Source organism: Bufo gargarizans, chromosome 4 (assembly GCF_014858855.1).
Source record: "Bufo gargarizans isolate SCDJY-AF-19 chromosome 4, ASM1485885v1, whole genome shotgun sequence".
NCBI lineage: Eukaryota > Metazoa > Chordata > Amphibia > Anura > Bufonidae > Bufo > Bufo gargarizans.
In genome coordinates, this window is record NC_058083.1 from 384,054,530 (window position 1) to 384,108,570 (window position 54,041).

At 43.9% G+C, this 54,041-nt stretch overlaps 1 protein-coding gene across 1 annotated transcript; it reads left to right on the forward strand.

Annotated features, from left to right (window-relative positions):
• Nucleotides 1-1,445: 1,445 nt before the first annotated feature.
• LOC122936265 (ZP domain-containing protein-like) lies at nt 1,446-37,961 on the forward strand. Its single transcript, XM_044292382.1, has 9 exons — nt 1,446-1,574; nt 7,148-7,236; nt 8,589-8,693; nt 13,761-13,921; nt 21,531-21,666; nt 22,727-22,821; nt 24,925-25,093; nt 25,327-25,441; nt 37,547-37,961. The coding sequence occupies exons 4-9, from the start codon at nt 13,875-13,877 to the stop codon at nt 37,696-37,698; spliced, it is 714 nt and encodes a 237-aa protein (XP_044148317.1). The 5' UTR covers nt 1,446-1,574; nt 7,148-7,236; nt 8,589-8,693; nt 13,761-13,874; the 3' UTR covers nt 37,699-37,961.
• Nucleotides 37,962-54,041: the final 16,080 nt, after the last annotated feature.

Genomic DNA, 54,041 nt, shown 5'->3' on the forward strand with positions numbered 1-54,041 from the left:
GAAAACGCTGCACAACGAGAAGAGGTGACCGGACCCTGAGGAAGATTGTGGAGAAGGACCGATTCCAGACCTTGGGAGACCTGCGGAAGCAGTGGACTGAGTCTGGAGTAGAAACATCCAGAGCCACCGTGTACAGGCGTGTGCAGGAAATGGGCTACAGGTGCCGCATTCCCCAGGTCAAGCCACTTTTGAACCAGAAACAGCGGCAGAAGCGCCTGACCTGGGCTACAGAGAAGCAGCACTGGACTGTTGCTCAGTGGTCCAAAGTACTTTTTTCGGATGAAAGCAAATTTTGCATGTCATTCGGAAATCAAGGTGCCAGAGTCTGGAGGAAGACTGGGGAGAGGGAAATGCCAAAATGCCTGAAGTCCAGTGTCAAGTACCCACAGTCAGTGATGGTCTGGGGTGCCATGTCAGCTGCTGGTGTTGGTCCACTGTGTTTTATCAATGCAGCTAGCTATCAGGAGATTTTGGAGCACTTCATGCTTCCATCTGCTGAAAAGCTTTATGGAGATGAAGATTTCATTTTTCAGCACGACCTGACACCTGCTCACAGTGCCAAAACCACTGGTAAATGGTTTACTGACCATGGTATTACTGTGCTCAATTGGCCTGCCAACTCTCCTGACCTGAACCCCATAGAGAATCTGTGGGATATTGGGAAGAGAAAGTTGAGAGACGCAAGACCCAACACTCTGGATGAGCTTAAGGCCGCTATCGAAGCATCCTGGGCCTCCATAACACCTCAGCAGTGCCACAGGCTGATTGCCTCCATGCCACGCCGCATTGAAGCAGTCATTTCTGCAAAAGGATTCCCGACCAAGTATTGAGTGCATAACTGAACATAATTATTTGAAGGTTGACTTTTTTTGTATTGAAAACACTTTTCTTTTATTGGTCGGATGAAATATGCTAATTTTTTGAGATAGGAATTTTGGGTTTTCATGAGCTGTATGCCAAAATCATCAATATTAAAACAATAAAAGGCTTGAACTACTTCAGTTGTGTGTAATGAATCTAAAATATATGAAAGTCTAATGTTTATCAGTACATTACAGAAAATAATGAACTTTATCACAATATGCTAATTTTTTTAGAAGGACCTGTATGTATAATAGCCTTTACATAATGTGGGCCCAGTGTTTGGGCCTGTTCAGGTGATAAGTGTATACATAGAGATGTCCTGGTTGGCATACATGACAATTAAGTCCAGCTTCTGGTGACTTCAAAAGGCATAGGATTGATAAAGATCCGATGCCTTTTGGTTAACTATCTCCAGCTCTGCTGGGGATAGTTAACATAACAGAGAGAGGGAAACAAACGTCCCCCCCCCCCCTCTGTTATCTGCATACCTCCGGCGCGATAATTATGGCACTACAGGGTATGCAGATGCGCTACAGGCGGAGGATCAAAGCATTCCTAGAAGCGAGCGGCGCGGTCCGGGATGCGCGTGCAGGGATGCACGGGCTGGCGCGGTGACGTCTGCGCTCTTGGGTTGAGCCGTGCAGCCGAATCAAGAGAATCATCCCCTAGAAGAACGAGCACCCCTGGACAACGAGCATTATATTGGCTGAGTATATTTAACCCCTGACACCTCTATACCACCAATGCTATAAACCCCTTGCATTTAAACCCTGCTCCCCTGGTATCCTCTCTAACCCCCCTGCAATACCTCCGCTGTATTAACCCCTTATTATACACCCCTGAACCACCAACCAATGTGATTGACCAATCCCGCATTGCTCTCTGTTCCAGCCCCAGCAGTGTAACCCCTGCTGCTCTGTACCTCTGCTGGCAAAGTCATTAACCCCTTCACTGCTGCACAACTGCATTGACCCCCTTCTGTACCCCTGCAGCAGTGTATTAACTCTTTATTTTCAGTAGGGATAGTATAGATCTAGGAAGGGTGGGCTACTGGTGTATGGGGTCTCATTTATTTTGAGAATCCCATATGGATGTTACTTTTTGTCTATGTTTCCATTTGTGTAACATTAGGATCCAGTGTCTGAGACTCATCCTGCGGCTATGCACAGATTAACCCCTGTATTACCCTAACCTGTAACCCACGGCTACATCCCTGTCTATATCCCTGGCCTACTAGTATTAACCCTTGCAGTGTCACCATTGCGTTAACCCTTTGTACCCCTTAGGGACAGTGAGTAGCCAGACGGGTAGGTTGGTATTTATATGTGTGTGAGTGTAATGTATAGATAGTGTGTGGGGTGGAATGGGAATTGTGTATTGTGTAGTGTAGTTAGGTTTGTATTGTGTTTACTGTAGTGTTTTTGCTGTACTATGGTGTGTGCGTCTATATGTATATATATGTTTATAACCATTGAGCTATAAATATATATAGATATAGCATATAATTAGACTTGTATTATTGTATTGTGTAATAAATATTTTATTATTCATAATACAGTGTATAGTGTTTTTAATGACCGCCGTAGTAGTAGTAAGTCGCACGTAGTTTAGTTCAGTGGAGTGTATAGGCGACAGAGGTATCTAGTTAGTTAATCAATTAGCTAACAGAGTTAATATTTTCTATTTTAGGTACAAATAGGTGACTCACGACTATTTATGAATATTAATTATTGGTATTATCCAAAATATCAGTGATTAATATTTCCCTTAACAGCGACATAGCTCCCAAAAGCCAATCCTGCAAAATCTGTCCAACAAAAGCCCTATGGTGCTACTTCCCTTTTGAACCCTGCCATGCTCCCATACATCATTTTTTGAGCACATATGGGGTGTTGGCGTATTCAGGGGGAAATGGGGAACAAAATGTGGGGTGCATTTTGTCCTCTTACCCTTGTGAAAGTGAAAAATGTAGGTGTAAGGCCTAGTTCACACGAACGTTTGTACGGGCCGTTTTTTTGTGGTTCCACAAAAGAAACGGAATGTACTCCGTATGCATTCCGTTTCCGTATTTCCGTTTTTCCGTTCCGTTGAAAGATAGAACATGTCCTATATTTGGCCGCAAATCACGTTCCGTGACTCCATTCAAGTCAATGGGTCCGCAAAAAAAACGGAACACATACGGAAATGCATCCGTACGTCTTCCGTATCCGTTCCGTTTTTTCTGAACCATCTATTGAAAATGTTATGCCCAGCCCAATTTTTTCTATGTGATTACTGTATACTCTACATGGCATACGAAAAACGGAAAGGAAACGGAAACACAACGGAACTCAAAAACGGAACAACGGATCCGTGAAAAACAGACCGCAAAAAAACTATAAAAGGCATACGTTCGTGTGAACTAGGCCTAAAGCAACTTTTTATGGAAATAAATTTAAAAAAAATATTTTCACAGCCATGGGTCAAAGAGCTCACTACACACCTTGACATATTCCTTGAGGGGTGTAGTTTCCAATGGGGTAACGTCATAGCTCTCAATTGCCATTCTAGCTAAATCCGCTCTCCAAAAGCCATATGGTGCTCCTTCCACTCTGAAGCCTGCTGAGCGCCTATACATCAGTTTTATAGACAGAGTAGTACAGAGTAATAGATTTTGAGTTTTGTTTGGCTGTTAACCCTTGATGTGTTGCAGAAAAAAATGATAAAATATTAAAATCTGCTAAAAAAGTGAAATTTTGAAATTTAATTTCCATTTTCCTTTAATTCTCGTGGGGCACCTAAAAGGTTAACAAAGTTTGTAAAATCAGTTTTGAATAGCTTGAGGGGTGTAGTTTCTAAAATGGGGTGATTTATGGGCGGTTTCTAATAAGTAAGCCCCAGAAAGTGACTTCATAACTGAAGTTCTCCTGACAAAAATTGGGTTTTGGAAATGTTCTTAAAAATTAAGTTTCTAAGCCTTCTAACGTCCCCAAAAAAATTAAATGTCATTTTCAAAATGATCCAAACATGAAGTAGACATATGGGGAATGTAAAGTAATTACTATTTTTGGAGGTATTACTATTATAAAAGTAGAGGAATTGAAATTTGGAAATTTACAAATTTTGCCCAATTTTTTGTAAATTTGGTATTTTTTATAAATAAAAATTACATTTTTTTAACTCATTTTTACCACTGTCATGAAGTACAATATGAGAAGAGAAAACAATCTCAGGATGACCTGTATAAGTAAAAGCGTTTTAAAGTTATTACCGCATAAAGTGACACATGTCAGATTTGCAAAAAATGGCCTGGGCAGGAAGGTAAAAAACTGCCCCGGGGTTGAAAGGGTTAAGAATAGGACCCTTATGTAGCTCCGGGAGCATATCTCACTCTGGAGAACCCAGCACATGTGTGTATTACATGGATAGCCCATAAGATGAAAATTGTGTAATGCTTTATTTCTCCTGCGGTTTTGCAATCACTCCAACCATCTTCTATATTTTTGGACCAAAATAAAAGGCTATGGACACCTTTGGGCAATTTTTTTTTATAATTAATTTACAGAAGTTCTTGAGAATCAGGGATTAAAAAATCAGTTTGCTTGCAGACTTTTGAGTCCTGTCAAGTGATGGCTCATGTGAAGCCTTATCTCTGATCTCCTGACCTATGGCTTAAATGGGTATTTATGAGGTCAGGAGATCAGAGAGAAGGCTTCACTTCAGCCGTCAGCTGACCCACTGCCTTCTCTATATACAGTCTATGAGACATACAGTGCACAAAATAAAACCACATCAACATTTGCTGTGGGGACACTGCACAAACCTATGTGGTCTCAATGAGAAGAGGGGAAAACGCTGTTGCTGAGGCTCTCAGGTGGCAGCTTATCTTCCTTGAGAACAAAGTATGGTGAAGAATAAAATTCAAAGTGCCTAGTTCTTCTTTTCCCCTCGACATCTGATAAACGAACAAATTAGATGGTTAGTGTCGTGTAAAGTATATGACCATGTTAAAGAGCATCTGTCAACAGGATCAACCCTATTAAACCAAGCCATACTGCCTGACAGGATTGATTCTGCTGTCTAAAATGATACCTGTCTTTATGCAAATTAGTGTACTGAGAGGCGTGGTCAGAACTGGAAAAATTAGGCACTGAGGTGCACCTTAGCTCCTCAGAATAAAAACTTTTTTTTTCATGACTGCTGTGACCAATTTTCACACGTTATTTTAATCATCAGCTTCAACGCTGTCAGACAGTATTCCTGGTTTAATAGGGTTGATCCTGCTGACAGGTGCTCTTAAAGGAGAAGTAGATACAGTAGTCTATTCCCAATGCCCACAGCTAATACATGATCTGGTAACTTGTGTAATCAATCCTCAGAATCTACACAAAGTCACTGAATTGCTTGATGTTAATGTTCCTCTATCCTGAGGCTGCTTAACGTTAATATCTTTTTGCCTGCCTTTATTTCACTGTACTATAGGAAGTGATGAGATCCAGCAGACAAGATCAGTAACCATATGAGGCCTAATGGGAACAAGGACATACACTGTTGTTGTCCTAATAAACTTGGTGTCCATGCCAACTGTTCAATGTAGAGATACTAGCACAGTCAAGCAGGACTATTGTAAAGCGTCTTTACTGACATGTTCAGGCTATCCATAGGGTTTGAAAAATAGTCTGATATATTAGTTTCACATATTTATTCCAAAAAGGGAAGCCATGATGCCAGTGTGAACAGAACCTAACCTCGAAACATGATCATCCAACTCTATCTGCTTTTCACGTTTCATATTTTTGGTTCCATAGTCACTGAAACAAAGTTAGGATTAAAGGGGTTGTCCAGGCTGCAGATATTTATGACGGTTCTCAGAATAGGTAATCAATATCAGATCGGTTGGGGTCGGACACCCGGCATTGCCACTGATCAGCTGTTTTGGGCAGCCGCAACAGCTGAAACTAAGCACGTAGGGAGGTGGAAGGCTCTGTACACTGTGTAGTGGACATTCCGAGGTACTGCAGCTTAGCTCCTATTCAAGTGGATTGGAGCTGAGCTGCCATACGCTGGTACCGGAAACTACTCAATGTACAAAGCGTTCTGCTTCCAAACTGTACACAGTATGGTTCCAGCACCATGGCTGTCCAAAACTGTTGTTCAGTGGGGATGTCAGGTTTTGGACCCCCCACTGATCTGATATTGATGACCTATCCTGAGGATAGGTCATTGATATCTGTAGTCCAGACAACTCCTTTAAGAGAACATGAAGTTGCCTTTCTCTACTTATTTTTGATTCTATGTAGGTTAGGCTCTATTCCAAGGTTCCTTTATAAATAGTCATATGATGGATCCAAACAGCGCCCAACAAATTCTATTGACTTATAATAGGGTCCATCAGGATTCTGTCCATGTTTCCATAGTTATGATTAGAGCGATGAACGAAGTTTTTTAAAATTCCATTCAGATTCTTCGCCAAATTTTTTCCAAACATTTGCTTAGTTCTGAATTAATTAATCACGAAGTGCATTAAATCAGCTATATCCTGGCCTTCAGGGAGAGTGTATCTCAGTGTACATCACTGTGCATTGCTAGTCCTTTCTGGTAGTAAAAAAAAGTTACTGTTATAGGCAGATGGACACCCCAATAACAGTAAAATTAGAAAGCGTTTTCACCCTAATTTGAGAATCAAGGTCTAGTAGAATTGCTAGACCCCTTCTTTCCCCATTCAGCCCCTCTGAGTTGAGCATTGGAGAATTTCATGCTCTGATGCTCTCCCTTGCCCAAGGGCAAGGGCTTTTTCTTGAGATTCGGTGACATACTGGGGTATGCAAGGTAGAGGTTTCTCCCTAGCAGTGATCCCGGTGACGTCACCGGCACTAATGGGCAGTCTTTAGCACTGCCCTATTAAAACAGGCTAGGGCAGCGCTAAAGAGCGCCAATTAGTGACGGTGACACCACCAGGATCACTGCTAGGCAGAATCTTCCACCTAGCAGTGTAAAAAGGTAAACATACAGCTCTTGCCCTGCAATCCAGCACAGGACAAGTGGGAGCATCAGAGTATGAAATGCTCTGATGCTCAACTCAGAGGGGCTGAATGAGGGAAGAAGGGGTTAACAAGGTAGACACCCCAATAACAGCTAAATTACACAGCTTTTTCACCCCATTTTGAGAATCAAGGGTGACAGAAGATCCAACCCAGATGTGAACATAGCCTAAGAGATACATACATTTTCAGTTTCTTTTCCTATAAGACTCATCAATACCTTGGAAGTTGTCTAACCCCTATGATATAATCTTTTCATGCAGAAATCAATGAAACGGTCATTTGTACAAAGGACTTAATCGAGGTGGAGATTCCAAGGAGATTTTTCTTGACTAAGAACCCTCCAATACATGTGAGTTCAATCGCTGTTAGAATATCGATGAATTAAAATAATACAATTCCATGCTTTTATAAGCAATACATTTACAGGAAGATCTGGCTAACATTAAAAGTGCCTACAATAAATGTTTGGTGGGGGGTCAAATTTGTGCCACAGCGCCGCTCTAGTCCATGCTGCTGGTACTGCAGCTCAGCCACAGATCCATTCACACGTAACCAAGCCTGTGTTTGGCTTTATAAACAGTATAAAATACACTGCACAAAAAAGTCCATGTATGAATCCAGCTTAATGGTGTCTGTTAGGCTCTGTCCACATCGCATTTGACCCTTGTGTTGGAGGTATACGTTGGTAGGGCTTCTGAACATAAACCTCCTACAGAAGGCTATGTCGTATGCCACTGTATAGCCATACATTCTTACACATGTCCATAAGCTCCCATGTAAAGATAAATGTATACCTCGCAGTATTCTGCTGTCAGAAGATCCTCAGGGAGTTTCCTACTGATGGTTTCCTCTATTACTTTTCTAAAAGGGTCAGCTTGACTAAGGCTAGGTTCATACTGAATTGGGGCATTATATTATATTTGGTGGGACTGTTTGAAACATTCTTTGAACGCCTGACCCACATCAGGTGCGTAGCTACCATGGAAGCAGGGGAAGCGGCTTCTACGGGGCCCGACCTCAGGAAGGGGCTGGAAGGGAAACAAATGGATTTATTTTCAGGGCCCCGTGTGCGGTGAGTATAGCGCTCTTAGTCCTAGCACTGGTATTACTCACCGCTCGCTGTTCTTCTTCTCTGGGTGCCGGCGCTGCACTATGTCCTGACGGGATGTAGTATGCGCAGTTCTGGCAGTGCACTGCTTTAAGACAGGACGCGGTGTGTGTTGGAGCGCACTATGACCTGACGCTGTGCAATGTAGTGAGTGCCAAGACACAGTGCTGCAAGAAGAGCGGAGGCACCCACAGGAGAAGAAGAAGAAGAAGTGAGTGTCTTTTTTTGGCCTGCATTAACGGCACCGAGGCCGGGCGCCCCATTCAAAACATTGCTGTGAGGCTCAAATAAAAAAAAAATCTGTCTATACTTCTCAATACAAGGAAGGGATGTACTGATGAATAGTCTGTACGCATGATAGATGCATACGTCAGGGGAATGTCGACTACATGCCGAATATAGACTTAACCCTGCTGTCATACTAGCCTCATCGGTATTGGGGAATTGCACGTAATGCAAAATATTAAAATGGCTAAAAAGTAAAACCTGATTGTAATAGTGAGAGAATAATGCTGCTATATATTTTTCATTATTACTCTGATTCATGTATTACTTATTTTCTGCATCTTTTACATATTTATTGTCTCCCTTAGATTTCTGAACTGCACCTGAATGACCCAGACTGTCGCGGACGAGAAGATGATGATTTCTATGTATTCAGCATCCAGAAGAATTTCACAGACTGTGGGACTATAGTGGTAAAAATGACACATTTCACGATAATATATGTATAATAAAAAAATAAAACTATAATTAATGTAAACACAATGGAGGACATTCATCATCTCCTGTAAGCCAAAAAACTGGCCTAAAAAGGTCACACACGCCCAGCTTGTGCAAAATTTTGCGACTTTTTAGGGGCTTTGTGCCATGTTCATTGCTTTCACAAATCTGGGTGGAGCGCGGCAGGGAGTGTGTTTAGCAGAGCCAGGCATAGCTGGCCTGGCACATTTTAAAAAATCTACACCAGGAAACTGGCATAGATTATACCTGAATGCTACATCAGCTATCCTGCTGGCATGGACCTGCAGATATGCGTCACAATTATTAGGAGGCCCTTTAATAATTGTAGTGCATCTGACGCCAGCTGCAAATAGATTTATGTCCTACGTGTAAAATGCTGATCTTAATGGGAATCTGTCAGCTCAGAAACATCCCCAAACTAGAATAAGCGTTGTGTAATGTAAGGGAGGGTTCACGTCAGGTTTTATGCCTCCGTTTGACGTATACATTGGAAGATACAAAAACGCAGCACACAACGTTCTTGTATCCTGCAGAGTCCAGTAAAAAAAATATATATACTTTTTTTTACAATGGTAAAAAAGTATACATTTTTTTTTAAAATAATGGAACTCTATGGAGAATGGATGCCACTGTTTGGCATCAGTCTGAGGTATCAGTTTTTTTTGTATACATTAACCCTTTCTACCCCGGGCCAGTTTTCACCTTCCTGCCCAGGCCATTTTTTGCAAATCCAACATGTGTCACTTTATGGGATAATAACTTTGGAACACTTTTACTTATCTAGGCCATTCTGAGATTGTTTTCTTGTGACACATTGTACTTCACTACAGTGCTAAATTTAAGTCAATATTTTCTTTATTTATTAAAAATTCCCAAATTTACAAAATATTCGAAAAATTCTCAATTTTCTACATTTTAATTTCTCAACTTTTAAGACAGATAGTAATGCCTGATAAAATAGTTATCAGTCATCATTCTCCATATGTCTGCTTTATGTTGGCATCATTATGTAAATGTCATTTTATTTTTTTAGGACGTTATAAAGCTTAGAAGTTTAGAAGCCATTTTTCAAATTTTCAACAAAATTTCCAAAACCATTTTTTTAAGCACTAATTCCGTTATATAGTGATTTTGAGGGGCTTACATAATGGAATCCACCCATGAATGGCCCCATTTTAGAAACAACACCCCTCAAATTATTCAAAACTGATGTTACAAACTTTGTTAACCCTTTAGGTGTTCCACAAGAATTAAAGGAAAATACAGGCGAAATGTCAAAATTTTTAATGTTAATCAATTTTTTCTTGCAACACAGCAAGGGTCGACAGCAAACTAAACCTCAATATGCATTACTCTAATTCTGCAGCTTACAGAAATACCCCATATCTGGTGGTAAACTACTCTATGGGCACATGGCAGTGGTCAGAAGGAAAGGAGCGCCATATGGATTTTGGAGGCAGATTGTGCTAGAATGGTTTTTGGGCACCATTTTGTATTTGAAGAGACCTTGACGTAACCCTACAGTGGAAACCCTCAAAAAGTGACCCCATTTTGGAAACTACACCCTTCAAAGAATATATTAAGGGTACTACTGAGCACTTTGACCCCCTAAGCATTTTATGGAATTTGAAAACGCTTGGCTGTGAAAATGAAAAGTATCATTTCTTCCAATAAAATGCTTCTTTAGCCCCACATTTTTAATTTTCACAAGGGGTAACAGAATAAGAAGCACCCCATAATTTGTTACCCATTTTCTCCTTAATATGGCAACAGCCCATATGTGGTGGTAAAGCACAGATTTTGATGGATTGGTTTATGGGCACCATTGGTTTTTGTTTTTTGAGTAATCTTCTTATGTGGGGGCTCATTTTTTGCCTGATGAGGTGACCTTTTCATTGGTACCATTTTAGGGTACATAAGACTTTTTGATCGCTTGGTATTACACTTTTTGTGAGACAAGGTGAAAAAAAAAGCTGTTTTGGAGTTCACCTGAGGGGGCATATAATGTGATATTTTTTATAGAGCAGGTTGTTACGGGCGTGGTGTTACCCAATATGGCTATCATTTTTATTTTTGTTAAAGGGTTTGTCCGGGTTCAGAGCTGAACCCGGACATAACTTCATTTTCACCCCGGCAGCCCCCCTGACAGAAGCATTGGAGCAGTTCATGCTCCAATGCTCTCCTTTTTCCTTTTTTTTTCTCTTTTACTACATTCATCTGACAGGGCTGATCATGTGATAGTTTTATAGAGCCGGTCGATATGGATGCGGCAATACCCAATATGTGTACTTTTCTTTCTTTTTTTCTAATTTTTACAATTGTTTTATTACTTAATTATGGGAAAAGAACCCCTTTTTTTTTACTTGAAATTTTTTGCGCAGGGCAAAGACATTTTTGGGAGACGTACCAGGTCTCTCCATGGGGCTGACAGGAAGCCCGGTGATGTCACCTGCACTGATGGGTGGGCATTAGCGCTGCTCTGGCCAGTAAAACAGCTAGGGCAGTGCTAAAGCCCGCCCATCAGAGCCGGTGACGTCACCAAACACACTGCCGGGCAGAAGTTTCCGCCCAGCAGTGTGTTATTGAAAACAAAAGAGACCGTGCCCTGCGCGATCTAGCGCAGGGCAAGGGAGCGCATCGGAGCATGAGATGCTAACCTCAGGGGGGCTGCCTGGGTGAAAATAAGGGTATTGACAACCCCTTTAAGTTTTACACAGTAAATGCATTTTTGAACACAATGAAATCTTGGTTTTGTGTTGCTATTTTCTGACTGCCCTATTTTTTATATTTTCCTGGCGATTGTTTTAGGTAGGGTCTCATTTTTTGTGGGATGAGATGCCGGTTTGAGTGGTACTATTTTGGGGTGCATAAGACTGTTTGATCACTTGGTATTACACTTTTTGTGAGGGAAGGTGAACAAAAATGGCTGCTTTGGCACTTTTTTTATTTTTATTACTGCATTCATCTGACAGGGCTGATCATGTGATATTTTTATAGAGCCGGTCGATATGGATGCGGCAATACCTAATATGTGAACTTTTTTTTCCGATTTTTTACAATTGTTTTATTACTTAATTATGGGAAAAGAACCTCTTTTTTTTTTACTTGGAACTTTTATTTTCTTTATTAAGCAAAACTTTCTTTTTGCATTTAAAAAAAAAATAATTTCCCCCACAACTTTTGGGGGTCTGATCCCCTGTACAATGCATTACAATACTTCTGTATTGTAATGCATTGGCTGTAAGTGTATTACTCACTATAATACACTTACAGCCTTCCTGCCTGTGAGATCTAGGGGGCTGGATCTCACAGGCTTATATGGAAGACAGCCCCAATGCCTGTGGAAGGCTTCGGGCTGCCTTCCCTGCCATTGGGTCCCCGTCACAGCAGCGCGGGGACCCGATGGGGAAGGGGAGGGAGCTCCCTCCCTCCACACACTCCGCACATGCCACGGTCAGCGCTGACTGCGGCATAGTGAGGGTTAATGCGCCGCCACCTGTGTTTTCACTTATGCCGACGCATACAGCAGGGGTCCGGCTAACGGGAACAGCCTGTCCCCTGCAGCTGATCGGGCGGGCGCAGCTCCTGCAACCGTCCGATCAGCGCGCCGTAGTACTACGGCGCTGGTTAGGAAGTCACTTCCTGCAGCGCCATACTATTATGGAGCTGGTCAGGAAGCGGTTAAACGGATGGGAAAAACATGATGTGAACCCACCGTAAGTGATACAGAGTCCGGGTATATCATTTGTATCTTCATACTCGCTTACATTCTGACGCTGTGCTCCCATAAATCAGCAGTTAAATGCACTGAGAGGACTCCTGGGCTCATGCACATAATGGAGAAGACTCAAAAAGGAGTCCTCTCAATGCATTTTACTGCTGGTTTGTGGGAGCACAGCATCAGAACGCAAGTGAGTATAAAGATAAAAATTACTTGACCAGACTCAGTGTCACTTACACAATACACCGTTTGAATGGTTTTCGGAGCTCACAGACTCCCTTTAATAAATGTCCCACTTAAAGAGGCTGTTCCTCTTTAGTAGTTATCCCCTATCCAACTTCACCATCCTGAGAACGGAGGTCCCGTTTCCCTGATGTGATGGAGCGGAAGATCGAGCATGCGCCTTGCTGCTACCTTCATTTTCTTTGGGGCCACTGGAAATAGCCAAGCTCCATACTCCGCTATCTCCGAGCAATTCCATGCTCGACCTGCCTCTCCATCAGACCTGGGGAATGAAACCCTCATTCTCGTGATTGCTGAGGGTCCCAGTCATTCCGTATCCATCTAAACTTGGAACAACCTCTTTAAAGTATACTTTATCCGTAAGTGCTCTGTTTGCCGCCAGCCGTGAATAGATTAGGTCTGACTTATAAAACACTGATCTTAAGAAATGTACCACCTGATGTATTCTTTATCTGGGATTAGTACTCTGTTCGTTTGCCGCAGAGCACCGATCCAACTAGAAATTTCTCCTTAGTGACCGTCACCCACCACTAGGGGGTCCAGTGAGGTCAATAGGTCCTATAGTGGATGTTGCTTGTGTGTTTCTGAGCAAACAGGGGATCTGTATCCTGCATCAGTTTTCAATGTGTCTTCTTCAGGCTAGGGCTACACGGTACAACTACATTACATCTTGGAAGAATTTTTTGCGACTGTCGCGTCGCAGTCGCAGCATATCGCATGTCGCAGTGTGACACCATTGACTATCAGTATAACAAATGTTGCACGACACACGTCGTCATGTAGCCATGGTCTTATTCTCAACTCTTAAAAAGACAATCACCAATAGGATGACCTAGATGCAGGTTATCCTCACCCGGGCACCTAAACTGTTCCTTTGTCATTCCTATCTCCAGTTCTGCTCCTTAGGGCCCCCTGCTCTTCACCAGCGTACTGAAGCGTTTGGCTGTGACAATCTCTACTCTTTCTAATCTCTAGTAGTCATATTACATTCCCAGATCTCAGGACACTGAAAATGCAGTGAGAACCAGCACTGAGAGTCTATACTGTTGTGTTCCAGGTCGCAGATGACTCCCACATTGTATTCATCAACACCATACACAGCAATACCTCTGATGTGGTTACAAGGTCTTACATCAATATTACTTTTGCCTGTCGCTACCCTATTAATTACATGGTGCAGCAGCCAAATGGGGAGAGCAGGATCAGTGTTGATATTAGGTAAGTGATCGTTTTTTGTCAATCTTATAGCATTTCGAATACTTTTACATCTGTGGCTACCCTCTCCGGAAAGGCATGCCGGCATGCAGTTTTTTTTGTCTGGCTGATTCCTGGCATATTTGGCAGGTTGCAGCTGGATCTCTGCCAGACCCCATTATAGTCAATGGGGTCTGGCAGGCAGGGGGCAGTATATGACAGTGCTGGATCCAGAGAACTCCGGCAGGCTGTCTGAGACCTCTGACGCTGATGTGAAGCTAGCCTATGGTCATTCATTAGTGTTAAAAGGGGTTGAGTGAATGAGGCTGAGCTTCAATACCTGCAACCTGTGGACAGATGTGGTCCATGGTTTGGAAGAAAGCAGCCATGTGTTTCTAAGGCCGGAAAACTGCTTTAATGGCGTAAACAGATTACAGTATCGTACAACTAAGTAGTCCATAACTTTAGATTCTAGTTCTGTGGTGGAGATTAGTCATAGATATTTTCACTTTGCTGTCATCAATGCTGCCACTTAGGCCCCTTTCACACGGGGCGAGAATTCCGCGCGGGTAGAATGCATGAGGTGAACGCATTGCACCCGCACTGAATACTCACTTCAACGGGGCTGTTCAGATGAGCGGTGATTTTCACGCATCGCTTGTGCGTTGCGTGAAAATCGCAGTATGTTCTATTGTCTGCGTTTTTCACGCAACACAGGCCCCATAGAAATGAATAGGGATGCGTGAAAATCGCAAGCATCCGCAAGCAAGTGCGGATGCAATGCGATTTTCATGCATGGTTGCTAAGGAGACGAGGGATGAGTCACCCAGGACCCCATTTACTTAATTTTTTTCCATTATAACAAGGTTATAATGGAAAATAATAGCATTCTTTAATTTAAATATCTTCATTCAGCAGGACCTGTGCTGACGTCACCGCGCTCACCACGTGGACGTCACCGAAGGTCCTTTTTCAGCCAGGTCCTGCAAGAAGAAGAAGAAAGAAGACGAGCCTGGCTGCGCGATCAAGCGGATGAGGTGAGTTACATTATTTTTTTTTTCTTTACCCCACAATGGACCTTTTACTTAGCATTCTGAATTAAAGAATACTATTATAACCATGTTATAATGGAAAGCAATAAAATGAATAAAACACCAATCCCAAAACCGAACTTCAGTGAAGAAGTCCGGGTCTGGGTACCACAGTCAGTTTTTTATCACGCGCATGCAGAACGCATTGCACCCGCGCAATAAAAATTGAACATCAGAATGCAATCGCAGTCAAAACTGACTGCAATTGCGTTCCTACTCGCACGATTTTCCCTGATTGCAGACGCAATGCATCCGGACCTAATCCAGACACGCTCGTCTGCAAGGGGCCTTAGGGCCTGTGTATCTAAGGCCCATTTGTGTGATGGATGAGGTCCGGATGCATTCAGTGAAACTCGCACCATTTTGCAAGCAAGTTCAGCCAGTTTTGTCTGCGATTGCGTTCAGTTTTTTCCACGCGGGTGCAACGCATTTTGATGCCTTTTTCACGCTCGTGATAAAAAACTGAAGGTCTACAAACAACATCTCCTAGCAACCATCAGTAAAAAACGTATTGCATCCGCACTTGCTTCCGGATGCAATGCATTTTTCACTGACACCCAAATCACTTCTATGGGGCCAGGTCTGCGTGAAAAACGCAGAATATAGAACATACTGCGTTTTTCACACAACGCAGAACTGATGCATGAAAAAAAAGCTCATCTACACAGATACATTGAAATGAATTAGTCAGGATTCAGTGCGGGTGCTATGCGTTCAGGTCACGCATTGCAACCGCGCGGAAAACTCGCTCGTGTGAAAGCGGCCTAATGCTACATGCACATGAACGTATTTTGTTTCCGTGTCCGTTCCGTTTTTTTTTGCGGATTGGATGAGGACCCACTCATTTCAATGGGTCTGCCAAAAATTGGAGAACCACTCTGGTGGACCTGGTGCGCCTATGTATTGCCTTAGGCCTCATGCACACAACGTAATTTTCTGCGGATCCATTGACTTTCAATGGGACCGTTGAAAACTCAGAAAATGCATTGTTGGTCATCCGCGTCCGTGATCCGTGTTTCCTGTCCGTCATAAAAATATGACCTGTCCTATTTTTTTGATGGACAACGGTTCGTGGACCCATTCAAGTCAATGGGTCCGTGAAAAAACACGGAGGCACACAAGATTGTCCTCCGCATCCGTGATCTGTGTCCGTTTTTTTCCTATCATTTTCGAGGCAAATTTGACATAGATTTTTTTTCGCTTTTCTGGTCTGGTGATCCTCCAAAAATCAAGGAAGACAGACGGAAGAAAATACGGACACGGATCACGGAGCAACGGAACTCCGTTTTTGCGGACCGTGAAAAAATACTGTTGTGTCCATGAGGCCTTAGGCTGGGTTCACACGGGCGTGTCCGGATTAGGTCCGGATGCGTCCCGGTGTATTGCGGCAAACCCGCGCGATTAGGTACGCAATTGCAGTCAGTTTTGACTGCAATTGCGTTCCGATGTTCAGTGTTTTGATAAAAAAACGACTGTGGTACCCAGACCCGAACTTCTTCACAGAAGTTCAGGTTTGGGTTCGGTGTTGTGTAGATGTTATTATTTTCCTTTATAACATGGTTATAAGGGAAAATAATAGCATTCTGAATACAGAATGCTTAGTAGGTAATCAATTGAGGGTTAAAAAAAAAAAAAAAAAATTAACTCACCTTCTCCTCTTGATCGCGTAGTTCCCGGTCTCTTCTTTACTTCTTTAATGATGAATTACCGGCTAGGACCTGTGGTGACGTCAGATCACATGCTCCAATCACATGGTCCATCACCACGGTCCTTTAGCCGACAGCTCATCATTAAAGAAGTAAAGAAGAGACCGGGAACTACGCGATCAAGAGGAGAAGGTGAGTTAATTTTTTTTTTTTTTTTTTAACCCTCAATTGATTACCTACTAAGCATTCTGTATTCAGAATGCTATTATTTTCCCTTATAACCATGTTATAAGGGAAAATAATACAGTGAATAGACTGTCACCTAGCAACCATGTGTGAAAATCGCACCGCATCTGCACTTGCTTGCGGATGCTTGCGATTTTCACTCAGCCCCATTCACTTCTATGGGGCCTGTCCTGCGTTAAAAATGCAGAATATAGAGCATGCTGCAATTTTCAAGCATTGCAGAAGTGCATGTTATAAGGGAAAATAATACAATCTACACAACCTTGAACCCAAACCTGAACTTCTGTGAAGAAGTTCGGGTCTAGGTACCACATCCAGTTTTTTATCACGCGCATGCATCAAAACTGACTGCAATTGCGTACCTACTCGCGCGGGTGTGCCGCAATGCACCGGGACGCATCTGGACCTAATCCGGACGCGCTCGTGTGAAAGAGGCCTAAGGAGTGCAAATGGCCAGTGCCCGTGTATTACACCTGCCAATTTTGACAAGCATTTGTAGTAACGCTCATTAGCGATCATCTGGCAGCCTAAGGCTACTTTCACACTAGCGTTTGATCGGATCCGTTCTGAACGGATCCGATCATATTAATCATATTAATCATATTAATGCAGACGGAGGCTCCGTTCAGTACGGATCCGTCTGCATTAATAACTTAGAAAAAAATCTAAGTGTGAAAGCAGCCTGAGCGGATCCGTTCAGACTTTCAATGTAAAGTCAATGGGGGACGGATCCGCTTGAAGATTTAGCCATATGGTGACATCTTCAAGCGGATCCGTTCCCATTGACTTACATTGTAAGTCTGAACGGATCCGCTCGCCTCCGCACGGCCAGGCGGACAGCTGAACGCTGCAAGCAGCGTTCAGCTGTCCGCCTGTCCGTGCGGAGGCGAGCGGAGCGGAGGCTGAACGCCGCCAGACTGATGCAGTCTGAGCGGATCCGCTCCATTCAGACTGCATCAGGGCTGGACGGAGGCGTTCGGGTCCGCTCGTGAGCTCCTTCAAACGGAGCTCACGAGCGGACCGACGAGCGCAAGTGTGAAAGGAGCCTAATACTGCCAATGAATGAGCAAACATACCTGCCACAGTGTATACAGGTCCTTCTCAAAAAATTAGCATATTGTGATAAAGTTCATTATTTTCTGTAATGTACTGATAAACATTAGACTTTCATATATTTTAGATTCATTACACACAACTGAAGTAGTTCAAGCCTTTTATTGTTTTAATATTGATGATTTTGGCATACAGCTCATGAAAACTCAAATTTCCTATCTCAAAAAATTAGCATATCATGAAAAGGTTCTCTAAACGAGCTATTAACCTAATCATCTGAATCAACTAATTAACTCTAAACACCTGCAAACGATTCCTGAGGCTTTTAAAAACTCCCAGCCTGGTTCATTACTCAAAACCGCAATCATGGGTAAGACTGCCGACCTGACTGCTGTCCAGAAGGCCATCATTGTCACCCTCAAGCAAGAGGGTAAGACACAGAAAGAAATTTCTGAACGAATAGGCTGTTCCCAGAGTGCTGTATCAAGGCACCTCAGTGGGAAGTCTGTGGGAAGGAAAAAGTGTGGCAGAAAACGCTGCACAACGAGAAGAGGTGACCGGACCCTGAGGAAGATGGTGGAGAAAGACCGATTCCAGACCTTGGGGGACCTGCGAAAGCAGTGGACTGAGTCTGGAGTAGAAACATCCAGAGCCACCGTGTACAGGCGTGTGCAGGAAATGGGCTACAGGTGCCGCATTCCCCAGGTCAAGCCACTTTTGAACCAGAAACAGCGGCAGAAGCGCCTGACCTGGGCTACAGAGAAGCAGCACTGGACTGTTGCTCAGTGGTCCAAAGTACTTTTTTCGGATGAAAGCAAATTTTGCATGTCATTCGGAAATCAAGGTGCCAGAGTCTGGAGGAAGACTGGGGAGAGGGAAATGCCAAAATGCCTGAAGTCCAGTGTCAAGTACCCACAGTCAGTGATGGTCTGGGGTGCCATGTCAGCTGCTGGTGTTGGTCCACTGTGTTTTATCAAGGGCAGGGTCAATGCAGCTAGCTATCAGGAGATTTTGGAGCACTTCATGCTTCCATCTGCTGAAAAGCTTTATGGAGATGAAGATTTCATTTTTCAGCACGACCTGGCACCTGCTCACAGTGCCAAAACCACTGGTAAATGGTTTACTGACCATGGCATTACTGTGCTCAATTGGCCTGCCCACTCTCCTGACCTGAACCCCATAGAGAATCTGTGGGATATTGGGAAGAGAAAGTTGAGAGACGCAAGACCCAACACTCTGGATGAGCTTAAGGCCGCTATCGAAGCATCCTGGGCCTCCATAACACCTCAGCAGTGCCACAGGCTGATTGCCTCCATGCCACGCCGCATTGAAGCAGTCATTTCTGCAAAAGGATTCCCGACCAAGTATTGAGTGCATAACTGAACATAATTATTTGAAGGTTGACTTTTTTTGTATTAAAAACACTTTTCTTTTATTGGTCGGATGAAATATGCTAATTTTTTTAGATAGGAATTTTGGGTTTTCATGAGCTGTATGCCAAAATCATCAATATTAAAACAATAAAAGGCTTGAACTACTTCAGTTGTGTGTAATGAATCTAAAATATATGAAAGTCTAATGTTTATCAGTACATTACAGAAAATAATGAACTTTATCACAATATGCTAATTTTTTTTAGAAGGACCTGTAGGTGCTGTGTGTCAGCAAAAGGGAGGTGGAACCAAAGTTCAGGTAACAGCTGGGGAAGGTTTTTGGAATAATATAAGGTCCTACATTGTAGTAGACAGTCTGTTGTGTGTCCTGGGCTAGGACATAGCAGGAGCAGGGGTGTCTACAGACCAGTGGGGAAGGCTAGCCACAAAGGGTGCTCAGATCAATTCAGAAACAACTATGCAGAGTGTGAGAGGTGGGCAGAAGGCTGCAAGCTGAAGTTACATTACAGAGCCAGACCACAACCTGTCTACCAGTTCCATAACAGAGGAGGGGATTGCAAGTCATCAAATGGTCACTAACTTTTCACACAACTTTGCATAAATCAATAGTAGATGGACAGTGTCTAAACACCAGGCGCCATAAGGACCTTCTGACATCACAGGGTCATGTGAAAGTGGAAACCTCAATCCCAAAGGGACCTTGCGCCTCCCTGTTGACACCATCAATAGAGTTAGTTATTATTATTTTTATATGATATTACCAACCTTTATTACCACAGTGCATGCATACCTCCCAATGTTTTTGGACATTCAAAGAGGGTCACTTATGTTTCATTGTGTGAAAGATCCATTTGTCCTGCATATCTATACACTTCAAAGGTTTTCTCTTCTGAAATAGCGCAAAAATGATCCGAATATAGAAATTGCTAAAATTCTAATAGCATCAAATAATGAAATAATATACAAGAAGGGCTCTAATATGGACATAGGAACCAGCCAAACACTTTCTGGATCTGAATCTACACCTCAGATCAAAAAGAGGGACATTTATGGAACAAAGAAGGACAGAGGGACAGTCCCTCCAAAAGAGGGACAATTGGGAAGTGTGGTGCATGAGATGTAGATATTTCCCTGCTGGTACATCCCATAGACTTTAGCATGTTATGTGATCTTGTGACATCACAATGTCTTTATGGCGCATAGAGTTTAACACAACCACAGTAAAAATGACCACAAGAAACTTTGCAATGTGTCTTGTTTTCTAGTGTCTAGTTTTATGTCATCAGCTGGTAATCCTTCCCCCCATTGCTAATTGCTTTTCTATTTGAAATATCATTTGAATCTGTCCAGGACTGAAGCAGCTCACTGAAGGGTCATATGAAATATGTCAATACAAGTCTATAGCATGACTCCCAACCATCCCAGATACAGTGGGACAGTCTTGGATTTCAGTGGCTGTCCCATGGTCCCAGAACGGCTGAGTTATGTACTGCTCTCAGCTGTCTCTGCATCCTTAGGATGCAGAGACAGCTGATTGTAATGGTGAAGCAGGGATCCACCCATTCCGGGCTTCACCATTCAACTGCCGATGCTCCACACTGCTGGTCTGTGTAGGAAGAGTGGTACAGGCCGGGAGTCAGCCTGTGATCCTCCTCTGCCCACACAGCCCAGCAGCGTGATGTGTGTCCTGCCTGATGCTGGGGAGCACAGGTCATCGGAGGAACATAATTGCCTCAACATAATTTCGGCATATCCACCACCTGTCTAAATGAAAGCCAGCTCTCTTGCTGACGTAGATTTACACTATTTTCTACGCTTAAAACAGGTGTAGAAGATGACAAAATGAGATGGGCCTGCCGACCGCACCCTTCACCGCCCACGCCACACCTCTACCTATTTTAGACCTGGCGGGAGTGGGGAAGTGTCGCAGATTGCGGCGTAATTAACCCTTGTGCCGCAATCTGTGCCAGATATACGCAAAAAATTGGCGTGTATCTGATAATAAATGACCTCCTGACTGTGTGAATAAGGCATTAGACTGTAGGGACACCCCCCTGGGATAAGGGGAATGGTATCACCCAGCTGTCACTACTTTTGATCATTTTCCCCATTGTACTAGATCACCTGTGTTTCACCCTTGGAGAATGAATCTCCCAATACTGTATATTGTCTATTACTAACAAGTTTACATCTAATTTTTCAGAACCATAACTTTAAGCACAGAAGATGGAAACTTTTCTGTCTCCATGATGTTATACAAGGATGAAGAATTTCAGAACATGTGGACCACAGTCCCATCATTGAAACTTGATGACAACATATTTGTCAGAGTTTATATGGTAAGTTTTTTATAGTAATGTTATTGAATCTGGTTAGGGGCAATTCTCTGTGCACCAAAATTATACCTTTCTGGCAGAGAGACGAGGAAACTTTCAAGATTCAGGGCAAAAAAAATAAAAAATTTAGGACACATATTGATTTGTCCCGAACCAATGAGAGAGCAAGCAAGAGAGAGAGCCCAGTATACTAATCTGTGTTTCTCGACAATATACAAGCGATTTTCTGGGGGTAGTATTCTTTCTCATTATGGAGACCACCTAGTATGCAGAGTACGTGTGCGCAGTATTGTAGGCCAGCTGATGTCCCTCTGGGTTTCTGGGAAAGATATTAAAATGTATTTTTGTTATGGTGAATTTACACTGCACAATTGTTAGGCTGATTATCGTGACAAATGTTACTACAAACGTTCATTCCCAATAGCGCTGCCGATCACCCGATAAACAAGCTAAATGCCCATTCATTGAGTGAAATGCACAATAAATCATCGTGGTCTTTCTGGGCAGCAAATCGTGCTGTGTAGACAGGGATCTGCTGCCCAGAAAGACTGAAACTGTATGAGGAGGAGCAATAGCAGTATCCATTGCGTGTCCTCATACAGTGGAGGTGATCGCTCTATGCAAATACCACTCTTCACCTCCACTGACGAGCAGGTAATTATTAGGAAGCGACATCCCTTCCTGATAATTGCCTGCTCAGTCGGGCAGTGTATTACTGTTCAATGACTATGGGGTGGTGTTAGAGCAATTATTAATGTGATACCCTTTCCTCTGCTATATTTTGCATGGCACGAGGAGCTATCCTGCCGGCAAATTATCATGTTTGCAGCCACCTAAAAGATTAAATGAGTGTATGCTCATTTGTTAGCTCACTGGTAGACTGTGATCATGAATGAACGTTCTTGGAATGATCCTTCTGAGGCTCATTGGGTCATGTACGCAGCACAACTGGTCAGTAAAAGATTATAAGTCTCTGCTGCCCCCTACTGGAAGAGAAGCATTTCTCACTAATAAACATTACAGCTGGATATGGAATATGACTGTTTTAGCTATTATTTTACAGATTCCTGGACATTTAATAATAAGATTGGAGAAATGTTGGGCCACTCCGACAAATGACCCTTCTCATCCTGTGCAGTACACATTTATCCAGGACAGGTGAGCTCGGACGAAAAAAAGCAAAGATTATTATTACAATTATTACTGTCACTCCAAGAACATACATAAAGTCTTCTCTTATTGCAAGTCCAAAATAAGTGTAATATAAGAACCTCAAGGTTTTAGTCTTATTTTTTTGTAGACAGAAGTAAAGCTGAAGTAAAGGTTTGCTGTTACTTAGCCCAGTGACTAATAAATATATTATAATGTGAAGTGTCCCAGCAGTTGGGCCCCCAGCCATCAGGTACTTATTTCCTGTCCTGTGGATATGACATAAATATTGTTAGGGAGTTAGCTCCTTTCATTGATAAAACCCAGGCCGCCTGTAGCCACCACTATTATTTATGTAGTGAACTCAAAAATAAAAGGAGTATACAACAAGCTCCCCCTAGTGGTGGCTTCAGGAATCCAGAATTTGATCATTTAAAGAGGTCTTCCAAGATTCTGATATTGATGACCTATCTACAGGATAGATCATCAATATCAGATCGGCAGGGTTCTGACCTGGGACCCCCACCCATCAGCCGTTTGAAGAGGCAGCAGCCTCCTTGTAGCTTGCCAAGCACAGAGCCGTCCATTGGATAGCCGCCATGCTTGTTATTGCAACTCAGTCCCATTCAATTGAACTGGACTGTGCAGCGCCTAGGCCACGTGACCAATGAACATGAATTGGACTGTGAGCACCATGGCTTCCTCAAACAGCTGGTCGACAGTTGTTCCAGGTATTGGACTCCCGCCGATCTGATATTGATGAACTATCCCGAGGACAGGTCGTCAATATCAGAATCTTGGAAAACACCCTTAAATCTATTCACTAATACAGGCAGTTCACTGTATACATTATTTATAACTTTTAGACTCATTTAGAAACATAAAGTAAAATAAACCAAAATGATGTGAACATTCAGTTGAAAGGCTAATGTTTTACACAGGGACCTCATAACAACATACACATAGTATGGGCCCCATTCCCACTGAGAGAGGTGACTACAGATACATACTGTGTCGACAGTAACAGATTTATCAACTGGGTGAAGGAATATTTTAGAATACTAGTGGTTGTTATGACTTCATAACTATGGTGCTCAGTTGTAACACCACATTTTGTCATGTAATTACACCAGAAAACAAGCATAAATACACTGATAAATCTCCCATACAGCTTTATATTCCCTGCTTCCCTTTACACAATATATGATAAAACTGGCTGCCTTCAGCCACCACTAGGGGGAGCTCAGTGCATGCGATATTATACAACTACCATTGAACTCAATAGAATTTGTAAAATATCTATGCACTGAACTGGTGCACTGATGGTTGCTGCTTGAAAATGCTAGGTCTCTGTGTTGGGAAGAGAAGTTCTGCACTGCGTACTCTCTCCATGGCCCTATAGAAGTGATGTGACCTTGGCATACACCACTTAATATGCAAAGGTTACAGTAGGACTGACTGCAAACGTTTCTTCTGCCTATAACATGGCTGTTTAATCTTCTAAAACCTAAATTGTTTTATTTAAAGGGGTTGTTCCAGTACCTGGATCTGAATACTTTTGTAATTAGACATAGTGTATAGCTACTGAGTTATTCACTAAAATCTTTCTGTATAGCTCCACCTTCTGTTTGTTCTTTTCTTTATTTCTCTGTCCACATTGCTGAGGTGGTCACACATCCTCAGTTCAATCCTTTAACTGCCACTAGCTATATCAACTGTTAGAAGCTGTGCCTGTTACAGGCAGAGAGCTGCAGCAGAAAGGACACTCCCTGAGCTGTGATAGGAAGAGAGCTGCAGCAGAAAGGATGTACTTCCGGAGAAAGGACACACCCCCTTGAGCTGCTAGCTTGAAATAAATCTATCACAGCAATTGCAGTAATGAATGATGAGATCTCTGGATCCATGTGAGGTACAGCGCTGGTTCTAGCTTTGTTAGAAAGAGGTTGTCCTGTACTGATTTTCATTTGTTTTACATTACTCATAGGATAACCCCTTTAAGACAACCATTGCATTGGCTGATATAACTAGCTGGTTAGTTGTAGGGGTTTGTAGAGATATGAAATATATACTTCATTGGTAACGTAAACCTATATCTTTATGTATTTGTGACAGCTGTTCTCATGTGTTTCTGGATGAGACCTTATCAATAATCATGAATGGAATGAGCGCAGAGGCCATGTTCAGGATTCAGATGTTCAAGTTTGTGGGTCTGGCCTATAACAACGTCTTCCTGCATTGCAGTGTGCAGATATGCCACAACACCGAATCCATCTGCAAGCCGGTAAGCATCAGTAACACATTACCTCCGAGTTAGGCTATATTCACGCGGCCAAAGTGTTTTGCGGATTTTGCAAATTGTGTGCTGTCCGCATCTTTTGTGGGCCTATTGAAATGAATGGGTCCCCACCCGTTCCCCAAGGATGCGGACTCATTCATATGGTCGTGTGAATGTAGCCTTATGGAACATCTCTGGTGGGAATGGATGTGAATAGATTTGTTTTACCCCTCTATTAGAACTGTACTAACCACAGAAGAGCCGCCCGCGAGAGGAGAGACCTGCCAGCTTCTCATACTGTGACCTATGGGCCAATTAGACTGAAGGTATCAGACAACCTGGCCGCCGATTCAGGTATCTCATGTGATTTTTTTGGTACTCATATTGAAGCAATAAAGGAGGACCTGTCCCCCCTTCTAACAATCATAATTCTAATATCTTTTCTCATCACTCTGCATTGTGCCATTACTCTTTAATTCCTCCTAGAAATGTGTGCATACTTTAACAGCTGGGTGTTATTATTCTCCTTGTCAAAAAGGTGTGTCCCTGCAGTTATCACTGATTGAACAGCGTCAGATTCTGTAGCAACACAGTTGGTGACACCCAGCTATAAATGTATTCAGAAATTCATAGTAGGAATAACAGAGGAACAACACAATGTACAGATCTAAAAAGAAGAGCTAAAAGATCCATTCAAAAAGGTTTTTTTCTGTCTAGCGCAAATATAGCGTAACCATTGTAGCAAAAAACACGCAAATTTCTTCATCATTTTTAGTCTCTGCTTACTATCAATGAATGGAAATGTGCTTATTTGGAGGTTGATAATCTACACATTAGAGCTTTTCATTAAGGCTAGGTCTACACGACGACATTTGTCGCGCAACATTTTGTTGCACTAATGTCGCGCGACAATTTTTATAATGGCAGTCTATGGTGTCGCACTGCGACATGCTGCGACTGCAACGCGACAGTCGCAGAAAATCCATTCAAGATGGATTTTTCTGCGACTGTCGCGTCGCAGTCGCAACATGTCGCATGTTGCAGTGCGACACCATAGACTGCCATTATAAAAATTGTCGCGCGACATTAGTCGTCGTGTAGACCTAGCCTAAAGGGGTTCTCTCACTTCAGCAAGTGGCATTTATCATGTAGACAAGGTTAATACAAGGCACTTACTAATGTATTGTGATTGTCCATATTGATTCCTTTGCTGGCTGGATTCATTTTTCCATCATATTATACACTGCTCATATCAAGGGGTTACGACCACCCTGCTGGATTGCAAAGTGGTTGTAACCATGGAAACGAGCAGTGTATAAAGTGAGGGGAAAAAATAATCCAGCCAGCAAAGGAGACAATATGGACAATCACAATACATTAGTAAGTGCCTTGTATTAACTTCCTCTACATGATACATGCTATTTGCTGAAGTGAGACAACCGTATTAGGGCTCATGCACACCACCTTTTTTTTTGTCTGCATCTGATCCGCATTTTTTGTGGGTAGGATGCGGACCCATTCACTTCAATAGGGCCGCAAAAGATGCGGACAGCGCATCCGTATGTCCGTTCCGCAGACCCGCAAAAGAATAGAACATGTCCTAGTCTTGTCCATTTTGCGGATAAGGATAGAAAAGTTCTATAGAGGGCAGGACGTTTCGTTACATAAAATGTGGAAAACACACAGCTGGTATCCGTGTTTTATGGATCCATAATTTGCAGACCACAAAAACAGCAATGGCCGTGTGCATGAGTCCTTAACAGGTTTTTTTTTTTCACAGACAATGGGGGCATATGCCCCTATTGTCTGATAGATGCGGGTCCCAGAGATGGGAAAGAAACGGAGAATGGAGCTGGGAAAGATGGTAGAGGGTGCACTGCACATGCGCAGCCGCTCTCCATTTATTTCCGAGCGCTGGTGGGCGCACAAGCGCAGTGCATTCCCATTAACTTGTATGGGGAGAGCGAATGGCGGTGGCCGGACTCCTCGAAACCCAGAGTCCTCCAGTCACCACTCTCCCTGTTCCTTTCTCGGCTCTCACCTCTGGGACCCGCATCCTAGCGATATGCCCCCATTGTCTGTGATGGGAAAACCCCTTTAAGGCTACCTGCAAATGGGAGCGTGTTGTCAAACAGAATTTCCACACAGATTTTCTACGCCCCAAAATGTGCATGTGTTACTGGATTACATCATCTCATGTTGTACATATCGGACATTACTTTACATCAGAGTAAAGGGGTTAATCTTAGCCAACATTAAAGAGGACCAGTCACCTCCCCTGACAATTCTGCCCCTACTATAAATGTCCAATGATTTCATCATTAAAGGGATTTCCAGTTTTAGAAAAACCTAGCTGCATTCTTATACAAACAGCGCCACACCTGTCCAAAGGTTGTGTCTGGTATTGCAGCTCAGGTCCATTAACCACCTCCGGACCGCCTAACGCAGATGTGCGGTCCGGAGGTGGCGGCCCTGCGCAGAGTCACGCATATACGCGTCATCTCGCGAGGGCCGGGATTTCCTGTGAACGCGCGCACACAGGCGCGCGCGCTCACAGGAACGGAAGGTAAGCGAGTGGATCTCCAGCCTGCCAGCGGCGATCGCTCGCTGGCAGGCTGGAGATCCGAATTTTTTAACCCCTAACAGGTATATTAGACGCTGTTTTCATAACAGCGTCTAATATACCTCCTACCTGGTCCTCTGGTGGTCCCTTTTGTTAGGATCGACCACCAGAGGACTCAGGTAGGTCAGTACAGTCGCACCAAACACCACACTACACTACACCCCCCCCCCCGTCACTTATTAACCCCTTATAAACCCCTGATCACCCATGATCACCCCATATAAACTCCCTGATCACCCCCCTGTCATTGATCACCGCCCTGTCATTGATCACCCCCCTGTCAGGCTCCGTTCAGACGTCCGTATGATTTTTACGGATCCACGGATACATGGATCGGATCCGCAAAACGCATACGGACGTCTAAATGGAGCCTTACAGGGGGGTGATCAATGACAGGCGGGTGATCACCCATATACACTCCCTGATCACCCCCTGTCATTGATCACCCCCCTGTCATTGATCACCCCCCTGTAAGGCTCCATTCAGACGTCCGCATGATTTTTACGGATCCATGGATACATGGATCGGATCCGCAAAACACATGCGGACGTCTGAATGGAGCCTTACAGGGGGTGATCAATGACAGGCGGGTGATCACCCATATACACTCCCTGATCACCCCCCTGTCATTGATCACCCCCCTGTAAGGCTCCATTCAGACATCCGCATGTGTTTTGTGGATCCGATCCATGTATCCATGGTAGCAAACCATTGGTAGCGTAACCATTGTAGCAAAAAACACGCAAATTTCTTTATCATTTTTAGTCTCTGCTTACTATCAATGAATGGAAATGTGCTTATTTGGAGGTTGATAATCTACACATTAGAGCTTTTCATTAAGGCTAGGTCTACACGATGACATTTGTCGCGCAACATTTTGTTGCACTAATGTCGCGCGACAATTTTTATAATGGCAGTCTATGGTGTCGCACTGCGACATGCTGCGACTGCAACGCGACAGTCGCAGAAAATCCATTCAAGATGGATTTTTCTGCGACTGTCGCGTCGCAGTCGCAACATGTCGCATGTTGCAGTGCGACACCATAGACTGCCATTATAAAAATTGTCGCGCGACATTAGTCGTCGTGTAGACCTAGCCTAAAGGGGTTCTCTCACTTCAGCAAGTGGCATTTATCATGTAGACAAGGTTAATACAAGGCACTTACTAATGTATTGTGATTGTCCATATTGATTCCTTTGCTGGCTGGATTCATTTTTCCATCATATTATACACTGCTCATATCAAGGGGTTACGACCACCCTGCTGGATTGCAAAGTGGTTGTAACCATGGAAACGAGCAGTGTATAAAGTGAGGGGAAAAAATAATCCAGCCAGCAAAGGAGACAATATGGACAATCACAATACATTAGTAAGTGCCTTGTATTAACTTCCTCTACATGATACATGCTATTTGCTGAAGTGAGACAACCGTATTAGGGCTCATGCACACCACCTTTTTTTTTGTCTGCATCTGATCCGCATTTTTTGTGGGTAGGATGCGGACCCATTCACTTCAATAGGGCCGCAAAAGATGCGGACAGCGCATCCGTATGTCCGTTCCGCAGACCCGCAAAAGAATAGAACATGTCCTAGTCTTGTCCATTTTGCGGATAAGGATAGAAAAGTTCTATAGAGAGCAGGACGTTTCGTTACATAAAATGTGGAAAACACACAGCTGGTATCCGTGTTTTATGGATCCATAATTTGCAGACCACAAAAACAGCAATGGCCGTGTGCATGAGTCCTTAACAGGTTTTTTTTTTTCACAGACAATGGGGGCATATGCCCCTATTGTCTGATAGATGCGGGTCCCAGAGATGGGAAAGAAACGGAGAATGGAGCTGGGAAAGATGGTAGAGGGTGCACTGCACATGCGCAGCCGCTCTCCATTTATTTCCGAGCGCTGGTGGGCGCACAAGCGCAGTGCATTCCCATTAACTTGTATGGGGAGAGCGAATGGCGGTGGCCGGACTCCTCGAAACCCAGAGTCCTCCAGTCACCACTCTCCCTGTTCCTTTCTTGGCTCTCACCTCTGGGACCCGCATCCTAGCGATATGCCCCCATTGTCTGTGATGGGAAAACCCCTTTAAGGCTACCTGCAAATGGGAGCGTGTTGTCAAACAGAATTTCCACACAGATTTTCTACGCCCCAAAATGTGCATGTGTTACTGGATTACATCATCTCATGTTGTACATATCGGACATTACTTTACATCAGAGTAAAGGGGTTAATCTTAGCCAACATTAAAGAGGACCAGTCACCTCCCCTGACAATTCTGCCCCTACTATAAATGTCCAATGATTTCATCATTAAAGGGATTTCCAGTTTTAGAAAAACCTAGCTGCATTCTTATACAAACAGCGCCACACCTGTCCAAAGGTTGTGTCTGGTATTGCAGCTCAGGTCCATTAACCACCTCCGGACCGCCTAACGCAGATGTGCGGTCCGGAGGTGGCGGCCCTGCGCAGAGTCACGCATATACGCGTCATCTCGCGAGGGCCGGGATTTCCTGTGAACGCGCGCACACAGGCGCGCGCGCTCACAGGAACGGAAGGTAAGCGAGTGGATCTCCAGCCTGCCAGCGGCGATCGCTCGCTGGCAGGCTGGAGATCCGAATTTTTTAACCCCTAACAGGTATATTAGACGCTGTTTTCATAACAGCGTCTAATATACCTCCTACCTGGTCCTCTGGTGGTCCCTTTTGTTAGGATCGACCACCAGAGGACTCAGGTAGGTCAGTACAGTCGCACCAAACACCACACTACACTACACACCCCCCCCCCGTCACTTATTAACCCCTTATAAACCCCTGATCACCCATGATCACCCCATATAAACTCCCTGATCACCCCCCTGTCATTGATCACCGCCCTGTCATTGATCACCCCCCTGTCAGGCTCCGTTCAGACGTCCGTATGATTTTTACGGATCCACGGATACATGGATCGGATCCGCAAAACGCATACGGACGTCTAAATGGAGCCTTACAGGGGGGTGATCAATGACAGGCGGGTGATCACCCATATACACTCCCTGATCACCCCCTGTCATTGATCACCCCCCTGTCATTGATCACCCCCCTGTAAGGCTCCATTCAGACGTCCGCATGATTTTTACGGATCCATGGATACATGGATCGGATCCGCAAAACACATGCGGACGTCTGAATGGAGCCTTACAGGGGGTGATCAATGACAGGCGGGTGATCACCCATATACACTCCCTGATCACCCCCCTGTCATTGATCACCCCCCTGTAAGGCTCCATTCAGACGTCCGCATGTGTTTTGTGGATCCGATCCATGTATCCATGGATCCGTAAAAAATCATGCGGATGTCTGAATGGAGCCTTACAGGGGGGTGATCAGTGACAGGGGGGTGATCACCCTGATCACCCTGATCACCCCCTGTTATTGATAACCCCCCTGTAAGGCTCCATTCAGACGTCCGCATGTGTTTTGTGGATCCGATCCATGTATCCATGGATCCGTAAAAAATCATGCGGATGTCTGAATGGAGCCTTACAGGGGGGGTGATCAGTGACAGGGGGGTGATCACCCTGATCACCCCCTGTCATTGATAACCCCCCTGTAAGGCTCCTTTCAGACGTCCGCATGTGTTTTGTGGATCCGATCCATGGATCCATGGATCCGTAAAAAATCATGCGGATGTCTGAATGGAGCCTTACAGGGGGGGTGAACTCTATGCCGGAAGACTATAACACAGGTGTGAAAGAGCCCTAAGTCTCATATTCTACTAACTTGTGTCAAAAAATAAAATCTCACATGAACTCACCATACCCCTCACGGAATCCAAATGCGTAAACATTTTTAGACATTTATATTCCAGACTTCTTCTCACGCTTTAGGGCCCCTAAAAAGCCAGGGCAGTATAAATACCCCACATGTGACCCCATTTCGGAAAGAAGACACCCCAACGTATTCGCTGAGGGGCATATTGAGTCCATGAAAGATTGAAATTTTTGTCCTAAGTTAGCGGAAAGAGAGACTTTGTGAGAAAAAAACCAAAAAAATCAATTTCCGCTAACTTATGCAAAAAATAAAAAATTTCTAGGAACTCGCCAGGCCCCTCATTGAATACCTTGGGGTGTCTTCTTTCCAAAGTGGGGTCACATGTGGGGTATTTATACTGCCCTGGCTTTTTAGGGGCCCGAAAGTGTGAGAAGAAGTCTGGGATCCAAATGTCTAAAAATGCCCTCCTAACAGGAATTTGGGCCCCTTTGCGCATCTAGGCTGCAAAAAAGTGTCACACATCTGGTATCGCCGTACTCAGGAGAAGTTGGGGAATGTGTTTTGGGGTGTCATTTTACATATACCCATGCTGGGTGAGAAAAATATCTTGGTCAAATGCCAACTTTGTATAAAAAAATGGGAAAAGTTGTCTTTTGCCAAGATATTTCTCTCATCCAGCATGGGTATATGTAAAATGACACCCCAAAACACATTCCCCAACTTCTCCTGAGTACGGCGATACCAGATGTGTCACACTTTTTTGCTGCCAAGGTGGGCAAAGGGGCACATATTCCAAAGTGCACCTTTCAGATTTCACAGGCCATTTTTTACAGATTTTGATTGCAAGGTACTTCTCACACATTTGGGCCCCTAAATTGCCAGGGCAGTATAACTACGCCACAAGTGACCCCATTTTGGAAAGAAGACACCCCAAGGTATTCCGTGAGGGGCACGGCGAGTTCCTAGAATTTTTTGTCACAAGTTAGCGGAAAATGATGATTTTTCTTTTTTTTTTCTTTTTTCCTTACAAAGTCTCATATTCCACTAACTTGCGACAAAAAATAAAAGATTCTAGGAACTTGCCATGCCCCTCACGGAATACCTTGGGGTGTCTTCTTTCCAAAATGGGGTCACTTGTGGGGTAGTTATACTGCCCTGGCAATTTAGGGGCCCAAATGTGTGAGAAGAACTTTGCAATCAAAATGTGTAAAAAATGACCGGTGAAATCCAAAAGGTGCACTTTGGAATATGTGCCCCTTTGCCCACCTTGGCAGCAAAAAAGTGTCACACATCTGGTATCGCCGTACTCAGGAGAAGTTGGGGAATGTGTTTTGGGGTGTCATTTTACATATACCCATGCTGGGTGAGAAAAATATCTTGGTCAAATGCCAACTTTGTATAAAAAAATGGGAAAAGTTGCTTTTGCCAAGATATTTCTCTCACCCAGCATGGGTATATGTAAAATGACACCCCAAAACACATTCCCCAACTTCTCCTGAGTACGGCGATACCAGATGTGTCACACTTTTTTGCTGCCAAGGTGGGCAAAGGGGCACATATTCCAAAGTGCACCTTTCAGATTTTGCAGGCCATTTTTTACACATTTTGATTGCAAAGTACTTCTCACACATTTGGGCCCCTAAATTGCCAGGGCAGTATAACTACCCCACAAGTGACCCCATTTTGGAAAGAAGACACCCCAAGGTATTCCGTGAGGGGCATGGCGAGTTCCTAGAATTTTTTATTTTTTGTCGCAAGTTAGTGGAATATGAGACTTTGTAAGGAAAAAAGAGAAAGAAAAAAAATCATAATTTTCCGCTAACTTGTGACAAAAAATAAAAAATTCTAGGAACTCGCCATGCCCCTCACGGAATACCTTGGGGTGTCTTCTTTCCAAAATAGGGTCACTTGTGGCGTAGTTATACTGCCCTGGCAATTTAGGGGCCCAAATGTGTGAGAAGAACTTTGCAATCAAAATGTGTAAAAAATGACCGGTGAAATCCAAAAGGTGCACTTTGGAATATGTGCCCCTTTGCCCACCTTGGCAGCAAAAAAGTGTGACACATCTGGTATCGCCGTACTCAGGAGAAGTTGGGGAATGTGTTTTGGGGTGTCATTTTACATATACCCATGCTGGATGAGAGAAATATCTTGGCAAAAGACAACTTTTCCCATTTTTTTATACAAAGTTGGCATTTGACCAAGATATTTTTCTCACCCAGCATGGGTATATGTAAAATGACACCCCAAAACACATTCCCCAACTTCTCCTGAGTACGGCGATACCAGATGTGTGACACTTTTTTGCTGCCAAGGTGGGCAAAGGGGCACATATTCCAAAGTGCACCTTTTGGATTTCACCGGTCATTTTTTACACATTTTGATTGCAAAGTTCTTCTCACACATTTGGGCCCCTAAATTGCCAGGGCAGTATAACTACGCCACAAGTGACCCCATTTTGGAAAGAAGACACCCCAAGGTATTCCGTGAGGGGCATGGCGAGTTCCTAGAATTTTTTATTTTTTGTCGCAAGTTAGTGGAATATGAGACTTTGTAAGAAAAAAATAAATAAATAAAATCATCATCATTTTCCGCTAACTTGTGACAAAAAATAAAAAGTTCTATGAACTCACTATGCCCATCAGCGAATACCTTAGGGTGTCTACTTTCCGAAATGGGGTCATTTGTGGGGGTTTTCTACTGTTTGGGCATTGTAGAACCTCAGGAATCATGACAGGTGCTCAGAAAGTCAGAGCTGTTTCAAAAAGCGGAAATTCACATTTTTGTACCATAGTTTGTAAATGCTATAACTTTTACCCAAACCATTTTTTTTTGCCCAAACATTTTTTTTTTATCAAAGACATGTAGAACAATAAATTTGGCGAAAAATTTATATATGGATGTCGTTTTTTTTGCAAAATTTTACAGCTGAAAGTGAAAAATTTCATTTTTTTGCAAAAAAATCGTTACATTTTGATTAATAACAAAAAAAGTAAAAATGTCAGCAGCAATAAAATACCACCAAATGAAAGCTCCATTAGTGAGAAGAAAAGGAGGTAAAATTCATTTGGGTGGTAAGTTGCATGACCGAGCGATAAACGGTGAAAGGAGTGTAGTGCCGAAGTGTAAAAAGTGCTCTGGTCATGAAGGGGGTTTCACCTAGCGGGGCTGAAGTGGTTAAAGTGAATTGGGCTGTGCTGCAATGCCGCACACAACCTGTGAACAGGAGTGGTGCTGTCTTTGAATTATAAATCCCCCAAAAAAACTCAATTATATCATTTTCAAAATGTCTAATAATTTCACATATTGACCACCTTCTGATTTCTGGTTTGGGTGGGGGAGCTCCTTTAAGTGTTCTTCCCCTTTACGAATGATTGTCATCTATGAGTAATAAGTCGGTGACCTCAGTCTGAGAAGAATGTGTGCGCTGCTGGACTGAAAGATTACTGAGGGTGTAATCGTTCCAACACTTTAACACCATCAATAATAAGAATAGTCACATCTCCTGCAAACAATATCCACTGAAATACCTGACCTGCACTGGTCTCAGACACCCACGTAGACTGGAATTAACTGGCCAGGGGGTTTCTATATATGGGTCAGACGCTCGCTGCGCTCAATTATATATAGGGTCTGATTTCACTTCCCAAAAGGGCACTTGGGCTGATAAGCGAGATCTTTCCTTGATGCACCTACTCATGGATGCAGATGTGCCGCCATATTGTGCAGACATACAGTATGCGTCTCTTGAGACATTCACTAGGACATGTTATCAGCATATCACACCCTTGGCTGCATATACACAAGTATGTATTTTGTCCCCAAACCGCGGATCCGCAAAATACAGAAACTGGCTGTGTACATCCCGCACTTTCCTCGATGCGTATTCTAGACATGTCCACGAAACAGACACGACTAGAACATGTTCTGTCACTGAACGGCCTCACGGACATGGGCAGTACATGGATGACATCTGTGTGCTGTCCGCATCTTTTGTGCCCCCATAAAAATAAATAGCTCCGCGTGGGATCCTCAAAAAATGTGTATCGGACGCAGACCAAAAATACGGTCATGTGCATGAGGCCCTACAGGGGTGGCCCAGGATATTAACCCCTTGAACCCGGGGAACTTTTCCTTTTTGCGTGTTTGTTTTTTACTCCTTGTCTTCTCGCAGCCATAACTTTTTTTGTGTTTCTGTTCACATAGAGGTAGGAGGGCTTGTTTTTTACAGGGCTAGGCCTCATGCACACAACCTTTTTTCGGGTCCGCATCCATTGCTCCGTTTCGAGGCCCCGCAAAAAAAATATAGCATGTCCTATTCTTGTCCGTTTTGCGGACAAGAATAGGCATGTCTACAATGGGCCGCCCGTTCCGCAAATTGTGGAAGGCACAAAGGCGGCTTCCGTTTTTTGCGGATCCGCGGTTTCCCAAAAAATGGAACGGTCGTGTGCAAGAGGCCCAAGTTGTACTTTCTAATGGCAACATTTAGGCCTCGTTCACACTTCAGTGTTTGGTCAGTGATTTCCATCAGTGATTTGTGAGCCAAAACCAGAAGTGGAGCCTCCACAGACATGAGGTAGAAGGGAAAGATCTGCTCCTGTTCTGTGTTTAGAGTTGCACCTGGTTTGGGCTCACAAATCACTGATGGAAATCACTGACCAAACACTGAAGTGTGAACGAGGCCTTATAGTTGCATACAGTGTAGCGGGGAGCTGGGAAAAAAACACAATTCCACCACAGTTTTACAGGTTTTGTTTTTCTGGCGTTCCCTATGTGGTAAAACTGACCTGTTTCCTTGATTCTCCAGGTCAGTACAATTACAACGATTCCACATTTATATAGTTTTTCTTGTGTTTTCACAGCGTCAATGTTTTAACGTCAATGTTTTAATAGCATCCACATTTTCGGATGCAGTGATGTTTATTATTTTATATTTTTTTATTTTAATTCCTGGGAAAGATGGGTGATTTTCTTTACTTTTTTTTTTTACTTTTTTTTTAGGACTGTCCCCTGCTCCCCTCGGGGGCTGGAATATGTGATCTTGAGATCGCTTTTGTCTTACATTGCACTGTATTAGCACTGCATTGTAGGCAACATTTGCTGTTATCCTATGAAGCTCTGCCACCTGCAGGCCTCCAAAGGAACTTCAGCTCTGAAACGCTGGGTTTCTTCAGACTCAGCACATCAGAGCGAAGGAACGACATTCCCTGATCGCTGCATGGGGGAGCCATTCCAGGATCCGACTCTTGGCACCCCTCTGCCACTGGAATAGGCACCAGACAGAGTAGACGGAGCTGGTTACTGCCATTGACCTGAATAGGAGCAGCTCTGTCTACTACACAGCTCTGTAGTTATGGCGCCTATTTTCGACGTTGGAGCTACTGCAGAACAGTCGATTGGTGGAGTGTCAATAGTCGGAGCCCGCTGATCTGATATTGCTGACCTATCGACAGGATAGGCCATTAGTATAAAAATCCCAGAGAACCCCTTTAAAGGGGTTGTGTCACTTCAGCAAGTAGCATTTATCATGTAGATAAAGTTACTACAAGGCACTTACTAATGTATTGTGATTGTCCATATTGCTTCCTTTGCTGGCTGGATTCATTTTTCCATCACATTATACACTGCTCGTTTCTAGGGGTTACGACCACCCTGCGATCCATCACTGGTGGTCGTGCTTGCATACTATAGGAGAAAACACTGGCCTCTCTGATGGCCTGGACAGTGGCAGCGCACATCGGCTAGTGCTTTTTCCTATAGTGTGCAAGCACGACCACTGCTGCTTGGTTTAAGGGCGGTCATAACCATGGAAACGAGCAGTGAATAATGTGATCGAAAAATTAATCCAGCCAGCAAAGGAAGCAATATGGACAATTACAGTACATTAGTAAGTGCCTTGTATTAACTTTCTCTACATGATGAATGCTATTTGCTGAAGTGACACAACCCCTTTAAGTCTCCCCTTCCAGATTTGCGAGGGTCTCATTCACGTGTATGGAACTGTGCTTTTTCTGTCACACCATATTATGTGCTCAGATCAGTAACAATGATACCAGTAAGAAATTTTTGTTTCCTCCTTCCAGTCGAGACAATGATCCTTGTCTGCACTCTGACAGTGGTTCTAGTCATTATCGGTGTATTCGGCAAGCTCATACTGAATTCTCGGAGATCGTATCCTGCCATGCAAGCCCAATTAACACTTGCCAATATCCACCACTCAGAGGTGGCATCATGATCGAAATCTATGTATGTATATGTATATACACTCTTTGACAAAAAATAACACACCAAGATGGAGTTGTTGGAATCAAATGTAACTTTCCATGTGTGAATGTAATGATGATATATGTAAGTGATTACAATATTAGAGCGACAAGATAAGGCCTCATGCACACAAACGTATTTTGTTTCCGTGTCCGGTCACTTTTATTTTTGCGGAGAGGATGCAGACCCATTCATTTCAAAGGCTCCGCAAAAAATGTGCTATCTGCAACCGAATGTCCGTTCCGTAGCCCCGCAAAAAAAATATAACATGTCCTATTCTTGTCCGTTTTAGGCATTGTTACAATGGATACGCAAAAAAAAATGGATGGCATATGGATGCGGTCGTGTGCATGTAGTCTGAGGCCCCTTTAACACGCGGAGTATTCCGCGCGGGTGCAATGCGTGAGTTGAACGCATTGCACCCGCACTGAATCCTGACCCATTCATTTCTATGGGGCTGTGCACATGAGCGGTGATTTTCATGCATCACTTGTGCGTTGCGTGAAAACCGCAGCAAGCTCTATATTCTGCGTTTTTCACGCAACACAGGCCCCATAGAAGTGAATGGGGCCGTGTGAAAATCACAAGCATCCGCAAGCAAGTGCGGATGCGGTGCGATTTTCACGCATGGTTGCTAGGTGACGATCGGGCTGGGGACCCGATATGTATTATTTTCCCTTATAACATGGTTATAAGGGAAAATAATAGCATTCTGAATACAGAATGCAAAGTACAATAGTGATAGAGGGGTTAAAAAAAAAAAAAAATTAACTCACCGAGTCCACTTGATCGCGTAATTGCGGATCTCTGTCTTCTTCTGTAATGTTGAGCTGCTGGCTAAGGACCTGTGGTGTCATCACATCACATGATCCAATCACATGGCCCCTTACCATGGTGATGAACCATGTGATTGGACCATGTAATGAGCACAGTGACGTCATCAAAGGTCCTATTCCTGTGCACAGCAAAGAAGAAGACAGAAGAGATAACGGCTGCGCGATCAAGTGGATTAAGGTGAGTTAAAAAAAAAAAAATTAACCCCTCCAGCCCTATTTTACTAAGCATTCTGTATTAAGAATGCTATTATTTTCCTTTATAACCATGTTATAAGGGAAAATAATACAATCTACAGAACACCTAACCCAAACTCGAACTTCTGTGAGGAAGTTCGGGTTTGGGTACCAAACATGCAGATTTTTCTCACGCGCTTGCAAAACGCATTACAATGTTTTGCACTCGCGCGGAAAAATCACGCATCTTATCTGGGCAAAAAACATGACGCCCGTGTGAAAGAGGCCTAAGGCTTATTTCGCACTACTGATAGCAGTTTCTAAGGCTGTTGCAGCAGAGAACAGCTGAGCTCTCTGAATTCTGCATTGCCGGATGTAACCAGAATGCGGTAGTGGATGGATCTCCTCCAGACTTCATTATAGTCAATGGGGCCGGCAGGCATTTTAATAACATCCAACAATGCAAGATCCAGAGAGCTCCAGTAATGACTGTAGGTAGGAACAGACAAGAACAGTGAGCCCTAAGGCTAGTACCCAGCCTGCTTTCCCTACCTACTTGCAGTACAAGTTATAGATAGCTAGACTGCAACTGGTTGATGGTCCCTATGCTATATAAGTGCAGAGACAGGCTAACAAACAAAGACAGACAAACACAATACAGAGTAATATGTAAACCAATCGGGCTATGCAGTACCAAACTAGATACAAAGAGTGGTTAGAAGACAAGCCGAGATCAGAACCAGGCAGACAAGCCAGGGTCAGACGCACAAACAATCCAAATAAGCACAGGAGCAAGAACCAGGAACACTGCTAGTGAGTCAAAGACTATTACTGGCACTGGTGTATGGCCAGAAAGGGATTTAAATGGAGCGCCAAGTCCCTGGATCAGAACCTGATAGGTTCATGACTCAGTGCTCCATTAGTCAGAAACACTAGCACACAGTAATAGAGCAGCTGAGCAATCAGCCCACTGCTAATCTCTCCCAGAACACGCCCGCTGCAGGGAGAAACAGAGCATTGCATCCTGTTACTAAGGATGCGGATGCGTCACCAAGGGGGCGTGGCTCAGCAGCGTGTCTCTACCCATGTGGCCGTGCCAAGGCTGAGATTTGCACCGCTAAAGCCCGGACAGGTAAGTTTGCTTCAGCTCCAGCAGGCTGTTTTCTTATTAACGGCAGTGTGAAACTAGCCTAAGTTTATTAGAGGAAGCTGTACAACTGAAAGGAGGCTCTGGTGCCCTGTTGGGCCACCTCTAGCCTGGATACAAGATGAGATACGGTTGGGCAAGGTGGCGTACAGGTTCCATATGGCATAATGTAGCACGTTTGTAGGCTGCCTCTTAAATACTCAATTGGTTATTAATCTGGTGACTAGTCAGGCCAAGGAAATGTTGCACCCTGGTGGAGACATTCCGGGGAAACTCTTTCTGTGTTCTGGCGAGCATTATACTGCTGAAAAGCGACAGTTGGAAGCCCTGCCATTAGAGGACATGCATACAGCACATATAGTTGAGGTGTTTGTGTCCCTGGTATCACTACTAGGGGTGACAGACTGTCGTATGCAAGGGGTCCCCAGATCATAACACCAGCAGTTGGGGCAGTGTGTCACTCCACAGCAAAGGTAGGATTGAAGCTCTCATTGACAGAACCTGGATTTGTCACTAAAGACGATACGGTTCCAGTCCATAGCAGTCCAGGTTTCTCGTTCACGATACCACTACAAACAAATACGATGGTGCCTGGCAGTCAACAAGTGCCATGACACCTCCTTCTGCTAAGTGACTGGAACTGGACGGTGGACAACCAAACTGTGGGAGCTGCTCGTGCTTGTTGGCCTTTTTCTCTCAGTCCAATGATGCGCCCCATCTCTGTCAAAAGGGGAAAATGTTTTGGAGTGGGTTATAGAGGCATGTCTAGCAGTCAACAATCTTTCACCAAAAGGTACACTACCCAAAAGTGGCCTCTGACAGCCTTTTTATAGCTCAGCAGGGGAAGCACTGTTACACTTATGTCAAGACTCAGTGTCCAATCAGACCACACCTTGTCATATACATATCTGCCTGAGACATAACTGCTTGCCGAGTTTTGCAGAAATCCGACATTTCTATCTGGGGGCGTTGTTTAATTGTCAATGAGTGTAAGTCTGTGAATAGCGTAGTCGGTGACAAAGTCAGGCATACAGTGGATGGATAATGCCTGTACTGTGAATGAGATATATTTTTATATTTTAAATACATAAGAGAAATTCTTATTTCTTACATAATGAGATTGTTTACTTACATATATAATATGTTGTGCACATATTGTGTGTATCTAGAGATGCGCCCAGTGCTAGCTGAAATCAAGCGTATTGTACAAAGACATTTTATAAATATCTGATGAATATGATATTGAATGACACACATTTCTCTTATTTTTTATTGCTGTGATACAATCAGTGTAATGAAACATTTTTATTTTCCTTCCTTACGGTATATAGCGAGACATTATCATTACTAGCTGTCCCCAGGGGGCTCTAAATCTAACTTCCCCATCAGTCTTTGGAGTGACCAGAGGAAACCCACGCAAACATGGGGGGAAACATACAAACTCCATGCAGATGTTTTCCTTGGTCAGATTTAAACCTAGGACCCCAGAGCTGCAAGGCACCAGTGCTAATCACTGAGCCACCATGCTGAAACATAACCACAAGAGGGCGCACAACTCCTAATTTCAGTTACATTAACACCACTAAGGACAGTATCTACTCTTACCACTTAGGCCTCTTTCACACTGGCGTGTGGGCCCCGTTGCCGTATTGCGGACTGCTTTTGCGGATCCGCAATACACGGTTGCCGTTCTGCGGGCATTCCGCATCACGGATGCGGACCCATTCACTTGAATGGGTCTGCAAATCCGGAGATGCGGAATGGTGCGGAGTGCTTCCGTGGGGTTTCATCCCGTACTTCTGTTCCGCAAAAAGATAGAACATGTCCCATCTTTTTGCGGAACGGCCAGATCGCAGACCCATTCAAGTGAATGGGTCCGCAATCCGCTGCGGCTGCCCCACGGACTGTGCTCATGTATTGCGCGTCGCAATACGGTAACGGGCCGCACACGCCAGTGTGAAAGAGGCCTTAAAGGGATTTTTCTATTTTCATGTAAATAAAGCATAACTATTGTGAATGAACAGTTATAGAGATTATTTTTATATACTTCATCATGTTCAGCATTAGTGATGAGCAAATTTATTGAAATTCTATTCAGATTCGATTCTGCGAAATCAGTCAGGAAATCCGATTTGTGTCCAAATAAAGTGGACCCAAATCGAAAGTGCTCCAAGTTGTGGATGATATTCTGGGGTCTCCTAGGATTGTATAGAACTCACTTCAAGCTCCTCAGCGTACAGCTACATGGCGAATTACGCAACAGCTGTCGCGGCAAGGATGGCAGGGACATTGCAGTGCTGCGATGATACCCTAGAAATGAATGGGGTCGCAGTGCTAGTTGCATGTGTGCTGTGACTGCTGCACCTGAATCCCCAAAAATCCAACGCTGAGACCAGTGTCGCTGTGGGGCCATACCCTTAACATTAAGCCGGCATCAGTAATCTTAAAGTGACAGTGACATATAAGGGTAAAAGCATAGCTGCTGGTGATAACAAATAGCCCAAAAAAAATGCACTGTAGGATTTTTTTTTTTATGGTCCGAATAATTTAGCTTTTTGGTGGAAAATGCCTACCATTGTGTATACACACACCTCCCGGGGTGAGGTGACCCTCTTTCTTCCTCTCTCCTGTCTTCGGATATGAAAAATGGCTTACAGAAATTTTCCCTAATTGAATTGCCAAAAATTTATATTTGGATTTGACCAGAATTTTTGGCAAATTCGGGTCAAACTGGATTTGTTTGAAATTGATTCTCTCATCTCTAGTCAATATATCAGTTTTCTCATTTGCCCATGTTCTCTAGAGGGGATTTCCAGAAATCTTTTCCTAGATGGAATTATCAAACACTCAGAAGTAACATTTCAAATATAAAAAATATGTGGCATTATCCATTGTGTGCAGTGTTACGATGCCACAAAGAGACACCATATGACGGCACACGGAGGGGATAGGACCACAGTACAGGCTCTTGGTGACGTTTTCTGGGATTTCTAAATATGCTTTAACATAAACCTGGTGAAGCAACACAAATTACAATATACTGGCCACAATTTCCTGGTCCTTCTAGTTTATCAGATGATGATGTGCACGGTCATAGTGGAGTATCTCAACTGCCTAAACAGTTCTGACACTTTGAGACATGGGCTCCACAAGACCTCTGAAGCGACCCTGTGGTATCTGGCACCAAGACATTAGGAGAGAATCCTAAAGGGTTATCCAGACTTTTTAAAATGATGACCCAGGCACCCAGCCAATCAACTATTTGAAGGGGTCATGGGACCATAGCACTTCATTCATTGTTTAGCTTGGTCTGGATGCTGACCATACACAGAGCAGGGTATTAGAACTTTGCCCCATTCACTTGAATGTAATACCCAAAACAACGACCTCTAAAAGGGTAGAGTTCTGAGCACAAATGAGTCTGGACCAAGATAAACAAGTAGGCAGAACTTGCTTAAGGGTCACATCCTTTCAGACCGCTGGTCGGCATGGATGCAGACTTGGACCCTCATCGTCCAAAATTGACGGCCTAGCCTAAGGCTGAATAAACTTTTTAAGTCTTGGAAGTTGTGAGATGGGCTTCCATGAATCAGACTTTTTTTCCCCAGCACATCCCATAGATGCTTAATTACATTGATATCTGGAGAATTTGGAGGCCAGGTCAATACATTGTCATGGTCCTCAAACCATTATTGAACCATGTTTGCAGCATGGCAGGCTGCATTGCGCTGCTGACGGAGGCCACTGCCATTAGGGATTTCCCTTGCTATGAAGGGGTGTACTTGGTCTACAACAATGAGGTAAGTGGTACCTGTCAAAGTAATATCCACATGAATGTCAAAAACCAAGGTTTCACAGCAGGACTTTGCCCAGTGCACACACTGCCTTCTCGGTGTCTGTCTTTCCATAGTGCATCCCCAGGTAAGTGATGCAACTTACCCAGCCTGATTGAATTCTGATCGATTAGAATTCAACAAATAAGCACGTAGGATAGGAGAGAGGGGCTGGAGGCAAGCACAGAATGGCATTCAGCAGCTTGCTATATATTTGAAGACATTCAACCTACAGAAGCCAAAATGAGCTAAAAAACACATGAAAAATGATTTTATTATATAATTGTTGCAATGTAATAAAAACATTGTAATCAAAGATGCCCTTTAGACAGTTCTGCTAGACCAGGGATGCCCAACCTGCGGCCCTCCAGCTGTTGCTAAACTACAACTCCCAGCATGCCCTAATAGCTGTAGGCTGTCCAGGCATACTGGGAATTGTAGTTTTGCAACAGCTGGAGGGCCGCAGGTTGAGCATCCCTGCGCTAGACAAAGCAGGGGAACTGTAGTATTACACACTGCCAATAGAAGGCATTGGGTGACCGTGTACAGTATACTTTGTTGGGTCAAGTCTTCCATAAATAGATCATAAGGACAGGTGTTCTCCTGAGTGGATAACCCCTTGAAATGCCCATTTATACACTCCTCAACGTTTAAATTGCAACACCAAGAAGGACTAGCCGTAAGGTTATGCAAATCGAGGAAGTAGCAGGTGTCACTGAGATATTGCTCCAGCAGATCATTGCACACCTAGGCCAAGATATCAGCACTGTTCAACGCTGCGTGTCCTGGTGGTCCGGAGAACAACAATGAACTGGAATGTCAGCAGGAGGTGCACAGAGTCAAACTTCATGGACTACACAAACCATCAGAAGACATTAGCACACAGCCTTCTCGCACCTTTCCCAAGGCCGGTGACGACACGTTCACATGACCTAGGTGCACTTGAATGGGGCCGAGCGCGATACCAAGCACAGCCGCTATACAATGTACGGCGACGTGCTTGGTAAGCTGCAAGAAGGCAGTGACACTCACAGGAGTGCTGGTGCCTTATCAAACAGCTGATCGGTGGGGGTCCCGGGTGTCGGACCCCCACGATCAGATACTAATGACCTATGCTGAAGATAGATCATCAGTAACAAAATCTCGGTAAACCCCTTTTTACCGTGGCGGAACATTCCTCAGGTAACAATTAGGGTCCATTCACACATCCGCAATTCTGTTCCGCGTTTTGCGGAACGGAATTGCGGACCCATTCATTTCTATGGGGCTGCACGATGCTCTGCCCGGATCCGTAATTGCAGCAGACCATAAAAATGGGAATAAGCACAAAAAACACCACATATAGCAGTCCAGGTCCCATAGTTATACCAAAAGCTCAGAACAAGGGATAAGACAGTTTTCCTTCATGTTTAATGTTGAGGAGTGTATAAATGCACCGAATGCAGGAACAGCCTAGACACAGGTTCTCTAACATTACATAGCATCTATATACACAGCACAGCAGAACAGCAGGCTATCCTTACCCGTTGTACTAGGATATCAATGAAAGTGTTGCAGCCTATATCTATTCATAGCATCGTTGAGTTACTATAATAGAATGTTCTCTGCGGCGCTGCATTGTGGGATAGTTTTCCTGATCAAATTACAGTGTCTGTTGTAATAACTACACTAAGAATGAAAATCACCAGAGCCAGCCGTGTACTGACACTTAAAGGGGTTGTCTCACTTCAGCAAATAGCATTCATCATGTAGAGAAAGTTAATACAAGGCACTTACTAATGTATTGTGATTGTCCATATTGCCTCCTTTGCTGGCTGGATTCATTCTTCCATCACATTATGCACCGCTTGTTTCCATGGTTACACCCACCCTACAGTCTATCATCAGTGGCCGGGCTTGCACACTATAGAAAAAAGCACCAGCCTATGTGAGCTACCATGATCCTGCCACCAGAGAGGCCAGCACTTTTTCCTAAATTGTACAAGCACGACAACCACTGATGGATTGCAGGGTGTTCTGTAACCATGGAAACGAGCAGTGTATAATGTGATGGAAAAATGAATCCAGCCAGCAAAGGAGGCAATATGGACAATAACAATACATTAGTAAGTGCCTTGTATTAACTTTATCTACATGATAAATGCCATTTGCTGAAGCGATACACCCCGTTTGAGAGTACGGTTACACAGTCATCTTGGGTGCAACGTGTGGTGCGCCCAAGTATTGCAGTGTAGCAGGGCAGCAATAGCAATGAATGGGGCTGCAGCACGTCTCACATGTGTCCTGTGAAGCGACCCCAGAAATTGCCAAAATTCCAAAACTTATGGATTTTTTGCAATTCTGGGGTTGTGCCAAATGTGAAAGTGCTGCAACCCTACTAATCTCTATGGCTGGACACTTGTCAATCCGAAAATTGCCATGTAGCCGTAACCTTACATGTGCTGGAAGAACTGAGCTCAGAATGCAGCTGAATTGTGAATACAGATCTGGATGACAAATAACTTTTAAAAAATGTTCCAACAAGATCAATACAAAAAAAGTAAAGTAATACCGTATTTCTCGCTTTGTAAGACACCTAGGAAGAAAATAAGAAAAAAAAATTTTTTTCATCAGACCTCAAATCAGACCCCCAATCTTCATCAGACCTCATATTAGAACTCCGAACTTCATCAGACCCCCAATGGTCATTAGACCTCAGTCCAGATCCCCCAATCTTTTTGAGACCTCAGATCAGACCCCCCCAAACAGACCCCAAAACAGGAGGTGCATTACATTCACTGTTCTCTGCGTCTCCTGCATACTAATGAGCGCTTCCATAATGAAAGCGCTCATTAGTAGTACGTCTTGTAAAGCGAAAAATACGGTATATTAGCAATGCTAATATCTTTACTGTCCCATGATATGAAGGAGGTTGCCGCAAATATCAAATACCGCATACAGTTACTTTACATGACATCTTGTTTCATGTATTTTCTATTAAATGTTAATGAATTGAACCCATAAGGGGAGCAGTCTCCAAGGTGAAGAATGGTCAATGTGACATGACAATGACCGAAAGAACACAAACATTCCAGAAATATTATTGAACTAACACAACTGCAGGGAGGAATGGTCCAAAATTCCATCGACACTGTAGCGGTGGAAGAAGCAGCTGTAGTCACACTGCTCCACTGCTGCAATGTTGACAGGAAGCAGGTAAACAGTCAAGAGAACTCAGCACTCCTACAAGCTGGTTGGTTGGACCCCCACCGATCTGATATTGAGGACCTGAGGATAGGAAACCAGACAACCCTTTTAATGAAACATATAAATGGTACAACTGTTATTGTATTATTAGTTTACTTATAACTGTGACTTGGATAACAATCAGATCACATTGTATTAGTCATGCAGAAATCCAGGTAATTCCAAAGGGTTCACTCACACTTTCTTGCAACTGTATATGACAGAAATCATTTTTGATTTACTTTTGCCCAGGTCTATGCTGCACATTTGTTTTCATGCTGCTAGGGCTTGCTGTGGCATCTTCTCCATTCTCTGCTATGGGACTTCTGAAAACAGCTGCTATTTTCAGAAGTCATATAGTAGTGAACTGAGAAAGCTGGGCAAGCTGTAGGCAGGGCTTAACAGCCTCAGGGTCCCAGGCTGCCATAGCAAACCCTTTGAATTGATTTCATCCTTGGGGGGAGGGGGGGGGGGTCTGATAGGAAGACAGAGGGAGCTTCCTTCCTCTGTCTAACCTCTCAGATGCCATAGTTCCTATTAGCACCAGCATATGAGGGGGTTAAATGACTGATCCTGGTCATTGCCAGTGGCTACCAGCTTGTGAGTCTGCTCCATACATACACCGCACACGAATGACCTACATGCATATAATTTTGAGTTTGTGTTAAGCCGTTTATATACCTGGACATAGTAGGGTCTCAGGTAGCTGAGGCACCATATACAGTACAGACCAAAAGTTTGGACACACCTTCTCATTCAAAGAGTTTTCTTTATTTTTATGACTATGGAAATTGTAGATTCACACTGAAGGCATCAAAACTATGAATTAACACATGTGGGATTATATACATAACAAAAAAGTGTGAAACAACTGAAAGTATGTCATATTCTAGGTTCTTCAAAGTAGCCACCTTTTGCTTTGATTACTGCTTTGCACACTCTTGGCATTCTCTTGATGAGCTTCAAGAGGTAGTCATCCTGAAATGGTTTTCACTTCACAGGTGTGCCCTGTCAGGTTTAATAATTGGGATTCCTTGCCTTATAAATGGGGTTGGGACCATCAGTTGCGTTGTGGAGAAGTCAGGTGGATACACAGCTGATAGTCCTACTGAATAGACTGTTAGGCTACATTCACACGTCAGTATTTTTCTATATCCCGAATTTCGGTCAGTTTTTTGCGGATCCGTTGTTCCTGAAAATGTTTCTGTATGTCATCCGTTTTTTGCGGATCCGCAAAAACTGAAACATGTATAAATTTCACAAAGCAAATAAAGTTGTTTGGATTTCTTTGAAAAAAAATTGAAAAAAAAAGTCAATAAGTGATTTATGTGGGCAGGTATTTAATTTCCAGGAACGGATTCCACATAAAACGGGTGACATACGTAATGACATACGAATGTCATCCGTTTTTTGCGGAACCATTGACTTTGTATTGTACCAGGATCCTATTTTTGCGGAAAAGAATAGGACAAGTTTTATATTTAATCGGACATGCGGAACGGAACAACGGAAACGGACAGCACACATTGTGTTGTCCGATTTTTTCCAGGACCCATTGAAAATGAATGGGTCCAGAACTGGTCCTGATCTGTTCCGAAAAAAACGGAACAGATCAGGAAAGAAACAACGGATGTGTGAATGGACCCTTAGAATTTGTATTATGGCAAGAAAAAAGCAGCTAAGAAAAACTAGTGGCCATCATTACTTTAAGAAATGAAGATCAGTCAGTCCGAAAAATTGGGAACACTTTGAAAGTGTCCCCAAGTGCAGTCACAAAAACCATCAAGCGCTACAAAGAAACTGGCTCACATGCGGACCGCCCCAGGAAAGGAAGACCAAGAGTCACCTCTGCTGCGGAGGATAAGTTCATCCGAGTCACCAGCCTCAGAAATCGCAGGTTAACAGCAGCTCAGATTAGAGACCAGGTCAATGCCACACAGAGTTCTAGCAGCAGACACATCTCTAGAACAACTGTTAAGAGGAGACTGTGTGAATCAGGCCTTCATGGTAGAATATCTGCTAGGAAACCACTGCTAAGGACAGGCAACAAGCAGAAGAGACTTGTTTGGGCTAAAGAACACAAGGAATGGACATTAGACCAGTGGAAATCTGTGCTTTGGTCTGATGAGTCCAAATTTGAGATCTTTGGTTCCAACCACCGTGTCTTTGTCCGACGCAGAAAAGGTGAACGAATGGACTCTACATGCCTGGTTCCCACCGTGAAGCATGGAGGAGGAGGTGTGATGGTGTGGGGGTGCTTTGCTGGTGACACTGTTGGGGATTTATTCAAAATTGAAGGCATACTGAACCAGCATGGCTACCACAGCATCTTGCAGCGGCATGCAATTCCATCCGGTTTGCGTTTAGTTGGCCCATCATTTATTTTTCAACAGGACAATGACCCCTAACACACCTCCAGGCTGTGTAAGGGCTTTTTGACCATGAAGGAGAGTGATGGGGTGCTGTGCCAGATGACCTGGCCTCTACAGTCACCGGACAATCGAGATGGTTTGGGGTGACCTGGCCTCTACAGTCACTGAACCCAATCGAGATGGTTTGGGGTGAGCTGGACCGCAGAGTGACGGCAAAAGGGCCAACAAGTGCTAAGCATCTCTGGGAACTCCTTCAAGACTGTTGGAAGACCATTTCAGGTGACTACCTCTTGAAGCTCATCAAGAGAATGCCAAGAGTGTGCAAAGCAGTAATCAAAGCAAAAGGTGGCTACTTTGAAGAACCTAGAATATGACATATTTTCAGTTGTTTCACACTTTTTTGTTATGTATATAATTCCACATGTGTTAATTCATAGTTTTGATGCCTTCAGTGTGAATCTACAATTTTCATAGTCATGAAAATAAAGAAAACCCTTTGAATGAGAAGGTGTGTCCAAACTTTTAGACTGTACTGTACATGAAAGTCATCCATGGACACTACCATTGTGCCCATGTGGTCATATTCAGAAAGATAGCTTTAAGGCCTCCTGCACATGAACGTTTTTTTTTCCTTTTACGTTCCGTTTTGTGTATCGTATATGAAACCATTCATTTCAATGGATCCGCAAAAAAAAAAAAAGGAAGGTACTCCATATGCCTTCCGTTTCCATATTTCTGTTCCGTTCAAACATAGAACATGTCCTATTATTGGCCGCAAATCACGTTCCGTAGCTCCATTCAAGTCAATGGGCCCGCAAAAAAAAACTGAATGCATACGGAATGCATCCGTATGTCTTCCGAATCTGTTCTATTTTTGCGGAACCATCTATTGAAAATTTTATGCCAAGCCCAATTTTTTTATGTACTTAATGTTTAAACATTATTGTATGCTTCCGTTTGCAATCCGCAAAAAACTAATCACAAACGGAAACCAAACGGAAAAACGGAATGGAAACACTATTGAAACACAAAAAAACTGAAAAACCGATCAGTTTAATACGGACCGCAAAACCATAGGGTTGTGTGCAGGAGGCCTAAGGCTAGGGCTACACTGCAATTGTGTAGCGCAACTGATTGATTTTAACTATTGAATGACAGCTGCAATCCAAATGCATGTGGAAGACAATCTTATGGACTGCAGCTGTCATTCAATAGTTTACATCAATCAGTCGCACTACAAAGAGTCGCAGTGTAGCCCAGGCCTCATACACTGCCACCGATCAGCTGGTCCCTGCAGACGGTTTTCACAAGAGGGGTATCATTCTGATCAGCAGGACCAGTGGCATCACTTCAGTGTAGGCACACTGGCTACAGGGCCCTGGTGGTGAACTCCTACTTCTCTTTCCATTGGGAAAACACTGCATTTTCAGGCAGCCACCACTAAGGGGGGCTCAGTGCAAACAGGTGATTACAGCTTTCATTTCAGTCAATTGTGACTGTATAATTTCCAGTGCACGGAGCTCCCCCTAGTGGTGGCTGCTGGCAGCCAGCTTTATAATAGATGAGATGCATGCATCCGTCATGAACAGATCCGGTTGTATTATGTCTTCTATAGCCATGACGGATCCGTCCTGTACAACATTGAAAGTCAATGGGGAATGGATCCGTGTTCTATTGTGTCAGAGAAAACTGATCCGTCTTGCTCCGCACCACATCGCGGACAGAAAAACGCTGCAGACAGCATTTTGATGTCCGCCTCCAGAGCGGAATGGTGACTGATCGGAGGCAAAGTGATGCATTCAGGGCAGATCCTTTTCAATTCAGAATGCATTAAGGCAAAACGGATCCGTTTTGGACCGCTTGTGAGAGCCCTGAACGGATCTTATAAACGGAAAGCCAAAACGCCAGTGTGAAAGTAGCCTTAGGGTACTTTTACACTTGCAATGCTGGATTCCGGCAGGCAGTTCCGTCTGTATGCAAACGGAAACCATCCGCATCCGGATCCATCTTCCAAATGCATTGCAATACTGGACCGGATCTGTCTCTCCGGTGTCATCCGGAAAAACGGATCCAGTATTAATTTTTTTTTTACATTTTCAAAGGTCTGTGCATGCTCAGACCGGATCCGTCAATGCGGCAATTTAATGCCAGATCCAGAATTAATCTGAATTCCAATGGAAAAAAATGCCGGATCAGGATGTCGGATGTGTTCAGGATTTTTGGCAGGAAAGAAAAATGTAGCATGCTGCGGTTTTTTATCCGTCCAAATACGGTAAAAGGACTGAACTGAAGACATTCTGATGCATCCTGAACGGATTGCTCTCCAGTCAGATTGCGTGGGGATAAAACTGAAGCGTTTTTTTCCGGTATTGAGCCCCTAGGACCTAGGAACTCAATACCGGAAAACTTTGACGCAAGTCAGAAAGTACCCTAATTAGCTGTTTGAGGAAGTGGCAGCGCACCAGTGAATAGGACTGAGCTGCACCTAGGCCATGTAAATGATGAATGTGACATCACTGACCAGTGATGGCCAGCGAACACATGCGGGATGCCATCTTGACTCACAAGTCCGGCGAAGCACAGGTAAGCCCTTACCTGTGCCTGTGCCGGGAGCCGGTCTGAAACAAATGCGGTCACCGGGGACAGGCAGTTCCGAGAACAGCCCGAAGAAGGCCCCCGGCGGCTGTTCTCGGAACTGCCTGCTCCCGGTGACCGCATTTGTTTCAGAGCGGCTCGCGGGGCAGACACAGGTACCTGAGAAGAGGACTAGGTGCTCATGGAGCGCTGTGGCCTCTTTATACAGCTGATCGGCAGGGGTTCTGGGGGCTGCACCACCCTTTCCCCCCTGCAGATATGAAATTGATGAAGTATCCTTTAGATAGGTCATCAATATCAAAATTCCCCAACATAAATTCTTCAGAAATCTGGGGCATTGTGGCTAGGGTTGCCACCTGGCCGGTAACTCACTGGCCAAGCTGGTAATGTAGTGCCCCTGCCAGTAATAATAGTTGCCGGTATTTTCCTATGTGGACTGTTACTAATGAGCACTTCCATTGTGGAGCGCTCATTAGTACAGCCTTTAATTCCCGCCCCTCCCCCACGTGTGTTAATAAAAATAAAAAAACTCACCTCACCAGTTGATTGCGCCACTGGGAACACTCGCTGCTTACTGGAAGCTCAGTACAGGACCTGCGAGACCTCATCACGCTGGAGCGAGCAGCGAGTGTTCCCCCTGATCATATGGATGGAGTTTTTTTTTTTTTTGCACAAGCAGAGAAGGGGACATTATTAATAGAGGGGGGAATGGGGGCACTAATGGGGGCATTACTATTACTGGGGGGCACTAATGGGGCATTAATATTACTAGGGGCTCTAATGGGGACACTATTATTTTGGGGGACGCTAATGGGGCATTATTAATTTTGGGGAGCACTAATTGGGGAATTACTATTACTGGGGGGCACTAATGGAGGTATTATTATTAGTGGGGGTATTATTAATTCTGGGGAACGCTAATGGAGGCATTACTATTATTGGGGGCACTATTGGGAGCATTAATATTACTGAGGGGCACTAATGAATGCATTATTAATTTTGGGGAGCACTAATTGGGGCATTACTATTACTGGGGGCACTAATAGGGGAATTATTAATTCTGGGGGGCATTAATATTAATGAGGGGCATGAATGGGGGCATTATTCATTTTGGGAGTACTAATTGGGGCCTTAATATTACTGGGGGGCACTAATGGGCGCATTATTAATTCTGGAGGGCACTAATTGAGGCAATTAATATTACTAAGGGGCACTAATGGGAGCATTAATATTACTGAGGAGCACCAGTGGGGACATTATTAGATGTGGGGGTTCACTAATGGGGGCATTAATATTACTGGAAGCTACATTATGTGATAGCGACTTAAAGGGAACCTGTCACCATGATTTAGCGCATAGAGCTGGGGACATGGGCTGCTAGATGGCCACTAGCACATCTGCAGTACCCAGGTCCCATAGCTCTCTGCGCTTTTATGGTGTTAAAATACCGTTTTTAGTGATATGCAAATTACCTCCTATGTGTCCTGTAGCCGGAGATGAGTCCAGCGGAAGGGAGCCCAGCACCGCCCCGCGTCCGCCGAATCTCCTCCTTGCCTGCTGACGTCATAGAGCTGCATTGCCGAAATCACGCGATGCGCGAGCTAGCGCATGCGCAGTCTCGGCATCATGTTCATTCCCTGTACTGGAATCAGCACAGGGAACGAACTACGCATGCGCTAGCTCGCGCATCGCGAGATTTCGGCACTGCAGCTCTATGACGTCAGCAGGCAAGGAGGAGATTCGGCGGACGCGGGGCGGTGCTGGGCTCCCTTCCGCTGGACTCATCTCCGGCTACAGGACACATAGGAGGTAATTTGCATATCACTAAAAACGGTATTTTAACACCATAAAAGCGCAGAGAGCTATGGGACCTGGGTACTGCAGATGTGCTAGTGGCCATCTAGCAGCCCATGTCCCCAGCTCTATGCGCTAAATCATGGTGACAGGTTTCCTTTAACACCCATGTTAAGCCACGCCCCTTTGGGGTGGCTTAACGTGGCCATATTTTTTGTTGGGAAAGGTGGCAACTAGGGATGAGCGAAAGGACTTCGGATGAAACACCCTAAGTCGATTTGCTTAAAACTTTGTTTCAATACTGTATGGAGTGAGCGCTCCGTACAGTATTAGAATAT

Bases quoted from the DNA above. Each gene is read 5' to 3' on its own strand.
- LOC122936265 (XM_044292382.1), top strand. From the start codon at position 13,875: ATGGTGCAGCAGCCAAATGGGGAGAGCAGGATCAGTGTTGATATTAG. The intron at 13,922-21,530 runs GTAAGTGATCGT...CTAATTTTTCAG, and splicing joins AGGATCAGTGTTGATATTAG to AACCATAACTTTAAGCACAG. The intron at 22,822-24,924 runs GTGAGCTCGGAC...TATTTGTGACAG, and splicing joins TACACATTTATCCAGGACAG to CTGTTCTCATGTGTTTCTGG.